This window comes from Pleuronectes platessa, chromosome 16 (assembly GCF_947347685.1).
Source record: "Pleuronectes platessa chromosome 16, fPlePla1.1, whole genome shotgun sequence".
Classification (NCBI taxonomy): domain Eukaryota; kingdom Metazoa; phylum Chordata; class Actinopteri; order Pleuronectiformes; family Pleuronectidae; genus Pleuronectes; species Pleuronectes platessa.
This window is the reverse complement of record NC_070641.1, coordinates 10,432,595-10,491,557: the sequence shown is the minus strand read 5'-3', so window position 1 is coordinate 10,491,557 and position 58,963 is coordinate 10,432,595. Positions and strand designations below refer to the sequence as shown.

Sequence of the window (58,963 nt, the reverse complement as noted above, 5' to 3'; positions counted from 1 at the left end):
CTGTATAGAGACAGTGGGCGGAGGACATTATTGCAGAAGTTTGTTGACGAAGCTGTGAGTCAGAGCAGTCATCTCCTCCTTCAGCGGAACAAAAAGAATGACCCATATGGGACGAGCTGGACGACTTTCAGTTTGTCTCTGAGCTTCGGAGAAAATAGCCACAGTTTCTACTCTGCTATCAGTCATGCTGTGTTCAGTCCTGCGTGTGCCCTCTGAAGCACCGTGCACTGACGCTGCTGCTGTACCCTGCAGTTCATGGCTGTATATTATTGTATATTACACTTTATCTATACAGTAGAATAGTGCCTGTCTAATTCCAAAGATACTCCCTTCTCTCTTTAAGCACTACCCAAGGTCAGGTTAAAGATAAAGGGCCAACCAACAGTACGTTGTGGGGCCTACGTTTAGGGACTTTCATATCTAACAGATGCAGACAGAGAGACACCAACTTTAACTCTTAACTCTTCATACTTTAGCGTTAACTGTCCAATAGGATCTGAACACCTACATGTAACATAGAGTGACAGCAATTCTAGCCATTCATGGATGTGCTGTTAGAATGGATGATGCAAGGAGGGGAAGATATATTCGGATGCTGATGGAGACATCTTCAGACGTGGGGGTGACAATTACTCATATTACTCTATTACCGTTTGTATATTGTTCCACCTTCTGGTCTCCTTGATGCATCAAGTCTACATTAAAAATCTTCTACATAAGACATCAGCTGCTGCCGGAGTTCTCCTTTCAACAGCTTCCAGAAAACTTCCATAACAATGCCCTGCGGAGCCGCTGAGCCTCAGTTTGCTGTGATTTGTGTAAAGCAGCTGCAAGAAGAGGCCGGAGGATAATTGGTTCTTCTAACTCCGATTCTAAATGGAATCTCATTTCCACCATCCTGGGGTTTCGATTCATTCGCCCCTTTTATGAAACACATGAAAGATGGCAGAGAGGGGAGTGATAAAGTTGTGCACACAGCCGCTGATTTCTGGATCAACCCGGTGACGGCGCAGAACAGGAAAAGGTAATGAAACAATGGTGTTTTTTAAGGGATTTCACTTCAGCATTCGGAGTCTGACGCAAAGAGGAAATAGTCCTCACGTTGATGAAAGTGTTTTTTTTTTCTGAATCTGAACTGCAGCATTTCACGTAAGCCTGACATCAAAGTTTGCTCTAAGCCGCCAGAAGGACTTTGGTGTGGGTGTGTTAGAGAAACGAGACAGAAGAGAAGACGGTCTCTCTGTGTACTCGTCTGTTATCAGACTAATTATTGCTTCACTCAGAGCCAGGGCCCTGCAGCAGATAGCAGAGTGACTGACTGCTGAAAGGAAAACTGTGCAAAGGAGGAGAGGAAGAAAAAAACAAAAAAGAGGATGAAAGATGTAAAAAGAAGAAAAAAAAAGTTTTTCTAGTGTATAGGAGGAGGATTTGCTGTCAGAAATAAACAGAAACACAATGTCTTGGTGGGGCGGTGTGCAGTGAGCTGTGATCTGATCTGTCTGTGCTCCAAAAACACACGCTGAACAGGCGGGTTGCTGAAGCAGGGACACACACACACACACACACACACACACACACACACACACACAAACACACACACAAACACTTCAATTTCTCCGTCTGAGCCCCACATCTCTCCTCCTCGATGTGATACCCCAGGTGTCCGAACACGGCTGCTTAAAAGTGAACCTTAAAACAGGCCTGGAAACACATTGATCTCTCAGTGATTTGGAGACAGGGGGGGGGGGGCAGTAATGAGGATGAGAGGAGCAGAATGTGTCCCAAGCGGCGGTAGACAGATCCCGGCCCTGACAGCGGTCGTCATGGTGCAGCCACCAGAGCTGCTGCTCTTTCCGCTGAGCTAAATTGATGCACACCATTCGTCTGTGCTTCCACCTCAGACGTGTGTTTGTACGTAGGCCGAAACAAATATAGAAACCCGACTCTGCAGGCGAGCTCCAAGAGCCCATCAGGTCACTAAAGCCCCCGGGAGTATAGCATCTTCAGCCAGAGACTAATATAGGCAACAATTCTTAAAGTGTGAGATTCTTTTGAATGTAAATCTCAAGGGAAGCCTATGTGAAATATATTCTGTACATGGAACAAGGACAATGGACCCCTTTGTTTAGTTAAAGGTAATTAGAGACTGATTTTCACATGCCAATATGAACAGAAGGGAGGAGTACAGCAAGCAGAACCTGGTCCAATTTTCATATTTTACTATAAATACATCCGACTATTGTTCTACAATGTACAACTGTTGTTTTACAATACACCACGTCACGCCTCATGCCTTTTTGTATCTAATTTATCCAAATATTCAATATCTGGAACTTCATTCAGTTGCGTGCAATATCCCAAAGTCTGTTTGCACCATATCTGTCTATTTTTCATTTTATCCCTTTTTAATAGAGAAAGCTTTTATAGATGCTCAGGAAACCATAGCATTAACAATGACATCCGTGAGCTGGATCAAATGTAATGTCGTTCTGCTCTGCACTCTCTTGTGTGGTGAAAATGACAATAAGGTGAATGTTGAATCTTCTAAAATAGATTTTGAATGTGAATAAGCCCCCAGAGTTTCCTCTAAGTGACTGTGAGGAACCTCTTTCCACCGGTGCAGTAAAAGAAGTGTGTTTTGATGCAGTTTTCTTGAAAATTGTATTTTTTTTGCTGTGTTCTGTGAAGAGAACAAACAGAAGCAATAAGACAAAAGATACAATTCTAAGACTAGTGATTAAGAAAATATTTAAAAAACATAACTAAAAAACAATTGAACTGCTTGTTCATGAGGGCATATTTTTTTAAGAAATTCGTTTTTTTTCTTTGTTTCCTCAGACAAACAGCAGCTGAAGAGCATCGCTGAGCCATTTTTTCCAGTGTTAGACAGAAATACACTTTTCCGACTCATGCAAGAGCCCATTCCCTTCAGTTGTTAAGGACTGTGGTTCCCAAACCCCCTGGAGGGGCTTGCAACACACTGAAGAGAGGGTCGCATGATGGTTTCCAGAAATCAAACAGAATTTACGAAGGAGGATTTGGGCCATTATTGTTACAAGATTTGAAAAAGATTGTCGTTAAATTGGGAGTAAATGATGGGGATTTATTTTTGCTCATATAAATATGCTTCAACCAACTGCAGAGATAATGGGTGTCAGACGTTTTGATTTGTGGGGGTCAGAGGATGAAAAGTTTGGGAACCCCTGTTTAAGGGGTATGGTGATGATATGACTGATTACTTATGGGACAGTGAATTATTTTCTATAGAAAAGAGCACACTTAACTCGGTTGAGTGTCTCCTCAATTCTACAAAGTAAAGCAAATCAAATGGATTCAGTGAAAATCTGATTCCATCTCCACCTCACTGGTTACAACTGGCTCATTGCTGCCATCTACTGCAACAACAAGGTAAACACTAGAACAAGTTCAACGCCAGAGAAAACTAGGCAAGTCTTAATAATATAGGTATATATTTATTCATACGTACATATTCATTTATATCGGTTAATTGTAAAAAAAAAAAAAAAAAAAAAAAAGAAAGAAAAGAAGAAAAAAGGAAAAGATTTACAGTAATTTTATGAACTACAGTCATTGTCAAAATTGTTTTTGAATTTTCTCTGCTCTCAATCTACCATGGGCACACGCTGTAGATTCATCTCCTGCCCTCTGGATCCAGAGCGTGGACGCCCGTCCTCTGTGTAAACTGGTGAGAGTGAAACGAAAGGACACAGAGGTGTTTGATAATGTCAGGAAAGGTCAGTGCGGGGTTTTGCTTTGCAGAGACGCGTAGTGTACTTTGCACCACAAAGAGGCTGAAGTCAGGTTAGTTCCTTTTACAAATAAAACCATCCGGGGCAGGTTGAGTATTATTACCTGTGATCCAGTCAAAGTGTTTGCCTTGAAAGCACATGTCAGCTGTGTGTGTGACTCAGCTTGTGCCACACACACAGTGAACCCTGTGACTTTTTCTTTCCAATTGTCTTAACCCCAAACTGAATTAGATGCCTCCGCCATTTTAACTCTTTGTTGTTAATTCTTCTGTAAAACCCCTGTTCAAACAAAACAGATCAGAGTGGATTACATCGGTTTCATCTCAGTTTGTATTACCCGGCCTGTTGTAGCTGTTAAATCATCAAGTGAATAGAATGATTATTCAAGGTTCTCGCCGGTTGGCACGAATCCTTCAAACCAGAGAGCGATCCACATCCCACGATGGTTTAACCAATTTATACCTTGATTGATGTATTTTGGGCGTGCTGCATTATGGGATGGCGGTTGTTGGAAAAGCAAGCCATGAAAAAATTAAACTGGAGAGGAAAAGTACACTTATGGGGGAAAAAAACTGTTTTTGCAAGAGTGGCACACGATGCCCGAACAGCCATCTTGAGGACTTCTGTGATAGAAACATTCAATAAGCTACATCATACATACATACATGTCATCATCAACTCCCTCCTCGATTCACATAAAAATATCCAAGTCACATTTAACATTTATTACAATTGCACTGGTGCCAACGCTTCCTCTGGACAAGGCTACGCTCTGGACATTTAGTAACAAGAAACTCTTAATAAAAACACAAACTCCCTCAGATCAGAACTGAGGATCGGAAGGGGGCTCGAGAAAAATAGGAACTCAACTTGGAGACACTGAACTCGTGACTTCAAACACAAAGCAGGCGCAATCCACACCACACCAAAAACAGAAAAAGAGCAAAGAAAGAGAAAAGGGTAAGAGATCCAGAGGAAAAGGGAAAGAAGAGCAGTAAAAAGACACGTTTATAAAATGAAAACGGGAAGAAAAGAGACACAGAATAAAGCAGGTGCAAGTGCAGGAGGAGATATTCCATTAGAAAAGGCTTCAATACTTCATAGGGCAGGGGCTCAAGTTCAGTATAGCCCTCTGTTGTGACAAATCATTCCATCAGATCTGTCAGTGAGACAGAATTGTGCGCTCAGAACTCCGTCGACTTCCTCTCGCAGTGACTCCACCGGTCTGATCTGGTCGTCATCTCCATCAGAGTCCCTGGTCCCAGACAGACGGTGGGGAAGAGGGGGGGGACACGGGTGGCAGGGTGTTACACACTGTCACTACGTACCCTGCAAGGCCTCATGGGAGCTGAGGAGTTGCTAATGCCACGCTGCCGCTGGGGCACGTCCTCTCACCGCTTGCGTGTTGGTTCACGAGTTCCTCGTCAACAGGAACCATCGCCGATGCAAAAACGAGAGCAAATCAAACTAAATGAAAATATACTTTGTTTTCAGTTGGCTTTATCTTTCCATTGTCCTGTTCCGACAGCTTGATTTCGTGTAGTGATGTCTTCTTTTTTTTTTTTTCCTCTGTCAAAAGACTGTCTTTAAAACTTTTTCTGCCGTTGACGTGAGCTTTCACTGGTCAGCATCTGCTCATTTGTCCGACTCCAGAGGGAGTATTGGCTCCTTTTTAACGCTCCGGCACATATTCTCTCAGTTTCCTCGGAAAGACCCATCAACATCTCCCGTGATCATCTGTTGTGTAGCTGGCTTCGACTCTCGGACTCCCACGGTCCTCATATATGTACAATTAGATTTTAAAAAACTAGAGGTGTTACATGCAACATTTGGCATCTTCTCAAGACCCCGCTTGTGAGTCTTAATTGGTGTCCATTTTTAGAAAAATATTAAAACTGTCTTTCTTTTCCCTCTTCAACATATTGAAGCTTCTGATTGTAACAGAGAGAGGCGAGGGTACAGGTATGGCAAGCTCAGTGTATGCATTCAAGTGAGGATTTGGATTTGTGTGTGTGTTGTTCATAAAATGTCTTCGATGGTGAGATTGTGGTCTTTTTTAAAGTGTCTCATAATTGCTTTACTGTAAGTGCAAAGAGCTGCAAATATATATTTTCTAAAATCACACGACAGGCTTTCGGCTGCTTTATTGGAGGCTGCCCCATTTTTTCTTTTTTTCTTCTTTTTTTAATTGACCATCCTGCAGAACAAAACTCACACAGCTCTTACTCAAGTGCCGGTCCCGTCTAGAGATAGCGGTTAAATGACCTTTGACACTCAAGGGGGAAATGTGTGCGAGGGGTTAAGTCGGGATCTTTCAGCCTATTTAAATATTCTGCTTGAAAGCTGTCGCTGTAATTTGTCTCAAAGTGCTAAGTAACTGAAGTGTATCGCTGCTTGCAAATACTGGACGATTATTTTGGATGTGAAGATCTTGTTGTGCAATTTTTTAAACAATTCTGTTCTGCGTGACTTGATAATGGTGGAAATCAAGATCGATTTTTACATTACCCTCTTTATAATACTGGTTTGTCCGTTGAACACAGCCCAGGAATGCTCTGACATTCTTCTGAGAGTGAATCTCTGTGTACAGGTGTGTCTGCATCTCAGCTCGTGTAGAAGGCAGTTGTATGCGTGTTTGTTGTGGGGAGAGTTGGGAATGTTTTTGGGAGAGTTACCCGTTGTTTGTCTCTCTCCCTCTCTCTCTCTGAAGCTCCAAAAAGGGGACACACCAGCATGTACTCTTTGACAAGGGGCCGGCGTTGGGGTGGACAGCGGGTCGTGATGGGTCAAGGGACAGGCTGCGGGGACCGTGTATGAGGGACATGGGGACAGAGGAAGAGGGGTAGTTGTCTTTACATCATAGCAGGACACAGCAGCGGCAAAACCTCTGACGGCTGCCCCCCACCGAGGGGGGCGGAGTGACGGGAGCGAAGTACGCGTGCACTTTGATGTTAGGCAGATGAGTCTGTGGTGGAAAATAAGGAAACAGACGAAAATGTGTTAATGGTTCATACAAATGCTTAGGCTACATCCATAATAATACATTTTCGCCTGAAATCTGCATTTTGTCCACCCAATCATCTCGTAATTTTAAAACAGCAGAACAGCTGTTAGCGAAGACAAGAGTGTAATTGATTATGATTATTATGTTGACTTCTAAAACTGGTAGCTGAGGCTGATTCCGCTGTAGAAGATTAATTATAACATTAATGTTGTTTTCACTCGGAAGGGGTCATATGATGGGAGACTAATGAATCAGCGAAGGGGACGTCTCGACAGAAAAGACAAGCAAGCAGTTTTAAGTATCTACGTTATTGTTTCCACCGTCTCTGTTTATGCCCTTCAGGACAAAAAAATAGGCCCAAATGCCCAAACTCAACAGGCTCAGCAGCGTTTAACAACCTCTCAGTTTAAACGGCTCTTAAACTCCACAGAAGTGTCAAGGCCAGGGATACCTGTAGCAGAGTTGATGCATTTTCAGATGAAAACATAGTAGTACTGATATCATAGCTTCTTACACCAGTGGCAACACTTTCTCCGACATTAATTATGATTTATATCAAAATAAAAGTTACAGATGAGATCTATCGATGGTATGGCCTGCTCTATTTGTACAGAGTGTTCACTCACTGCTCTCCAGGAGACCGTTTGTGTTTCATACATTCATTTTGAGTCTTCATGTGTGGGTGGAGTGGTGACTCAAACATCAGAGCAAAAAAATTGAAATTGATGGCATTTCAGCAAGAGGAGAGGAGACAAAACCCTTTTTGACCTTATTCAATATGACAAATCCATGTTTTCAAGAAAAACTGTCCAAGTAGCTGCAAACTATCAAGAACTTAACAGGTAGTGTGGACTGTGATGGAGGTTTACCATTCTGCATATCACAGTGAAATCTTCCTTTGATTTACAACTGTTGCTCCACTTCGTAATATGTTCAGTGTGGCTAGTGGTAACCACAAGCTGCACTGTAGCAGCGTATATGCTCCTTCATCATTAATGTTGTCTACCGTCATGTTTTGCCTCGGTGTAAAAAAGTGATGTGGTGGTTATTTGTACAAGGTATTCCTCATTTAAACACTAGTTCGACATTCTGGGAAATACTAAGCAAATTGTATACTTGTTGCTTAGACTTAGCTGAGAAGATCAATACCCCTGTCAAGTATGTAAAGTAAATATGTCGCCTCATTTTGCTTAGCTCAGCAAAGAAAGGTGGCAGAAAGCTAACCTGACTCAGTCTGAAAGAAAACAAAACCCTTTCAAACCTCCACAGCTCCCGATTAAGAGAAGTAACTGTGCCTGGCCAAGAAACAGTCCGGCACATAACCCCCATAGAACCAGAATGTGATGGTTTTACTCAGTTTTTTTATCGATTAATTCAAGAGGATCAGAAATCAGAGGATGTAATAGCTTGTTACCTTTGAACAGAGCCAGGCTAAACGTTTTCCTAGTTTCGGCTACATATTTATCCACATCCAAGTCGTTCATAAAATGGTAAACTACGTTGGCCTATTATATGTCTTGCCTACCAGCCACACTTTATATTTAATTTTCTTCAAGAAATTAAACTTTCATTTGGTTCATTTTAGTTTATCAGAGGAAGTGCCTACATCACTAATTCTCAATGTTGGTCTGACACTGCAGTTTTATGGTGAAAGTGTAAGTGCCAATACTAGAGCGTGACTCGGTCGCATTTTCACTTAGATAGGGGCCGAGCCCGATGGGTATTGTGATTTTTATGTCCAAACCCTGACTAGCCTGTTGCCATAAAGCAACATTGCAAAAACGTCTATGAAATTATGAGGCGTGGACCGTCACAGTTTGGGTAATCAAACACTGCACACAACTTCCAGTGAGGCGGCTCACACTAATATCCAACGGTAAGTCAACACTGTCTTATTTTGTTAAATGTCCGCTGTCACAAGTTTATCACCTGATGGTAAAATGTCCTCACCATGGCATCTACTAATAATCTATGAGAAATTAGATTAATTTGTGGTAAAAGTCGACTAAACAGAAACTAATAGAATTGCTTAGTTAAGTGCATGGTTGTCTTACCCCCAACACATTGATTTGGCACATCCTATTAATCTGACTGAGCTGTATACATTTGTGAGACTATATTGGAGCATGTTGAGTTTACTGCACTGGTGATGACAGTTCATTCTGCCTATGAATCATGGCTTACTCACTGCCGTCAGCCCCCACAACTTACCCTTAGTCTCTTGATGCCAGCGCGGGTGATCTGCTGGCAGTCGTAGAGCTCGATGCGATCCAGACTATGGCAGTTCTTTAGGTGCTCCAGCGAAGCGTCTGTGATCAGGGGGCAGTTGTCCAGCTCGATCACCTCCAGACGGTCGTGAGCGCATGGGCCGCTGCCAAGATGTCTGATGCCATCATCGGTGATCAGCTCACAGTGGGATAGACTCTACGGGAACACAGCGATAGCAACGCAGGAGCTCGATGACTCAACCGTTTCTTTGAACAAGCTGGGATTTGGTGCTACAGAAGTAAAATATGTTTCAAGTGACACTCACTAGGACTTGCAAACGAGGGCAGTGGATAGACAGCTGGATGAGGGTTCCATCCGTGATCTGATGCGAAGGTGGAAAAATAACCATTGTCATAACTGAAGGCAATAATGAAAACATTATTTATGTAGTCAGATTGTTTATTTACCTGGACGCATTCTTCCAAATCCATTTTCTCAAGCTCATGACAATTCTACAGCAGAAAAACAGAGACAGACGACATGAATTAGTGTGCATTTAGCTTTTTGTGACCAAATCTTGCAGCTCTCCAGACATAAAAAATGATCATAATCTGAATTTTGAACATTAAAGTCTGGTTGCTGTGTATTTGTATAGCTGCTGTCAGATATGCACAGAACACAAAATAATCTCCTGACATTATCCAGAGTGGCTGTTTTTGAGAACGCAAATGTCCAAGTGAGAGGCTCCAGATTTTCCTTCCCCCATGTCTTTAGTAAAAACTCCAGATAATGTCAGAATGAGCTCATGTAAGAAAACAGCAAGACATCCTCCGGAGGATTCCCCTTGAGTGAGTGGATGAAATTTCTAAACACACCACAAATACAAAGCTGACAAACACAAAAGAGAGACATATCTCCAGGTAAGAAAAGCGGTTCCATACACATAGAAGACAGTGACGAAGCTGTCGAGCTATTGTTGAAAAGGGCCGGTAACGGTGTGGATTTGCTGTTGACAAAAACATGTGATCTCTGCAGGGAAATGAATGCCTAACAGAATGTCCTGCCTCTGCACCAACCCTCACCCTAATGCTCCAGGGATTTCTGTGTTTGACTGTGTGTGTACAACTCATAGACATACTCACCCTTGCTAATGTAGTGAAACCCACATCTGTAAGCTGGGAGCAGCGGGCTACTTCTAATATTCTGAAAGGAGGACAAGAGAAAAGAGTTCCACACTGGCAGCATCACTTTCTGAGTTTTTGTGCTGAGCGCATAGACTGTACTTTAAACTTACTAGATCTACAGCAGTAAAGCTTTATATAGCTTTACTGCAGAAAGACCCATATATTAATTTAACTTATTCATGATTTTCACTATTACTTCCATCTTAGCTGCTGGACTCTACTTTATTTAAGCTTTTTTCTCTTTTTCTAAATTTAACCAAATTTTTTCTGCATAATCTAAAATAAGAAAACTAAATCATAAATTCATTTAAACATCAGTTAATTTCACAAACATGATGGAGAGTTAAAAGTGTTTAACTAAGTCTAGAAGGCCATAGTTAAGTTCAGTGTGTGCGTGCGTGTGTGTGTTTCAAGGTTTACCTGAGGCGAGGGCAGTTCTGTCCCAGGGCGTGAAGGATGGCGTCTGTGATGTTTGCACAGCCTGACACACACAGAGACTGCAGGCGGTGACAACCTCTGCAAATTGTGATGAGGCCCTCATCTGTGATCTGCTGCTCAGAGAAAGACAAAATGTGATTTTGTGAGGGGGAGTCTTCCACTGTGAATGCAAAAACATACCAACTTTTCCTGTGCTGACTGATGGGGAAAAAGAATCAGTGTCCCCTGTCTTTTTCTTTTTAAAATTTGCCAGAGAAAACTCTAGAGGAGATAGACAGAGGGAGTGGAGGTAAAAAAAAACTGACTGGGAAAGGCCAGAAAATGGACCGTAACAAATAGGAGGTGGGAAAAGATGAGACAGAGAGTTCCTGCGGTGTGAGATGACATGATGGAGGAGTAAGACACTATTGAAAGAAGGCGAATGTTAAGAATGGGTAAAATCACAGAAAAGTATCCGGATCGTCGGAGGAGGCCACGCAGACTCTCGGTTATATGTGCTGGATGGGACTGTCTGCAGGGAGCTTTGGGTTGACGAGCACAGTGTGTCCTTGGTGACCATCATACATTCTCTGAAAATGACTTATCTTAATTACCGAACACGTCTGCAGGTTGAGCGTGACCAGCTCGGGACAGTGAGCCCCAATGTGCTTCAGAGCCTCGTCTTCTAGCTGTGAAAGACGTCAGAGGAAAGACATTGGTCATTTGAAATCAAACTACACTGGAATACTGAGATCCTCCCACTGAGTCCTTGGTATAATAAAATACAATTCTACAACACAAACCACTACAGCCTCTACATCTACAGCTAAATAATCATGAAGTTGAGTCAAAACTGTTGGTAACTCAGTGTTTTCTCTATATTGTGTTTTTTAATCTTTTAAATGAATGATATGTCACCACACAGAAATACATGGGGACCACTTCCCACGGTAAAGTTGACCTTTGGCATAACAGGGAAGTCCCATCTAGGGTTTTTCTGTTAAATGTGCCTGCTATGTCTTTCCTCAGAAACATCATGTGCTGCACAGGAAGTCGTACATTTTGTGTTTGTGGTACCACAACGTTGTTTAGTTAGAATTAGTAAAAGCCAGAGTGACAAAACACAAGAAAATACTGAAGCTGTAAAAGTTCACTCTGCACCTACAAAGTCTCTAATGGAACCAAATCATTTCCACAAAACAAACTGCTTTCAGAGTTACACAGTTAAATGTAATAATCTATTTAATAATGCTATTATGGTGGATGTACTAAACCTCAGAGGTTTGTTCAGCAATTGAAACCAACTCACAACATTAAAGCTCAGTAATTCTGATAGTTACAATGTATTGCAACAATCAAATGAATGTTGTGCTGTGTGAGGGAAGTGAAGTGAGTGTATGAATGTTAACACTTGTGAATGTCTGTCAGTCTTATATGGTGAGCTGATAAGGACAAATTATCAAAATGGTCTGGCAGGCGAGATACTATAGCCACCAGTTGCTGTGGGTTGTTCAGGGACATACAAGAAGTTAGTTTCAACTCTGTCCACGGACTAAAGGCACACGGCCCAGGCCATGGTCTGTATCTCCAGCAGTACCTGTGTGCAGCCTTTGAGGAAAAGGCCCTTGAGCCCAGGGCAGGAGCGCACCAGGGCCTGGATGCCATCCTTGGTGACCTGATCACACCAAGAGATGTTGAGCTGCTCCAGCAGGGGACAACCCTCACTTAGAGGAGAAGAAAAAGACAGGAAAGATGCAACGGTCAGATTTCTACAACAATTGTATCAACTGTCTCTCTAACTCTGTCTTTTCTTTATACTCCCTCAAGAAATGCATACAGTGGGATCCAAAGGTCACATATTGCTGAGCCTACACACCTGAGAGCTTTCAATGACAGGTTGGTGATTGAGGTACAGGAGGCAAGGTCCAGGTGCTTCAGCTTAGGGCAGAACTTACTGAGGCTGTTACACGTGCTGCAGAGGGAAAAGACAGTGAGTGTTTTGAAGGGGAGATACTGTCACAATTCATAAGCAGCTGTGTTATGTGAACCACACACACACCTGTCAGTGATCTTGGTGCAGCCATTCAGACTGAGAAGCTCAATGTTCCTGCAGTTCTGTGAGAAAGTCCTACAGTAGAAAAAAAGCCCGAACATTTTTTTAATGGCTGTCAAACTTAACATTCCTCTTTTTCACTCAAGGGTCTGAACTAGAACAATCATTTCTGTGGGGCTAAGTTCTCACCAAACTCACCTCAGGGCACTGTCACCCACACCCAGGCACCCCCGCAGGCTCAGCTTTCTGAGAAACCCCCCACATCGCTTTGAGATATTCTCCACCACTCGGCCCTGGAAGAAAAACAATCCATTCAGCCTGCTGCATAGACTCGGACACCTTGACTTCGAAGCTAGGGGTTGGTTAGCCTGGAAAAGCTAATAAGAGCAGGCTACAATATGCAATCGATACATCCCACCTTCTCCCATTGGACCTCTCGTCAAAGCTACGACCCCAAAACACATGAACTCGAACTTCCTCACAACATTGCTGACTTCTCCATGACTCTAACTATCTTTCGGCTATTCTCTCTGCTTCAGCGTTGTCTGTCTCTCCAGCGTGAAGTCATGTGTAGTTAGAGCACAGTTTTGGTTGTGTTTATTACAATCGTGCAAGAGACACAGACACCAGCTTTTCTTCCTTTTTTTCTCTCAGGAAACTTTATATATTTATGGCTATCGGGACGTGACGCGGCTTTCAATAAGTAAGTGTTTCAGAAACCAGGGGTGACGATACACAGCAAAATACTGAAGTTGCAATTTAAGAGAGAAGTAGATGGACGGGTAGATTGGAGATGCTCACCTCAATGTCCCTCTGAAAGTCAAAGAGGTCAATTCTTTGCCAGTTGCTGCCGTCCAAGGCCAGAACGTTCCAGGACTGAAAGAAGGGAGGGAGACACGAACGTTTAGGGTCAGGTATTCCTTCTTTTTTTTTACTTACAAAACAAACATACACACTCACACACAAACACACACAGAATACGCACTGAAACAAACAGAGTCACGTACACATGCCTACACACACCTCGTGAACACAGACTCACCCGTGAGACCTGGGCACAGCGACAGAGTGTCACCACATCCAGAAAGGAGAAGATTCTGGAAGACAGACAGGGGAGGTTTTAGAGAGCCTGATCCCCGCTGCCAGAAGCTTCCTCTTTGCATTTGCCTCTGCATCAAACTCAACCCTGCGTTTGCTTCTGCTCACGGCACAGGGATCAGAGTTAATCAGCTAATATTGACAGCAGAATAGATGCGTTTGCCCCGTTTGCAGGATAGCTGCATTTTTTCTCAAAGTGGGGTCCTGGCAAGGAAGACGCGCAATCTGATGCTAATGAACAGAGCTAGAAACTTAATTCAGGATCCTTCAATGCGGCAAAAATCTGTGTTAGTGTTGTAGAAGGAATGGGGTGACTCCCAGTATAGCTTGCCAGCCTCACAAATCAGGGTCGTTGCACCTAGCGAGGCAGCACAGTGTCAGCAGCCGCAGTGCCGGCAGCTTGGCTGGCAAGGCAGAGGCTTGAGATATGGCCTTCATTTTCTGTTTGCTCAGGCACACAAGTTTTTTCTTTGTTGTCTGAAATCAATCGGCATCAGTTTTTATTACAGCTTCAGCACCATGGGGAGCAGGGGAGGTGGGTACAGAGGGGAAATCTGCATCCGAGTGGTTATTTCAGAGGCAATATTTGCTAAAGGCCTAGTGGGCATGCAGCATACGAGTGGGAGATACACTTTATGTGTGTGAAGTTACAAAGCAAATTGGGCCTTTGCGTATGATTTGATGTGCAGCAGGGCAGCGATAACAGGCAGGGGAGTGCAATGCTTGTTACATGCCGTTTCCATTCACAAAAAATATAATAACCCTGCAGGGAGTCTGACTGAAGGGTTTCAAAATGCAACTCACCGCAGCAACAGCTCCTTGGGCAGCTTCTTATTGATGACTGCCTCGTCACTGTTTGTGAACATCTGTAAGAATGCAATGGATAATGTTAGTTCAGTGTCAGCATGGCCGCCCGCCCTCCTCCATTCGCTAGTCACCCAAGGACGGCCCCAACACGTAAGCAAGGATAAATGATAGTAATCTCATTAGCTGAGATAGCAACAATGTCAAGTCTTTATAAAACACTGAGGATGAAGCAGACAGGATTCCGTGTCTTCTCAGCAAGAACAACAGGTTGTACTGTTGACTGCAGAGCTGTGATGGCCTCTGCTTTCTTCTTATCTGGTCTGCAAGCGTGTTCTTTCGTCAATTCCTGGGTGGTTTACAGTGTTGGGTTTGTCCCAGTGTCCAAATCAGCAATGTACACTTTTACAATATATCTCTTGTGACTCTCAGACGAACAGCTCGAGTTCCTAGTAACAGCGAATGGATTTCCACACAAATAGATGCATCATGTGTGAGCAAAAATACTAGCCTGTAACCTACAGTCAAGGCTGCAATAAACAAAAAAATACATAAATTATCATTTATTACAAATGCTCACACGCCCACTTACTGAGGACTGCAGGGTTCCCATAACGTGTGGTAAATCGTACTCTGCTAGACTGTAAAACGCAATTATGCTGAGACAATGGCGTTTGGGAACATCCACTTAACCACGACTAGGCGAATGAAGCAACATCTGGCCCAATCCTTTTTCCTCCATAGATTTAGAAAGATAAATCTAAACCATGCAGGGACCGGGTAATTGAAGGGTGTGGGCTTTGGTGTGTAAATAAAAAAAAAAGTGCAGGAAGGCATGTTATTTACAAGAGGCAAACATCTGTGACAAGATCAACAAGGAATTTGCAAGTCGTCCTTGTTTGCACTTTCTTACAGGTACAAAAATAAATAAGACTCTGTGACCCAAGAATAAATGAAGGTTTTATTCATTGGGCTTAAACAAAGGAGGTAATTAGCATATTTTGACGGAGGATCCTGTGTGCCATTTTTAATTATGGGCGTTTATCCTAAAACCACATTCACAATAGCTCCAGACTGTGAGGGACTTGTGCAGTCCTATCCACCAAAAAAAACAAGTCTACCAATTGAAATTATTAACTGGAACTTTATAGAAAAGTCAGTTCTGGGTCAAAGCCTCTCCCGGTCGCTCCATGTCTCCCTGCTAAACATACAAACTCCAACACACACACAGACACACAGCTGTCTATGCAGGGGCTGCCTGCCAGCACAGACGTGTAAAATTCGAAGCGAGTAAGAAGAGACAGACATTTGCCATTTGGATTTGGGGCAAACTGCCTCTGACAGCTCGCCTTCCACAGCACTACGCTCTGGCCAAATAATCCAGGGCCATTTACAAAGAACCAGATGCACATGGTCAACGGGCATACACTGTCCCCTTTTGTAATCTAACATAAAATGAACCTGATGCTGCATGAATGTGAGCATTATGTTTTCTCCACTGGTCAGCTATAGTCGGTGATGCAGGCCCTGGCAGGAGGTAAAAGGCTGGGCAAGCTGTTACCTCCAGCTACAGAGCAAAACAAAAACTGGAAATATTTTTAGAAAAACATTTCTGGTTTCTTGAAAAGACCCCTTCCTCAGATTACATTTATATTGTGTGTAGCATATATTGACATTGTATAAGTGGCTAAACTGAGCTCAGTTATTTAGTTTAACTTCCACTACACCCAATGTTCAGGACTAATAGATATGTGTAATACCCAATGGATGGATTGTTTTGTTGTTTATAGATAAAGCTTCTTCAACAAACTAAAACACACAATAATATAGTAGCTCTGCGATCACAATATGTTTTTTATTTTCATTTTTTACCTTTTTAACTGGGAAAATGACATTTTGAAGCATTCATGTGTGTTTTGTTTTTACAGCGTTGTAGTGCTTTGTTAAGGGCTGGTATATAAGAGTTCAGTGTCTACAGCCAGAGCATGAAAGAAAGACAGAATATAAGAGAAAACAACCGACCATGCCTTTCAAAGTAAACTCCTAATTGGCAAATAAACCAACACCGTAGATTTCTCGCCAGTTAGTGTTTGTGATGGCATAGAGGAAAAAAGTTAAAGATTTAGTGCCAGGCGTAATTTAGTTAGCTGTGTGTGCTAACAGTGGGTTGAATTTTAATTCATTTTTTCAGATAAAACTCAAACTAATCAGCATTGTTTTTTAAGTCATCTGTCCTGTAGCCAATACATAAAAACCTGTGGCTCTTTTTTGAAGACAGAGGCTTGGATTAGTGATTCTTTCCCCGCCCTTCCACACAGTAGGCCATAAATGGTAGTATGAAGGAACTGTATAGGGTATACACAACTTTTGCAGTTCCACATTCAAAACATGAACACACATTACAACGTGCATAAATGGCAGCACTTATTTTAAATGGGCTGTTCTCTTGACCTGAACTACTGAAGAAGTTGTTTGTGTCATTAGTGAATCCCCCTCAAACACTTCTAAAATATACTGCCTTTTTATTAGTGCAGAGATTTATATTAACAGTCTGTGGTGCAGAGTGAAATTAGGCAGCTGTGATCATCCCACTTAAGATTTTCTAGTCAACCTTTTTCCTAAAATGAAACTGAAGTGTTTTATTAGTGTTCACATTTGATGCTAAAATGTGAGTAAGACACAAAGGGGACATGTTCAACTCCATCCTCAGACTGAAGGCACACTGCCCTCCCCCCACAAAATATTGGCTGCCTCTTTTTTTATGTTTAGGTAATATTCAACACATTGTGTATCCAAATTGCACCAGATTTACAATGCATGTCCGTGGGCATGCAGACAGGCAGACATTTGTGGGACTAATAAATACCCCACCCAACAATCTCTCTTCACTCAAGTTGGGCAACTTGATAAAAAATAAAGGGTGGGTGATTTGCAGTTATTCGCTTTTACTTTGTAAAACAAAGTAGCACCACTTCCGAGTGTCTCTGTTGTCCCATGGCCCGTGAACTTCACACAGCGGCTCTGCCACAGCTGTCGGGCCAGAAGGTAACGGCCTGGATCCTCTGAGTCGTCAGCTGTTGCTCCGTTAAAAATAAATAAAACCACGCACAAATCCCACGCTAACCGGGGATTAAACTACAGGCGACACGGGGCCAATGTCAACGGCCGGCCGTGTGGCGTTACTGCGCGAGCTTTCGCCCCCAAATAATAAAAACAAAATCAGCTACGCTTGCTTGGCTGCGACACAAAGTTTATAATAAAATCATTGGGACGACATTAACAAACGTGTGCGTGTGTACAGGTGCTATCTGCTAGCATTGTGCACCATGTTGTGTGGTGTTGCATGTGTGCTAGCTTGGGCCTGCTTTTGCAAAGTTGTGTGCTAACACAGCGAGAGTGTAGCATCACAACCCGAGGCCCCCTACAGCCGCAGCGGCCGTGGACAGGCACAACACTCGCTTGACAAACATACAAAAGTCACATAAGTAGATATGAAGACAAATCTATATATACGCTTCTGTTTATTTCCAAACTAAAGTCAGTGAATGTCTGTTAATGTTTTAATAAATGTGTTAATATCTACAGGGGCTGTCCTCGGCGTGCTCCGTAGCCTCATTGTCTTTGTTTTGACGGCGCAAAAGGAAACGAGGACAATATTTTCGACAACGTTTTAAAGAGAACTACAAAATTAACTGCCGGACAACACGACAGGTCCTGCGGGGAAACACCGAGCTGTGTCCTGGGGAGCTGACACGCCGGGCCTCGGCTGTGTCGTTTGAACAAAACAAGCGATTGACCTAATCCCAAACACCGACCGACTGCGGAAGCTGCATCAGCCCGTCGCCTTCACCGTACGCGCAGTTTTGCAATAAACACAGCGACGGTCCTCAAGCAGGCCCGGATCCGAAGGTTCACAACAGCCGCTTGAATGCGAGGCGACGACTGTCAAGTTCACATCCATGGACGAAAAAAAACAAAACACTCACCTCAAACCGGCTCCGGGAAACACCATTTACCTCCTTCCCCATGTCGGGACGCTGGCGGCTACCGACTCAGTGAACTCGGTGTAGGCGCAGTGAAAAGCAGACACGGGCCCTCTACCTGCCGAGTCCCCTCCACGACTATCATGCTACCGTCCTCTCGGTAGCTCCGGTGCCGCTGGGTCTCGAGCAGGAACGCAGACTTTGTGATAACACACGGGCTTCAGTAGGCTACTGGCACCAGCCGGCCAATGAGCCAGTGGTCGCTCTTCTGCTCGGTTCGTCCTCACCTCCTCCTCCCCCCTGTGCAGCCTTCATCCATCCACACAAAAGCCCGACAAGAATAAGAGCTGGCCGACTACCATTGAGCTGGTACTACGCCTACATTAGAAATAATAAATATAATGACGCACTGGGGCACGAATAAGTCCTAATTCCCCCCGAACAAATTAATAAGGACACTGCCTTACTTTGCCTACTTGTTGGCTGGTCTCACATTGAGACAGGGCCCCAGCAACAAGCTCAGGAATAAATACAAACATTAAAATTCCATATAATGAATACGTGGATGAAGGCAACAGGATGTATTAATAGTTTTTTAATTAATCTGTTAAAAAAAAGTTTTATTTCAGACACAGCAATAAGAACAATAGTGACAATATACAAAGTTCTAATTTCTCTCCTAAAATCTCAAATAACAAATATTCTTAAAATCTAGGTATAATAATAATAACTGATTTCCATGAAAGCTCTGTTATTGAAGCGTTCATAATTCGTGTACCGCTCATCTTAGTGCATAGATACGACCATAGAATCAGAGGACTTAGTGTTTTGTGAAATATGAATCGTTTAAATGTGGGTTTTCTCTATTTTATCACGTTTAATCTCCTCAAACAACTTTGTTATTTCTGCAAGAGACGCCACTTCCTTGTTTCCCGGAGGCCACGCCCCAGGCAGACAGCGAATCCAATCAGAATCCAGGGTGGCTCTTCGTCACGCTACGTCGTCATACCGCTTGACAAGAGGTCATTGGGTCTAAAGTGCAACATTTATGTATCTGAGTGGACTTATTTACATTTCTGATACGTCCCACACGTTTCTTCCTCGACCTATAATCATAATAATAATCGTAATAATTATATACATGTGTAATTGTTGCTATATGTGTATTATAAATGTTCAAGGAGTATTAAAAAAAATGCTAAATATCAGTGCAGTCATAGGTTATTATGATGGGAATAATGATAACATGACAAATGAAATTCCCGGGTTAATAATTCTAAGTATGACCTACTCTCACTGAAAAATCCTGAGCACATCATTTAGAAAATATTTTAATTTCATAGATTGAATAACGGGATTCAAAATGATGATTTTAAGATTATTCCTACTAAATTCTAAAAGGGCTTTAAGTTTCTAAATACTTTCTGAGTGAGTTGCCTATTAAACAAGGCCTGGCTTCCAAACCAGGTGTTAGCTGAGCATAGTAAATTGACACCTTCACCAGACAAAGTTAAAAACAACCCATCTCATATCAAACTTACATATATCATCCTGGGTGTAGTGAAGGTCCGTCTTCTGTGCAAAATAGAACAACACACATTCCACACAAGGCTGGAAATTAAATGTTTTGATTCATTATGTTTTTATTTGACTGGAACCACGCGTAGAAACATTTTAACAGGTTGCAGGAGCTTGAATTGAGTTCAATCCTGGGCTAATTTCCAATCCCAGTCCCTCAATAGGCTTTCTAGATTTAAAAAGTGCTTAATTTTGTAAAAATATTACAATACATTGTTAGAATAAAGTTATAAATTAACCCAACCCAACCGAAAAGGACGGCATTAAATGAGAAAAGGAAATTATGTAACATTAGAAAACATGAGTAAAGCTGATTAATGAGCTTTTTCCAGAAGTATTATCATGAGTTACTTATGCCATGATTCAGTGTTGAGATACATTATATATTTTGTCCTTGTAACGGAGTGTAGAGCCCATGTGATACTATGCAGCTCTAATGAACCAGGTGTGGGAACTTGACACATGACGTGAATTGGTTGGACTGGAGTTATCATTGTGATACCTTCACCTTGAATTCTAGGGAGAAGGCCTTGTGTGCACTGGGGACCTGTGCGGTTTGACGCTGGATAAAAGAAGCCCTGTTCTCACCAGCATCAAGGAGCAGGTCTTGAAAACACCAAGAGACAAATACACCTCTATATTGCTGTGCATTTGTATTTCTTTATGATACTTCACCAAAGTACTGCATTGAAATGAAACAAGTGCTTTGCCGAATTCAAATGTGCCAAAAGACAGTACACAATTGTACCGGACGAAGAAGTGCATTTTTGTTAAGTTGTATTAGAAGATACCAGTTGGCAACATAGACTGTATACCAATATTTAGGAGTTTTTACTGTTCTAGAGTAGTTGTGTGTTTTGCCTGTTTGTAATTCAACCTTTGCCTGCATGGGTAAATATCACATCCTTTGTTGCTGCTTCCTGTCTGTTAAAAATCCAAACCCACCATATCAGGTAATTTAACTGCAGTACATTTTTTATTATAAATCAGTTAAATGTGTCCCCTGCTATAACTTAACAAGTTAAGACAAAATTGTACTAATATCTATGCGTTTCTCGTCTCAATGTTTTTGCGTCGAAGTCGCGCCACAGCCAACACTGGGGGCGGGCTCTTTGCCGCCATAGGTCGTTGCCGTCATACGTTGGAGAGTGACAGCGCCCCTGCTTCCGGTTCACTCCGCTGTGCACAGACTGCTACTCACAGGAGCCACAATGGCGTTTGTAGTCTCCTTCAGATAGGGCTGTGGATGATATTCAATCCACCAGCATCGTCCTAAATACAGGCCTGGTTGACTCCCAGAGCCATTGATAATAAACTGGAACATCTACTGCACACGAAAATATTATGATTTCTAATCCATAGTGAATTTATAGTGGATAAAAGTTACATTAAAGGGAACATGTAAACAGAACCAACCGGGTCAAGTTTTCATTTTGTTCGAGCGTCTTTAAATGAAGACCCTTGTTTCTGAACGCAAACAGCGTGATTCCGTGGAATAAAAAACTCCTTCACTAAACTAGACCGCGGACACGGACAGCTCTCACTGAGGGACTTTTTCTTTTTCTGCGAGTCAGCTCGCTAGCTGCCGAGCATTAGCTAGCGGTGCTAGCTAAATTGAGACGGAGACGACACCACAATGCTCCGATGTCCGCTCGGGATCTTTCTCATTCACTGACTAATTCCAAGTACAAACTTCACAGCACCGGAGAACCGCGGTGGACATTTTTTGTTCCTGCTTTGACGAGCTATGCTGGCGACCTGGATGGAGTGAAGTGTCGCTGCGGAGGACTGGACGTGAGCGGCCTGGTGTGTTTGTTTCGTGTGTTTTTCACTCGCTGTTTCTGCTTAGTAACACTTTTTTGGGAGAAACCGCTTTTCTCCCGTGAATGACCTGCCTGGACCGCCGAGGCCCAGTCGCAGGAGAGGCACCGACGCCGGCGTGAGGGATGCCTGGGTCGGACCGACACCATGGGACCAAGAAGAAGTCGGAATCCGGCATCGGCGGTGTGTCGAACCAAACCCAGGCCCAGACCCGAGCCTCTGCGGGAGACATGACGAGCAAAGGCGGCAAGGTGCAGTTAAAATCTCCAATGCCCTCTTCCTCTAAACGCAAACGGCACAAATCTAACAAACATAATCGGGAGTCGGCGGCCCACGATGGTTTTACCCTCGGCGATACGGCGCCTCCTGGTGTCAACACAGTGAAGCCTCTGGTTGAGTACGACGATATCAGCTCCGACTCGGACACTTTCTCGGACCCGTTGTCCTCCAGGCCCTCTGAGAGGGGGGGCGGGGACAGGCTGGAGCTCTCGCCCGACTACGACAGGGACGACGTCGGAGGAGAAGGAGGCGAGAGCGAGACCAAGGAGCACAGACACCCCCGGAAAAAGTCCAAGGACCCTAATAAACTCGCTGAATCTGGGAATGGGGAGCGTGGGTACAAGAAAAAGAACATCAAAGACCGCGAGAAGGGGGCGTCGGTGAAGAGCAAGGAGAAGGCTGCCTCCTCGGCCTCCTCCTCCAAGCGCCTGGTCCAGCCAGAGGGGGACTCGAAACGCGGGGAGCTGATGCTCTCCTCCCAGGTCCAGCCTGTAGCCAGTGTGGGCAGCACCACGTCCTCCACGTCTTCATCCCGCAGCAAGGAGAGCGGCCGCTCAGGGAAGTCCCGCAAAGACAGGCAGCAGCGGAGGGAAGGCCGAGGGGAGGGCAGCCGTACCTCCTCCCAGAGGAGCCAGGGGAACAGGAGCCACCGGAAGTCCTCCAAGAGCCACAAGTCGAGCCCCAAGGGCAAGTCCTCAAGTAGGGGTAGCCCTCGTAGGAAGGGCACCAGCTCTGCTCTGTCGCCTAGTCCCCGGAGAGGGGCCGGCAGTGAGAGTCCACTGGGCAGCGGGTATGGTCAGCAGGGGGAGGACAGCTACTCCAGGAGGAGGGCAGCTCAGCAAAGCCCCAGTCCCTATGGGGACATGTCTCGCCGCAGCAGACAGAGATCAGACAGCCCCTATGGCAGCAGACACAGGTCCTCCAGCTACGAGAGGGACAGCAGCCCATACTCAAGGAGACGCTCCATCAGCCCTTACGGTACCCGCAGGTCCTCCAGCACCAGCCCCATGTCTCGGTGAGTATATGCTGCAGGGCACCCTGACTGCGTGCATTATCCTTTGCAGATCTGTTTGGAAAAGTTAGATGGCTTACGCATGCACCCCCCTATATACATCGATAGAGGAAGTGTACAGTATCTGAGGCCTTGTTGAACATTTCTCTCTGCTAGTCCTATTATGATCCAGTTTGTTTTAATGGGCCATTCAATTCAACCAGTTTATATTCAGACACACCTGTTGAACATGCAGAGTTCTTCAGCCTCCGGCAAACCATCTACTGTTAAAGAAAGCTGGCTGCAAGATTCACAATGGATTATATGTTCTCCATGTCGAAATGGACCTAAATCTCAAAACAGGCAGGTGACAAGTATTTTATTGTAAAAAGTCAGTAAAACATATTCTTTGATTTCATTCCATGTTACTGCAGAATGTTTTTTAATGTATGATTACATTTTAGTTTTACATTAGATATAAGCCACTTTTCTCTTCAAAATCAAATTTGAAATTGGCTCTAAAAACATGACACCTGTGGGTGAGATCCCTCAACATTTGTTTTACTGGTAATGTGTCCGCACATCAAACAAAGTCTTTCCCACTTTAGTTTTTTTCAGAAATGTAGCTGAACCTCAGTTAAAATTTACCAAGGACAGATATTAATTAACTTTCCTGCCATTAATTGTTTTCTTATTTTGAGGAAAACAGTGGCAAATACAAATTAGGAAGTTGGACAATAATCAAACCGTACATCATCAGTTCACTGTAAAGTTTTAAACCTTGTATAAAGTGTCAACTGTTCCATCGTTAGCATTTTTATATCTAATAACATCTCCTGCATGGTTTGGTTTTCATTATGTGATCAAGTGCTATTTTGTAGTTTGATGATGTTGCTTGAGATGACCGACTCTACATATAAAATAGCAAGCATCATGTTTAATCCTATTGTGACTGCAGGAAGATTCGGTAGAATCCAAGATGTCTATGTAATTTTTCATGACATTTAAAGAAATGTATTTGTTTTCTGTAGACGCTCAGGCCGCTCCAGGAGTCGCTCCCCTCTGCACTACTCTTCTTCTCGTCGCTCCTCATCTCGCTCCCGCACTAAGAGGCATACGTCTTCTGGAGCAGGGCCCAGTTCCCATAGCAGTCGGCCAGCTAGCCGCTCCCCTCCCACTTCCCGCCTGCCACTTAACTCCAGCCTGGGAGCAGAACTGAGCCGTAGGAAGAAGGAACGTCAGGCTGCTGAGGCGGCCGCTCGTGCCAGCGGCGCTGCCTCCCCTCTTCCCCCAGCACGTAAATCTACAGTCGTCCCCTCCTCACGGCCAGCTAAAGTCGAGGCTCCGCCGGCAGAAAGAGACTCCGCAGCAGAACCTCAGCCCACTCCACCTGTACAACTACCCCAGGACGTTCCTAGTGCTGAAGATCAAGTTTCTGCACCTCTCCCCTCTTCTTCCACCTCCTCCCCTGCACCTGCTCCTCCTCAACCCTCTCCTCCTGTGCCTCCTGGTTCAACCAACCAGATTCCACCACCGCCACCTCAGGCAGAAAAAAGTATTCAGCCTCCTACACCCTCCACTACAACCCAGGCCAAATCACCAGCAACAGTTCCCACACGCAGCCCAGTCCGCCAGACCCCGCTCCACAAGACATCGACTCTGCCCCTCCTGCCTTTACCACCTGCACTGCTGGGAAATGCTCAGGACAGGTGAGGCCTGCTCCAACAGGAGCACACAAAATATCTCTTTCACCTATTGAAAGTTCTGATGAGCAAATCTTGTTATTGCTGACTTTTGTTTTATTTGTTAGTGATATTTCCGTCCTGGACTCACTTCCATTCGGCTACACTGACCTGCTGTGTTTAAAATTAATTTCACATTCTCACAAGATTAATGATATTGTATCAGACTTTTCAAAGGACTTCAGTATCGACAGGTGTGGTCTGTGATCAGCACTAGACCCCTTTGGGTGACTGTACCCCAACATTTCTCTGGGAAACCGCTTGGGTCATAATTACAAAAAAAAGAGTAGAGGATAACTGATCAGATCACAGGTTATAGAAGATAACATACACAGAACCTCTATGATTTTCAGCTCAGACCCTGCCATACCCTTTCAGTTGCATGTTTTTTCCTGCACAGTTGATTTACCTTTGACGGTGACAAGGTTGACAATATATAAAGATCACCTTTTTTTAGATAAAAAGGATTTCAGCTTTTTTCTCTTTAAACTGCAGCATTTTGTCTAAAACTTTTATTTTTTCCTCGTCAGTCCAAAGAAGTCCACCCCTCCTCATAGGCTATCTAGGAAGGAGAAGGAGAAAGAAGTTCGCAGCCGGCCGTCACTCACCGACCTTCCGTTACCACCCACCTTACATGGAGCTGACTCCTCACCCCCACAGTCCCCCATCCGCCAGGCTCCTCCGCTACCCCAGACAGCCCTAAAGAAGAGACCAAAGTCAGTTTCCTTTATTACTCCCCTTTGTTCTCTTTTTTTTCTGCTTAACCCACACAAAAGTCTGAACTGTTTTTCTTGTTGATGTTTCCCAGGATTTGCTGCCCGCGATATGGTGAGCGCAAACACAACCAGAGTGACTGGGGCAAACGCTGTGTAGATAAATTCGATATAATTGGCATCATAGGGGAAGGCACTTATGGTCAAGTGTACAAGGCCAAGGACAAAGTCACTGGTAAGGGAATATTAGCTGGAATTTAGTCACTATACCACTTAACTTGTGTCACAGAGCGAATTATTATATCTGGTTCTCTAAATGCCCAGGTGAGCTGGTGGCTCTGAAGAAAGTGCGTTTAGACAATGAGAAAGAGGGATTCCCGATCACAGCCATCCGAGAGATCAAGATCTTGCGGCAGCTCAAGCACCGCAGCGTCGTCAACATGAAGGAAATCGTCACCGACAAGCAGGATGCACTTGACTTTAAAAAGGACAAAGGTAAGAATGATCCTTTACAAGACTGGTTAATATGGAAAATATGGAGCTGAACTTTTTGAAAGTTTTAGAGATTTTTTTTTTACTTCTGGCTATAATCTGTGATAACGTATCAAACGGCTGCTGTGACAAAACACATCAGGGTGAAGACAGACCGGCAACATGTTTGAAAGAAGAACCATCCTGACGTGGGTTTTCTTTAACTTACATTAAAACGATAGAAACATTTAGCAGTTGTCATAGCAAAATAGAGTTCATGGTCTAAAAGATTACCCTGTGCATCATTACCCCTGTTGTTGAAATGGCAGTTGACATTTATATACGATTGTCATCTCATCTCATTTTCGTCCGCTTATCCGGGGTCGGGTCGCGGGGGGAGCAGCTCAAGCAGGGGGCCCCAGACTTCCCTTTCCCGGGCCACATTGACCAACTCTGACGGGGGGATCCCGAGGCGTTCCCAGGCCAGTGTTGAGATATAATCTCTCCACCTAGTCCTGGGTCTTCCCCGAGGTCTCCTCCCCACTGGACGTGCCTGAAACACCTCCCAAGGAAGGCGCCCAGTGGGCATCCTTACCAGATGCCCGAACCACCTCAGCTGACTCCTTTCTAAGTAAAGGAGCAGCGGCTCTAATCCGAGTTCCTCACGGATGGCTGAGCTTCTCACCCTATCCCTAAGGGAGACGCCAGCCACCCTTCTGAGAAAACTCATCTCGGCCGCTTGTACCCGCGATCTCGTCCTTCGGTCATCACCCAGCCCTCATGACCATAGGTGAGGATAGGAACGAAGATCGACCGGTAGATCGAGAGCTTTGCCTTGCGGCTCAGCTCTCTTTTCGTTACAACGGTGCGGTAAAGCGAACGCAATACCGCCCCCGCTGCTCCGATTTATACGATTGTATTTTAGTTAATATATTACAGTTAAAAACATCCTGAGAAAAATTTGAAATGCGTGTGCAATAACACACACTCTGCCTCATGCGTTGGCCTTTCACACATGTAGAACAGCAACAACCAGTCAAACGTGTTAACACAATACAGAAATATCTGGAGAGTCACGTAAAAGGTTGGGGTAGCAGGGAGAGGAAGGGCGAGATATATTAATTCCACAGTAGAGAGCGTGTGTGTTTGTTTAATGCACATGGACACCAGGCTCCTCTCCTTCACCATGAGATACATTCTCTTGAGCTTTTAACTAGTTGGCCTGCAGGACAAAACTCTGGAGAAAGTCTGGAAAATCATGTTGCTGGAATAGTTACAGCCACGTCAGATTAGGAGCTAAGAGTGTAGGAGCAGCACCAGCACACATGCTTGTATTTGGGCTCCTGTATAGGGGAGGATGACACTGTATCGATGTAGTGACTCAACATAATGGATTCATGGTTTCTGTTGTTTTAATGGTTTTCCACCGCTGAATAATTATAACCGCTGCTTCAGGGTCAGGACAGACGCACATTTAAGTTCCGGTCGTCCTGTGTCAGTCTCTGTCGGAGTCTGCTTTCTCCTCCCTCCTCCTTTGGCCTGCTCTCACTTTACACTTTAACAATAAACGCCATCACTGATACAATGTTATTAGGACACGTATAAGACAGACGTTTACTTTGTGTTTGTTGGATTTATCCAGAGTTTGAGACACATGTTTAAACCTGCTACTAAACACGAGAGATAACGTGAGACGCACAGACAGGACATCAGGGTTAAACTGACTGAAACAATCTGGTGTCATAATCCGACATCATCGATTAATAACTAAATAAATGTGATCTTATCTTAGTAATCTTTACTAAAGTAAAACGTTCTCAGAAATAAACAAAAATAGTCAAATAAATATTCTTTAAGGTGAAGAATGTAGAAAATGAACTGTACTTAAACTGCACTGATATTGTGTTGTATGATTATCATGATTAAGTATATCTATTTATTCTGTATTCAAAATAATGAACTTGTCCACATAGTTTGTGGAGGCTGGCCTTGCTGGTACGAACAATGACTTCACTGTGGAACACTCTTATCAGAGGTTCATAAAGGGCTGCTGTTACTCGCTGGCTGAAGTGTGGACAAGAGGGAACTTCGTAACGGGGCCCGATTACTTTGAACCCTGTGTTTTCAACAACGGAAAACATTCTCCTGTCCGCTGCTGTATAAACACATGTCGTTCGTTATTGCTTTGACACGGTCTGAGGTATTTAGAAAAAGCTGCCGCGGGGAGCTGGGTTTGCACAGGACTAGTTGTTTTCCCTTGCCCCACTAATGTTGGTGGACATCACTCAGGTGATGCCGTTTCAAACGAGTCAGCATGTTCGATGTGCTGCCAGCTACATATCCGATAGCAGTTGCGCAATGTCTGCATACAGCCTTTGAATGATCCTCTTGCTTACAGCACATGCGGTCCTTCGCAAAAGTTGTCCCTCAGAATTGAGACATGTCTGTACCAAACTGAAAAGCCTGTACAGAAAATGGTCGGTTCCGATACATGTACCGTTAAACCTATGTGATTATCAGTTTGTGTGTGAAGAGGGACAGAGACACACACACACACACACACACACCTGCAGACAGAAGTTATGCCCGCAACAGTGTTTTAACTTCTTAGTCGCAAAAGAAGCGATGCCCTCTTTTGTACAAACACTGTCAAATAAGATGATATTTGAATTTAATATAAACCAGCTCTATTACCTCATTTATTTTGGCCTTGGATGAAATTGCTGTGGTCACAATGTTGCAGACGTTTTTTGCTTCATGCCATTTTATTATGATTTACCTTTTTTAATTGAACTTAAATGTACATTCAAGTTGTAGCTTGCTGTTCACACAACAGATCAATAGTTTCAGTAAAACCCCTGTCAAGAGCTCTGAGCTTCTGACAAACCAAAGTGAAGTAGGTGTACATTTTCTGGTCAAAGTACAGAGCAACCTTCTGCCTCCAGACTCTATTATTGTGTCAACATCTCCCCCCACCAAGGAGGTCATAATATCTTTATTGTTTGTTGGCAGGATTACGCAAAGTCTAATGTACTGAATTTTTTTTTTTAACATGATAGAGGGGTGGGGTATGGGCCTAGGAAGAACTTGTTAACTTCTGGCTCAATGGTTTGGAAACATTATTTTCATTTACCTTCACATTGCGAGATTGCTTGTTTTTACGACATTGTCACCAATTTCCCAGGGAAAAATTCATGGATCTTAATGAAAGAATCGGGCACATTTAGCCGAGTGTTGTCTACAGAGTGTGTAAAAATGGATTGCGGCTGAATTGGATTAAAAGGGACTGTTGGGCCTTGGAGGAAGTATGTGTTCTGAGTGCCATTCTAGATGTGTCTGATTTCTCGCTGCACATTCCCTCTGCTTTAGGTGCTTTTTACCTGGTGTTCGAGTACATGGACCACGACCTGATGGGCCTGCTGGAGTCGGGCCTGGTCCAGTTCTCCCACGAGCACGTTCGCAGCTTCATGCGGCAGCTGATGGAGGGCCTGGACTACTGCCACAAGAACAACTTCCTGCACAGAGACATCAAATGCTCCAACATTCTGCTGAACAACAGGTGAAGAGCACACACACCAGGAACAATGTGTTGTGGTGCATTTGCTGTAGCCATCACACAGCAAATTTGACTAATCATTTTTGCCTAAAGGTTTACTTTGGTTGCAGCATTACCCACCCTAGCTTCTTAAAAATGTTCAAATGCAGCTGCAGTTAGTAAATCTGCAGGATGTAAACTCAAGACCTTAAGCAGTCGAATGCCAACTTTAATGATCAGATTACAATTGTTTTTAGGTGCATCCGCAACAAAGCCAATTACAGTGCTACTAATTTAATCATGTACAACAACATAGGAGTACAGCAAGTTTTCACAGATGGTTGTTTAGCACAGTTTTGCATCCAAACTGCAAACATGACAGGATGCACGAGGAAACTGAGCTAAATGAGCTGCGGAAGCTAAAATGCAAATAAAGAAACAAAATAAAATGTGGGTTTGGGATTTAATGGAGCATTTAGAGCCATGCTGTGGTTGTCGTGCAATTACTGGCCATTGTTGTGCTGCACTTGGGGTTTGGACATTTACGAGAAAAGATGTGTGGACAAAGTCAGCAATTTACATATTCTTTTGGCTTGTACCTTCTGAAAATGCCCTGTACATAATTGCTAAATTATTGATTTTGGTGTCAGGTTTAATAACTTGGATCAGACCATGGATATGCCAAGTAAAGCTACTTTTCCAATGGTCAAAAAACCTACTTGCATCTGGCTTTTGTTTGCCTTGGTCAAATGAGGTTTTAATCCACTTTAGAGCCAATTGGCATTGATAGAAATGTGACTCCTGGATGAACCTGCAAATTTGGCAAGAGAGGGAGTTGAAAGATCACCTCAGGATTCGGTGCGTTCATGACGCACCGGGGTAAAAACCTGAGACAAACTCCTATTCGCAATGGGAGTGAAGTGAAGGAGGATTTACACTAATTTGAAATAAACTGCTTATTCTGGAGTAAAAGAAATTCAGGGCTAGATTTTTCTGGGCCGAGCATGTCTTTTTTTGGTACTATTTTCAAAGGTTTTTAATATACATTTCTTTGTCCAGAGGTCAGATCAAACTGGCGGATTTCGGTTTGGCCCGACTTTACAGTTCAGAGGAAAGGTAAGACAAGAGTTTATTTTATCATCTTTGTATATATATGCAACAGATGGAGACCTCATCTGCCTGAGATGTTATAGTGAATGTGTGATTAAGTGTTGATGATCATCGAAGCAGTAATTGCACCTCATGAGCTTATTCATTTTTACAATGACTGCCCACTAGATGGGGCTGTTTACCCTTCAGAGAGGCCCTGGTTAATTAAAGCCGAGATGATGAGGGCGCCCAAGTGCTTATGCAGAGTCTCACTTCGGGCTGGGCAATGAAACAATACAAGTGATATATATAATATCATTTTTGTCACAAAGCTTTATAACAAGTGTTAGGTATATGTGTTGTGATATATTGCTAATGCATTGTGTAAGCATAGTGAGGAGGTATAGCACACAATTGATTGACCACAGATTTGTAAAATGTTTGCTGTTTATCAATTGTTTGTCATTCTCTTTTCATAAAATGGTTTAAAACCACAACCTACTCTCAGAAGCGGAAATCTGTCTTTAACACTAAAATAAACAACAATGTGACATTAATTGTGATATCGACTAATGTGAACACTTCATCTTGATGTAATTTTTGCCACACAGTTTAGCCAGGGTCTCACTTCGTCTCCTCTTTCCTTGCACTCAGTCGGCCGTACACTAACAAAGTCATCACACTATGGTACCGCCCCCCTGAGCTGCTGCTGGGAGAGGAGAGGTATTCTCCAGCAATTGATGTTTGGAGCTGTGGGTGAGTAAGACTGACGCAGCTGAACGTCCTTTCACTACCACTTTATTTCTTCTTTGACATCCACACTTCTCAGTTCTCACATCTCATTTTCTGTCTTCATTAACTTATGTATTTGAGTTTCTTCTGTGAGTAACTGTACTTAAAACCTATATATTTTAAGTACATTTCAATGAATTTTGGTGGGGCAATCTTTCATAGAAGTTAATCCAATATTTTTTTAATTAGAATTTGACTATTGAAACTGATAGGATTTTTTCATTTTAAAATTGCATCATATAGGCTGTGAACATTATTTCACTTTGCGATTCGATATTATATTTCGCTAACAAAGAAAATGACTAGATGACTTTCATGAAAATGCAAACTTATAAACTAAGACTTATCAGGTCTGTTTATAACAGAGGTTTTATTAAGCCTGTGGCACTAAATATAGGTCATATACTTAGAATGTACATTTCTCACCGCCTCCATTATCTGTCATGACTCAGGTGTATTTTGGGAGAGCTCTTCACAAAGAAGCCCATCTTCCAAGCCAACCAGGAACTTTTGCAGCTGGAGCTCATCAGGTCTGCTGACACGACATCTCCAGTGATAACGTCTGTTCCAAATGTCACACCTCCTATGTCCTAACCCCACATCTCTGTCCTGTCCTTCAGCCGTCTTTGTGGCACCCCCTCTCCTGCAGTGTGGCCTGACGTCATCAAACTTCCCCTCTTCAACACCATGAAACCCAAGAAGCAGTACAGACGGAGACTACGGGAGGAGTTCGCCTTGTATGTTGCTGCGCTTCATCAAAGTGGCTGCTGTGATCAACTCGCTGCCTGTTTCTGCAATTTACAAATCTCTCCTCCCAACCTAGTCTACCTAGTTCTGCCCTGGAACTGCTGGACCGAATGCTGACCCTTGACCCCGCACGACGCTGCTCAGCAGAAACTGCACTCATCAGTGACTTCTTGTGTAATGTGGAGCCCAGCAGGATGCCGCCACCAGAGTTAGTAGCTCATGGTCTATGTCTCCATAAAATTAGATTATCTAAACTGTCCCTTAGACCACATAAAACATACTGACATTTATTAATCTACATAGTATTAAATACATCTTTTTACTGTGAATTATATATGTCTGTTTTGTCATTCCTAATGTTTGGTATGTCTGCCCACTCTGTTCCTAGTCTTCCGCACCATCAGGACTGCCACGAGCTCTGGAGTAAGAAGAGGCGGCGTGCGCGTCAGAGTGGGGTGCCCGAAGATGTGCCTGTGCCCAAAGTGCCCCGTAAAGATGCGTCAGGGACCTCTGGCGGAGAGAACAGTCGGTCACAACCCAGCCCGACTGGAGCCCCTCCGCCTCCGCCAGGAAAACCGCCCTCAACAGCTAACCTAGAGAGTGAGTTGTCAGGTAATGCATACCTCTCAGCAGAAATGCACTTAGTTGTTTGAAATGTATCAATATTTGACTTTTGCACTTAAAAAAACCCATGGGACATTTATAGATCTGGGTAACATTGATAAAACATTCAGCCATAAAGGAAATTTTCAGGTTTAATTCATATTAGGGCTGCTTGTAGATCACTGTCATCATGTGAGCATGTGCAGTGTCACGTTAGGCAAATTACACGTAATTTAATTTACTCAGATTTAAGGCTTCTTGGACCCCGTGTGTGCCTAGTGAGACGTGCAGACTGTGCATGAGCACCAAACTATGTCATCACATTCATTCTTCGATCTCTTCATCAAACAAGAAAAGCCGGTTAGGCCACCACCAGTCATCGACCTGAGAAAATGAGCAAGGAACCGGAGAAAGAAAAGGAAGATCCAGTTGTGTGGAATTTGTTTTGCAATGGAAAATATGAGGTTAATCAAAAACAGTTTTTCAAATGTTCATATCCCCATGTCATCACAGAAAAATATACAATTCCATTGTTTTCCTCCAATATCGTGTATAATCCTTTTACAATATTTCAGGATATTATGTCTTTATTTGACATCAACAGTAGAGAAGTAAATAGAGTAGCTGGCCAGATTTGACCTGGGGATTTTGTGATTGGATGATCACCCACCCCCCCAATCATAGCTCTGATTGTCCCATCATGACTATACTTTCTCAGCAAAGCTGCATTATGTAGAAAGAGTAGAGAACCCAGACATACAGTAGCACTGCTTGAATGTGAAATGCCATTTTGAACAATGTAAATTAAGTGTTTATGGACCTTTTTGTTGGCTCTGTGCTGCATTGTCATACGTGGTGTGGCTGTGTGTGTGTGTGTTCAGGTCTGGGAGCTGTGGCAGAGCAGTTGAACCAGACAGAGATGGCAGTACTCCTGAACCTTCTCCAGGGACAGACAGACCTCAGCCTCCCGCAGGTGGCCCAGCTCCTCAACCTCTCCAACCCAGAGACTCTCAGCCAGACGCTGTCTGCCCTCAGCGAGGCCTCCGACCACCAGGGGGCTCAAGAGGACCAGGCCCAGCCTGCAGCAAGGTCCCAGCCCCCAGAGCCGCCTCCCGAACCCAAGGGACCCTCACCTACATCTGGAGAACCTCCGCTCAGCCAGGAAGACCAAGCAAACCTGCTAGCTCTCATTTTGGGTCACATCATTAAGCCTCAAACCGAGGGTGAAGGCGACGAGAGCAATGGCGTCCAATCAGAGGAGGCACTGTCTCGCGGTTCCTCCGCCTCTACTACTGATCGCAAGGGCAAGTCTGGGTTTAGTCTTTAGAGGGTGGGAGAAAAGAAGGGGGGTGAAGCAAGGTTCAGGTGAAAATCACTGGGGACTGCAAGAATGAGAACTGAGCAGTGAACACAGAGAAGCTGACACTCAAGGTTCCTATATACTCAAATTAGTTATATTAGAATACTTGACTAAATCAAGAATTATAACCAAATGAATTGGGCTGTAAGACTTATGAATCTCCCACCCCTTTCTTTATCCCTGACATTCCTGAAAACACCCCCACACACCCTCGTCCCTCCCGACATGCAAGAAAACATGCAGATGAAAAAGCTGGTGAAATGTCCGTCTGGTGTTTATCTTCATGTGACCCCAGTAACCAGTTAAAGGTTTGGTGCACACGGGCCATCACTTCCTGGTGTACCCCATAAACCAGAAGAAACTGTAGTTCTCTTCATTTCAGTAAAAAGAAAGGTTCACACTGTATTTCTTCCCTCCACATCTTCCCCCTCTTCCTCGGTACCTCCTCACAGTCCTCGTTTCTGTATCTTTCCCATTTTCCCATGTTTTTTTCGTCCTCACTTCATTTTCATTGCGCAGCAGGTGTCATGGATCCTTCACAGTCGAACATGTTGCTTTAAACGGTCTGTAATGTCAGCCTTTTTATGAAGAAAGTCTAATAAATTATAAAGTGACAAATAAATGCTTTGAATCTTTAGACCTCACCTGCATGTGTTTCCTTAACTTCTTGGTTTGTCACACATTTTTTGTTTCCCCCCCCCCCCCCTCAACTGTTCACTCTGACTCATATTAGTTTAAAAGCGTGTGTTTAGTAAGTTGAATAAAACTTTACTCTGCTGCTGACCCTGGAATGGTAACGGTCCTGTTTTCTTCTGGTTATTTATGCTCTCAAGCCCTGTGAAACCCTCACAGCTTTGGTTTACTGTACCCTGCTGTAGTTACAATCAAAATCATTAACTAGCCATTTTGAATACTTAACATTGTCCCAGATAAGTCACCCATCCTGTTTATCCAGCTGTATGTACCCTTTAAGTTTTTCTCACGTGGTTCCCATGATTTTACTTTCATTTAAAGCAGTCTGAAGTTTTCCATCAGAGTAAAAAACATTGGAAAAACAGGACTTTTCCTCCTTGTTGTCACTGAGATAATATATGGAAGCTCTCTTTCAATCTGAATATTTGGTCTGAAAGTATGTACCGTGCACAAATCTACACAGTGACTGTAGGGTCATAAAACAGTTCATGTAAGTCCTTATAGTTGGTATGAGGATGCACTTAAAGCACTCTGCCCTCCCTCTTGTGTTGAAGGCAGGTACATCACTCTTAACTTCACCTTCATGACGGGCGGGTCTGTTGGACAAACACATTTTAACTTCATTGAAAGTTAAGCTGCAGAGAGATGTTTAAAAGAAGGTGGCGTCTAAAGACAATCCACATTGTGTTGACATTAGTCTTTTTATGCCTTGATACCTAACATTGTCCTCTGCCCTGTTTGGTTCCTTCAGACGGTGCAGTGTCAAAAAAGAAACCACCCAGTGCCAAGCAGGTGTCTCAGCCTGGTGAGCAGCGTCCACCCTCTCCACCTGGGCCACCTCCATCAGCTCTTCCCCATGGAAACGCTCCGCAGGCCGGTTCAGAAACCCAACCTAGCCAGGACATCAGCCCCGCCGTGGCAGCCGCCTTGCTCCAGCTCATCTCTCAGCAGGACTCGGAAGCTGGGGCCTCTCAGCACGGCAAGAACCCCTCTCCAACTGTGGAAGCCGTGGCCCGGGGAAGGTCCTCTCCATCCTGGGCTGCTGACTCTCCGCGTAAGCCCTCTGCTGCAGCCGAGGCCCCGGCGGGACTGGTGACTGCTGCTCCAACCAATGCAGCACAGTTCCCCAAGGACCAGGACCTCCGCTTTTCCCACGGAGCCGCCCGCTGACCCTCACACCCTCTCCAGTGAGACCCCGCCAGGGATCATGGGATGGCTGCTGCAGTCGTGACCCGAAGAGACAGACAGAGGGAGAGCGCAGGTAGTGGAAGCTGAATCCAAGATTCTGAATATGAATGTCTTGACAGAAAAAGATTAAGGGCCTTTTCAGGTATGACCACGAACACCACTGCCCTGTGAACAAGCTGACGTGCTGTTGTGGGAGTGCTCAGACCCGGGGTTGATCTGACCTTTACCAGTCCCGTTCAGGACTGTCACCACCTGTAGTCCCTTGCTCTTTCCTCCCCACTGAAGGTCTTGCATCCAATGAAAGTTAAGCTTCCAAATTGAGTGCCATGCAGCTGGCGCTCGACATTGAAAGCAGCTGTGATATCCCCTTTCCCCCCCCCCTCCCCACCCCCCCCCCCCCCCCCCCCCCCCCTAAAACAAATGATTGTCGTGTCCACTGCAGTGCCCACTTTTAACAAGGTTATCAGTGTTTTGGGGAATCAAGTCATTGTCCGCTGCTCTGTGATGGAGGGGTGTCTGTTGAAGAGGAAGTTTGGGTAGATTTAAGGCTGTGAGGACCGTGTTTAACCTACATGCTGGCTGGCTCCCCCTGCTTTCAGCCTGTGCCTCCTTTAGTGACCCCCAGCGACCCCTGAATGATCTCGGCCTGTAGCGAGGATGTTTCGGTTAAGATTCTGCTTTGGATGTCACCTACAACAGTGCACATCTCCAAGGCTGCACTTTTCTTTTTTTTATTCCCCCCCCTCCCATGACATATTCAATTCGTCATCGATTCAGCTGAACTGCAACGTGTTCTCGGCCCACGTAAAGATTTTCCTTCTTTTACATACAGGAAACCTCTATGTCGTAACAAACCTAAGATTCTAGTGATCATGTCAATGTCTGAAATATGAATTCAACCACTCCATTTATATGGACTGCTCCGTAATAAACATGCTACTCTGCTAGTTGAAGTATAAAGCTAGAAACACACACACACTCAGAAACTGAATTTAACTGGTGGGCCCTGAAAGCCTCGTCTAACATGTCTGCCACTCGCCTCCCTACCAACGTGTGCAACAAAAGCTTCTTTCTTTCTTCCTTTTTTTGGTGCGATTATTTCCTACATTAAGAAAATGATCCACTCTAAAAAAAAAAATGAATAACGGTCCATGTTTCTGTTTCCATATTTTGCTTTGGAAAAGGAAAGGAAGGAGAAAATGATTTCACGTGTATGTAAAAAGCAAAACAATATTTTGTAATATGTGTATTCTTGGTTCGGTTTATTAAAGGAAGCTATGTGACCAGTTGAATCGTCTCTCCTGGCGTTTCTGAATGTTTGTTTTCCCGAAGCGGCCACTAGATGGTAGGCATTCACTCACGCTGCAGCTCGGGCTGCTCAAAGTCCTCTCGTTTAAATCTGACTGAAGTGAAGAGCTGCAGAATGAGCCAAGTTACACGTCAGGTTCTCAGTATCTCTTATTAACTCCTTAGCTCTGGTAACTCATGTCTGCTCGTTTTCACTTCACAGGATACTGGGAATAAAGACATTAAGATCAAGGGGGAAATCATTGATCGTACAAGAGGCCCAGGTAAATTAAATCTGAAATAAAAGTGGACATGATTCATATCCAGAATTTAAAAAAGGCTACAAGTATCAAAACAAATTCTGCATAATTACCTATTAAACATGGGAACGGTTTAATAAGGGTAGACATTTTGGTGTTTTGATTTATTCTTTTGAATTTGTACCAAAGGTGTTTTTTCCTTATTTAAGATTCGATTTTTTTAAATAAACCGTCTGGATCTGGTCAAACTGTTTTAAAGAACCAATGGTTGGCAGCTCACATTAAACAACAGAGACATAAGGCAGACTTAAATATATGGATTCATTTTTACTGTGAAATGCAGTTGGGTTTATATTTGTTTTCCTGCACACTGCCTGGTATTTGAAGTATATTTCTGCAAGATGGATGGATGGATAGATAGATAGATAGATAAACTGCTCCCGAAGGAAATTTAGTGATATAGCTTGAGCCAGACAGTAACACAAAGTGCTTCCTGTGCGTCTGTCGCATTTGTGTCCATTCCTCCACCAAGCAGGTTGATCTCTTTATGAAAAATCCTGACAGGCAGACAAGGATCATAAACTTCAGATTGGCAAAGGCAGACTGGCTGTGTGTGTGTGCGCGTGTGTTTGCATGCTTTTGTGTGTGTCTGCACGCATTGCACGTGTGCGTTTTGTGTGCTAGGATTGGCCTCATGCACACCCAGACCCGTTCCTCACTTGGCAGCGTTACAGAGCCGCTTACCCCTCTGGCCCGCCAAGCAGCTGAGCCCTCTGGGTGAGAGATCCTTTCAGAGTGGAGGCGGTGGGAGGCTCACCTGCCCTCTAGCACAGGCTCAGTGTGAATGAGATGGGATGCTGCAGTTAGTGTGTGTGTGTGTATGTGTGTACATGTATGTTTCTGTCTGATGCTTGTGCCTGTCGGGACTCCAAATAATAGTGAATGTGCCCGGAGGGAATTTCCAAACGAGAAGTAGTGGGCAATGCCAGTGCCAAGTCACAGAGACTAGACGAATAAATCAGGACTGAGGAGTGAAGGGAGGGAGGTGCACGAGGCTGTGCCATCAATCAGAAAGGCACCTTATGGGGAATGCCCATAAATGTGCCACGCTGCCAGTGTGAAGCACGGTGCTCGCCATGGCAGAGACCGCATGGCGACGGCGGCACTCAAAGACGGAGCCTCCATTTTGGATGCCGTCGCTTGACTGTCAGCTACAGCGATCGCTGGTAGACGTCCAGACAAAGAGGGAACTGATTGACAGTCGGTTTCAGTCAGTTTATGCCAAATTTTATTCATGAAAGTGTATTTTTAATATCGCCGCTTGGTCCAATTATCGTGGGCAAGCGGACATTTTGGAATCTGCAATCTACGTTCCCATGATCTCAACAGTTGGATACCTTTTCTCCGGCAGCCCTGGAACAAATCGCAGCTCCGTCTAAAGATTGTGTAAAATGACGAACCCGGCTCTCGTCACACAAAGGGGCGAACAGGTTTGTGTAGCCTTATGGTGAAAAACACAACCACCCACTAGACAAAAATGCTGATAAATTAAGAGCAAAGGAAATCGGTCTCAACCGTTGCCACAATTAGTTATATTTAATGTTATCCTCCGTCTAGGGACCTTAAGGATGCTCCTCTCAAGCTCGAACTTTCCGAGCTGCAGTTTTCATTGTCGTGTTAATGCATCTGCGCCGGCGACCGACATAGCCAGAGGCATTTTGTTTTTCCCATACATCCATCTGTCCGTCCGTCATGAGGGAATCCCTTCAAATTTGGCGAGAACGTCGGCTCCGGCTGAACTGGTTAGATCTTGGCGGTCAAGGGTGAAGGTCACTGCACAGCACATGTTTTTGCCCATGACGTCACAAAACACAAAGTATTCAGGCGTTGTCATCGGGCGCCATGTTTTTTATTTGCAAACTCACTCAGGATGGAGAGGGACAAAGACGATCACGTGCAAACTGAGACGATGGGGGTGATGGACAAGCGGGCAAACACCGAGCGGCTGTGAGAAATGTGATCCCACACTTTTGATTTCCAGTGTGAGGACACATTCGAGTCAGTCAAACATTTACACACAAACAGTATTTTAGATAAAGATGGTGATTTAGATTTATTAACTCATCGCAGCATTAACATTCCACAGTGTGAGTACGAGATGTGACGGATGCAGACAAAAAACATTAACTATGGGTTCGGCAGCTGAGCTACTCCATAAATTCCATCATTCACTTTTATTGTTCTTGCAAGTTACTGCGATAAATTTCTTTATTTGATTTGGATGTGAAACAAAAACAGGATCCGTGCGAGTCTCTTAGTTAGAGATCTATTTAAAATCAAGTTGTATTTCTTGCTCTAAATGCCCAGGTAATGTGTGTGTTTGTGTGCTTTTTGTGTGTTTGTGTGTGTGTGTGTGTGTGTGGTAGCTCCTTTGTGCAGTGTAAATCTGGGCCGCCGCTGTCTCTCGGAGCCGTGCTACGGTTTGATGTTGAGTTTGATGACTGAGGCTGTTTGATCAGTGACTATGTGTAAACTCAGTGGAGGGGGACTGGGACTCCCACAGTCCCACATCTAAGACAGACACACACACACACACATAGTGATCATTTAAAGCATGATTTAATATATGAACATGTCCAACATCACATTAACAGTTGAAAATGTGTGTTTTTGTCCTAGTTTCTGCGTTTCACCCTTCTAGTTGAGCCACTTATCACAGGAACAAAAACGATTTAATTATGAATGCATCTCGGGTGGTGCAGCAAATTGTGCTGTCTTCATCAGATCCCTCCTTTGTCTTCTATCAGACCAAATTTTAATGTCAGTCATTTCGTTTATGGCTACATCTTTATTTATGAAATATCTGAAAATTGATTGACTTTAGCCCAGCAGCTGATGTATGCTTTACTGCTGCAACAGCATGCTTTATTGATGCCATAACACCATCTCCATTTCTTCCCATTTTTATAGTTTGGTGAGAAACTGCTGTCACACACACTCGTTATTTCTTGATTGCTCAACAGCAGTGAGACCAACCCAAGAGTTTTTTTTTATATTTATTTTTTAGGAGTCGGCCCGACGACACAGATGTGCGTTGGTTTTTTTATGTAAAGTCACCGGTGTCAGGTCATGAAATGTGAATAATGACTGTGTCGGTGTAAACTCCACCTGCGCTGAGGAGTCTGATTTGTATCTGCTCCGTCAATAATCAATAATCGTGCAGAAAGAGCTCAAAACGTAGGATGTGCTGACTTCTAAAGAAAAATCTGTCTCTGACCTTTCCGCAGCCACAGACACGCCCCCCCCTCTCTGCATGATGCTGCACTTTGGTGAACCCAAGCACTTTTGCGAGGTCCCATCTCATCGCTGATTCAATTCGACGACTAAAGGCAAGGTTATTGTCTCTCTCTATCCCTCTCTCTCTCTCTCCTTCTCTGTCTGTGTGTGTGTTTGTTGACGTTGCCGCTTTAAGGGCAGAGGGGCTGCTGGGAAAGCAGTCGGTGAGTATGGTGGAAGAGGAGGAGTGTGGGGAGGGGGAGGGGGCTGGCGGGAGAGGGGTGGGGTTGTGTGTGTGTGTGTGTGTGTGAGGGGGGGGGGGGGGGCCCTGCAGGACCATTTGTGCCGAAGCTCATTTGCGCAGCGACACTTAATTGGCTACAACAATTAATTAATGTGTTGGAAAGTTGGCACAAAAAGTTCATTTAAGAGGGTTTTAATAAGCAATTAGAGGAAAAGCAGCGAAGAGGGGGAATTGCTGGAGAGGAAAGAGAGAAGCGGGGAACGGAGCGAGCGTCTGGCCGCGGTGGGAGCGTGGGCTCGTGCCGCCGCGGCCGCACCGTCTCTCCCACTGACCCTTCACGTTTGAGGAGCTGATGAATGATTAGGCGTTCATTACACCGCCATTACATCTCTTTCTGAGGCTCTTACTGCTGTTCATAAGTGGACTTGAAAGCCGTGATGCCCTTATATTGTATACGTATCAACCCCGGTGGCCCCCGCTGCCCCCCCCCCCCCCCCCCCCCCCTCCCCTCCGCTCCTTCCTTCCCCTACCTCTTGTCCCAGCGCCCAGTGTAAAATATCGCATGACTAATGAGCGGAGCAGGTTGGAATCCTGGGGAAGATGTCCTTGGAAGACGAATGCATTTTCAGCAGAATAATTAACTTAATTAACAAATTCACATGCATATTCATCAGCCTATTAATGTCTGCTCCGCGCTGCTTGATGAGCAACGCAATAATAACCGTTTCATTTGCATATTTGCGTTCACACTCACACCCCTTCTCCAAATAATTACAAAAAAGACAGTGTAGGAAACTTAGAAGACGAGCGAGTCAGCCGGCCTCACGCTGCGTCTTTCAGCCACTTTGCACCTACACCTTTCTTTCCCCCTCTAATGGAAGTGAACATCTTTGGTTTGTGGACGACACGAGACATCCGAGGAGGCCATCTTGGGGTTTGGGGAACGCTCATCAACATTGTTTTACCATTTTCTAACTTTATGGACTGAAAAACGAATCAAATAATCAAGATAATAATTGACAGATTTATCGACCATGAAATTAATCATTGGATCGTTTTCCCGTCTTTGCCGTTGAGCTCAGTTGAACTTAAACAAGACTGGAGATGTGTGTGACAAACACTCTCTCTCTCTCTCTCTCTCTCTCTCTCTCTCTCTCTCTCTCTCCTGCACCTCCAGCCTCCTTCCAGAAATCACTTCCTCTCCGTCTCTCCTTCCTGTTTGCCTCTCTCTCTTTCTCTCTCTCTCCCCTCGTGTTATTTATTCATCCCTATCAGACTCGTCTTTAATTTATTTATTTCTTGCTTTTGAAGTCGGGCTCGCCTGCCTGTCAGTGTATGTGTGTTTTGCTGGGGAACTTGTATCCGTGCGGCTGCTTGTGTGAGCACTTGCTGACAGTGATGTTGTTATTATGGCGGCTCTGGAACTGAAGGAGCAGCTAGCAGCGACTGAAATAAACAAATACACGTGAAATGTTCAAGTCCTTTTTACTTCCTTGATTTCTGTTTAGGGCTCATAGTTTGCCTTTTCCTTTCACACCGGATTTGTATTCTGAGTAGAGGGGATGCTGCCCCTGTGTCTCTCAGCTACTGTCACTGATGAAATGTGTGTGTGTGTGTGTGTGTGTGTGTGACTGTGGGAGTGAGTGTGTGTTTCCTGGGAGGCTGCGAGCATCTCAGTCTTTCATCACTGTGTGTGTATTTGTGTTTATCTCTTTGAATTCCACTTGTACTGTGTCACTGATGTCCCCTGTATATGTTTGTGAGCTCCATTCCAATATTTCAGATGACAGTGACGTGAAAGAGGAACGTGTGTGTGTGTTTCATTTCAACCGGATGAGGGGCGACTGTGTGGGTGTCTTTCATTGCTTATTTGGGCTGGGGTAGGAGGGGGGGGGGGGGTGCATTTGTGAAACCAAGAATATATGTGTGTGTGTGTGTGTGTGTGTGTGTGTGTGTGTGTGTGTGTGTGTGTGTGTGTGCATGTGCGTGTGCGTGCGCCGCCAGCTTGTGTTCAGACAGCAGCAGTTTGAGGAGCGAGAATTAAAAGTAGGGAGAGATGCCAAGTGAGTCCCTGGAGACAGATACAGGGGACAGAGAGAGAAGAAAGAGGAAATAAAAAGGATTTTACACACATGCACATGAACACATACACACTTTCACACAAAGAAACCAAGCCCATGGTGGTTGTCCGATAAAAAGCAACACACACATTTAAAGAGGATTTCCATTGAGGTTTCATGTAGTAAAGTGATAGTGTCTGTTTTCTTATCACTTCTGATATCTCATTAAGTTCGTCTCCATCATGATAACATAATATGTTTCCTGATTTCGTAAACCTAATCCTAATCTCAATCCTCCAACAGGTCTACGAAGAAGTAAAGACAGACCGAAACATCCTCAAGGTCTAAAACTCAGCTGCACACACACTCTCGCACACATTGAGTTTGATCTCTCACCTTTTTTCTCTGACTCCCTGTCCACTTTCTCACCCGCTCCATCTCCCTCGCTCTCTCTCCCTCTCTCTCCCAGCCTGGTGAGGTGACACCCTGTGTGCTAGTGTGACACTGAGCTGTCACCTCCCACTCCCTGCATCACACCTCTGCCCCCTGCTGGGCCAACCCCATCACGGCACCCAGACACCCCGGACACCCATCCGGCCTCTCCTCCTCCTCCTCCTCTTCCTCCTCCTCCTCCTTCTCCTCCTCCTCCTCCTCCTTCGCTGGCATGAAAACCTGGCAGCGCTTTAAATTCTCTCACTCACTCACTTGAACTTTTCTATATGGAACTGTGTTATTCTGTCTTTTCTGTCTCCGAAGAGGCTCTTGTGAGAGAGTTCCTCCTCTTCTCGTCTCTTTGGTTTAAAATACATCAATGTCACATATATACCCAAACAGTGATTTCCTCTTTCTACACCTTTTCATTTAAATATGCAAAGTTATATATACATTCTTAAAGGTTGAGGCTCAAAGTATTGATTTAATAGGCTACCACAGCAGCATCACACTTACTAGATCGTTGTACTAGCACGTCTGACAGCCTCGTTGTGAACTTTTTGTTCTCTTCATTTCCGCTTTTTTATTTTAATGGTTTTTAATCATTATTATAATTATGACAAAACACAAAAGATGAAGCTGAAACTGTCAGAGAGCAACAACATTTGTTTCTTCTGCTAATCTTTGGATAGCTTTAATATATAATAAAATGTCATCCATCCCTCCACCCCTCCATTATCTGTACTGCTTATTCTGTTAGGGTCAGGGATGAGGGATGCAACCAATATAATATAATGATAAATACAATTTTAAGCAGAATGAAAAGTGGAAATTTAAATAACAGTAATTAAAAGCAACATATAAATAATCAGTTCATAAAACAGAGGAGAATAACTAAAATATGGGGGGATTTTAAAGATACTAAGGACGTTGGCTTCACGTCTCATCCATGACTGTTCCAGGGTCTGGCGGCTCTGACAGCAGAGACCCGGTCACCCTCAGTCACGAGACGGGATCTGGGAATAACTAGATATGAAAACACCACAAGAGGGGAAAATAATCAACTCGTGTTTGAACTGTTCGCAGCCTGTAGACACATGCAACATATGTGATGTGGCTCCTGTGCAGACGCAGCTCAATTCGAAGCCAAACAAATGGAGGTAACCACAGCTCTGAGGGAACATTTCCAGTCATGGGTTTGTTTTATGAGCCGTTCGGGGAGAAAAACCCAGTGGATGAATCAAGTGTTCAGTGGAACATTGTTTCCAATACCAGGACAGACTTGGTACCTTGAGGCTGCTGTCCACAAAGCAGCACACTTAGCTGAGTTACAGACTGAGCAGAAGAACAATCCAGTCTCGCATCTGAATGCCTGAGCGTGATGTGTCGAGGTGACTCCAGAGGAGCGCCCCTCGTCTCTCTAGTCACGCTCAGGTGCTTGATTTGTCTGCACCTATAAGTGTGCTTCTCTTCCTGCGTGTCTCTTTGCCCTCTGAGTCACTAAGGTGTGTGTGTGTGTGTGTGTGCTTGTCCGGCCACGCAGGCCAGTGGCGAGCAGGGACGGAGCAATTGAGATATTGAGCATTAGTTGGTGTCAGGAGTAAATTAGAGGCCAGATCTGTTTTCTAATCAGAGCACAAGCACCGTGTTAGAGGAATTAGGGCGACAGCTGCTGGGGGCTTTTTATTCCTCTCTCTCTCAGCCAGAGACAGACAGACCCCAGCTCAGGGACCACCTCTTTACCACAGCCACCTGTCAACACCGGAGTGTGTGTGTGTGTGTGTGTGTGTGCGCGCGCACACATGCATGTTTCCCTCCCCCCAATGACATGCACACTCACATACATACATGCATATATGTGAGCACATCTACTGCCATACGAGCCTGCACACATGCTTGCACACAGACACACAAACACCGTCTGCTACGCTGACCTCCCTCCATCTTTGAAATTAATGACAGTGCAGGTTCTGTGTACACGCAGCCGCGTACGTGGAGTGTTTATGTTTTCCGACAAGTGTGAAAGGCCCTTATGAGATATCAAATTTAGATAAGGTGGAGCGGTGGGCGGCCTTGCATATGTCTGTTTACTATGAATCCCACTGAGGGCCTTAACGCCACATCAACACACCAGATCTGCAAGTGAACACAATATTTTAAGACTTTGTTCGAGAGATCGGTGGCAAAACAAATGAAGACGATCCCTATCTGTTGGCTACACTTTAGAGACGATAACAGAAGATAAACTTTAAAAGTGTAAAAGCAAATGAGCAAATGATAAATATGACAAGGGCAAGGATGAGTAAATCCTAGTTCTCATTTTTTTGGGGTTGCAAACCAAAACATTTGCCTCAGGAAGTGCACTTTTTCCTTCTTGATGATGTAAGTGATCTTTAAAAAAGTATGACTGCTGATTCTGAGGAAGATTGATGACACCAGGGATGAATACATGAAAAGACGTCGTGAGCTGCTGGCACGCTGCTGGTTTTTACCCGGCGGAGAGCTCTCTCTTGTGGGCAGGATGGTAGGAGGGTGAGAGGTGTGGGAGGTGGCATCGAGATTCACACCGTGTCACACACTTGCCTCGGAAATGTCATCTCGTTTTTTCTTTTTTCAGATCTGCTGAATCCGGAGAGTGTAGCGTGAGTTCAGGTTAACGGGGAGAGAACAGATCTGGGGGATGAATGAAGAACAAAGTCTTCAACAAAAATATTTAAACTGGTCTGCACTGTAAAAACCATAGACACCAACCTCCTTTGCATAGAGAAATACTTGATTTTGCATGTTCGTGGGGGAAGTTTGGGCACAAAGCTCCATCTCTGCGCTTCTTCTTAAAACGGGGAATTTTATTTCATTGAGGAGTCAGGAAAATGTCTCTTTGTTTTCCATTCATGTCTCTCGAGTGTGGATCTTTGGACATTATAAGTACTGTAGCTTCAAATCAGTCTTTAAGACTTGTCCTCTCCTCTTCCTCCTGATACGACACGTCCTCATTTCATAGATTTATCTTTTACTCTTCCTGCTCTCTATCTCCCTCCTTGATCCTCGATGGTCGTGTCATTCATCTCTCTGGATGTCTTTTAAACAGGGGAGTGTAAAAATAAGAATATGATGAGCATTACATTCTCACATCACAACACACTCATTTGGATTGTGAAACAACAGGTTTGTTAGCCGTATAATTTAAAGAAAGAAATTATTTCCGTATCCCATCCACAGGTCTTACATCACAAGTTAAACTAGCTATTAACACATATCCCTTCTTGTGATTGGCTGTCATTGATTTGTCCCACACACTAACCACACTGTGTGAATAGGAACTTAAATAATCACGTCTTTGGAGGAAGAATTGGGCCTCGTCTTTCTTCCTAACTTCAATCTAGGCGACAGTCTCGTGGCTTTGGAGGCTAATTTGCCATTGGCTGAAGACTAATAGGGAATCACATGCATGTCCTCACCCCCACACACACACAGTCCTCCTCTCACTCTTGCACATCCCACACATGTGCGCCGCCACACAGTGTCATAAATAGACAGACAGTGCCAATCTGAGCTCTGGACGGGAGCCAGCTCTGCAGCAGCTCAGTAGTTAAATTATTAACACCGACTGGGAGAGAGACAAAGAGAGGCGCGGATCAGGCAGCTCGGTGGAGAGGAGATCTGGAGAGGGTGAAAAAGAGGAGGTGAATTGAGACCAGCCCAGACATCAGAGGGGCTGAGGAGGTTAGATTCTGGGGTGGCGGAGGTATGAGGAGATGAGGGGAAACTCAGCGGCCGTGCAAATGTTTAAAGATATCTTTGATTTAGACGGCGTCCTGGTGTGAGTATGACAGAGAGAGGAAGGTAGAGAGGTGGATGTTGAGGTTTTTCATGGATGGCGATGGAATACTAAGTGAGTGTGTTGGTGTGTGTATTTAGCAGAGCGAGGGGAGGGGAAGAGAGATGGAGAGAGATCTGGGGATGTTGGTTCTGATCCAAAGAGTTAATGTTGCGCTCATTGATGGATAGAGTGCCAGCCATGAGACTCCATACCCACACAAGATGGATGGAGCACCGCTCTCTCTCTCTCTCTCTCTCTCTCTCTCTCTCTCTCTCTCTCTCTCTCATGATATCCTGCAATAGTTTGATGTCCCTCTTCCCATGTCTCTCTCTTTTTCAAAGCTAAACGGCGATCAGAGAACACAAAGATGCCGTCTCATCCTGAACGGTATCGGCGTGTGCACTTTTATCTACAGAATTTTTTTTTATGATATCACCGTCATGTCAGCTGCTCCTTCGGCATGGCCCCTCATTTTTGTTCAGCAAAAATAGAGCAAAGTGTTGTTTTAATTGTTTGTTACAGGCACAATCTGGGATCTAAACATAGATGTCACAGAAACATGAAAATTCAAAATACAAGACAGGAACCTTGCATCATTCCAAAATTCCTGGGGCATGTCAATCCATGAAACCATCGCACATATTTGAAATTACTAAATAGATTCTAAATCACGTTACTGATGGTGCAGACGAAGCTCTTTCAAAACAGGCCATGGGTACGCACACGATTCAAGCCAGATACGGGTTGCATGTAAATGATATGGTCGAAAACAAACCGATTGACCCTTTAACTTTAGCTAATGTGTGACCAAGATGTGTGTGATGATATATGTTAACTAAAAACCCAGATAAAAAGACGTTTTACCCAGTGATTGTGTGTGTGTTTGTGTGTGTGTGTGTGTCTGTGTCTGTGTGTGTGTGTGACAGAGAAAGCCACAGCCGATAACTTCTAAACGCAAATTCAGCAAGAAACCCCAAAAGGAATTTGAGCGCTTTTGAGTATGCGTATGTGTGTTGTTTTTTTATTTCCACAAAGAACCAAAAGCCTGACTACTTTGTCTATTAGGCCCCCCGCCGCCTCCACCATGCACACACACACACATATACACAAACACACACACAAACGCACCCTTTCCTCAGCTTCCTCCTTTCTGGCGGGGGCATCAGGGGATGAAGTGATCTGTGCGAAAGCCTCCTGTTCTGTGCGCCGCGCGGCCGAGGCAGAGGGGGATTGTGGGTAGCTGCTGTCTGCAGGGGTGGGGGGGTGGGCGAGGGTAGGCTAGAGTTAGCGAGGAGGGGTGGGGTGGATGGGTTGCCGGGGCGGGCGGCAGCAGATGGCGTGCCACACTGTGAGGGCCGTCGGCTGGCATCCAGAGGAGGAGGAGGAGGGAGGAAGGGAGAGGAGGATGGGTGGTGGTGGTGGTGGTGGTGGAGGTGGGGGGGGGTTAGAGTTAGGGAAGTGGAGTAGCGTGGTGGAGGAGGGTACAGGGATTGGAGGGGCACCGCTCCCAAAGTGCCAGCAGGCATCAGGAGAGAGATGGTGAGTGAGGGAGAGACAGAGGTGAGGGGCCTTGGTGCGGGGGGGACAGGCTGGTGGGCAGGCAGACTGGAGGGAACCCACAGACTCTGAGATTAGAGCTTAAGCGGAGCTCGGGAGCAGGATTTTCGCTGCTAATTGCATCCGCCGAAGAAGAAAACAAAACAACAGCTTTGCCTTTGAACCCGTTATTCACGAGCCACTTATGACCTCTTCCACTTCCAGTGGGCAGCGGCCCCGTCGTGGGATTCACGAGGCCGGGCCAGGCAGAGGTCCCTCTGCTTGGCATATTGTTGTCTGAGAATTGCCACCAATGTAGCGTGAGGCTGGCGTGCGGAGGGCATCGGGTTGGCATATGTACAGTGAGGAGTTGACACGGGGTCTGCTCCGATGTGACATAAGTTTGGCAGGCTTGGCGTCAAGGTGGCATAAGACTGGCACCAGGGTTACTGAGGGGTGCTGAATGGATGGTGTCTGTCAAAGAGGTCGTGGACGAGTGTGTGTGTGTGTGTAATATCAGTCCCCTAAATGTGCCTAATCCTTTTAACTGGAAAATAAATAAAAAGGTTGAAACGCCCTATTTTGCACTGTTACAGAAAGTAAAAAGAAATACCCGGACCTGCCCCATGATCCAGATCTGCACCAAAATGTAATGTATCCAATCCTTCCATCAAGTTTTGTGTAAATCGGTTTTGTTGTTTTTGTGTATTCGTGATTGACAAACAAAGAAATTGACCAACAAACAAACTGACACATCTGTTTTATACACAAAATCCTACGAAATCCGAAAAGAAATGATTTGGTGCAGTGTCAAATTAACTTGGTGTAAAACAAAGTTCAGTTTTTAGGGGAATAGTAGTTTAAAGTTACAGTTCTAAGCATCAGAAACATTCGACAGACTCCAGAACGATATAGCTCATGTACGTCTGGGCGTTGATACTGTTGTCGCTCTCGCTCGGGAGGTGCCGCACAGGACCTAAATATTTCATCTCAAAAATCTCTGTCATTCCACATTCATCTGTACACATGGCATGCTAATGCTAACCCACATCTCTGAGTGACTTCTTCAAATCTGCGCTAGAAGACTGCTGAATGCGCTCAGGCGTACCCGCGCCCGCTAAGGACACACTCCTGGGCCGTTCAGTTTGACCTAGTTGGTTCATCTGCGGCCCGGCTTCGGCCACACTCAAAAAGTTCCCCAGTTGAATGTGATGGAAGAGTAGGCTTTAGTTTTATTGTGTCACTGGCGGCGAACTATAGTTTGATCAGTGGTATTGAACCCGAGATGTAATTTGGGTCACGGTCCTGGGAGCAGAGGCGTCGCCGCCGCTCTCAGAGATGAATGGGTCCTTGTTTGTATTCGGTGCGAGCGCTCCACATTACCTGCAAGTGTTGTCGAAAATGAGTCTCTGTCTCCTTCTAATTAAGGTGCGGGTAACAACCAGCACCTTCAGCAGAGCATGTACATATGCAGACAGGCGCGCACACGCGTACACACGACACATATGCACCCATACAAACACACAACAAACACGCATGCACGCGTAACGCACACACATCACAACCCGCTGCTGCTACCACAGAGAAGGGGTTGAACAGATGTTGAGGAATTTAAGATGCAAAAGGGAACTGGGACTCTCCCCCCCCCCCCCCCCCACCCCCCACTCCACACACACCCTGTGCCCCACCTTTCTGTACCCCCCCTCCCTTATAAACACACACACATTCACACACACACAGCCAGTTTTACACTCTAACACACACATCAATCTACATATTTTCCGTCTAAAACTTGAAGACACATCGTTCTCGTCCCTGCACCTTTTATATATTTAGGGATGGTCAGGCACACACATGTACGCACACGTGCATGCACAAAAGCAGACACACGCGCGCACATGCATTGTGGCCCATCACAACCCCCTCCAGGCTGGCCCTGCTCATAAGGGGCACCATGTGGCACTCTATTCCCTCTGGCACACGGCACCGACTCTGCCAGCTCTGCATTGTCCTCTGCCCGCTGGAGAGCACGCGCCCAAACCGTGGCCCCTCTCTTCCTCCGTCTTTATCCCGGTCTGTTTTCGTTCTCTCTCTCTTTCACCGCCTTTCCTCCTGTTTGCCGCACACGAGCGGAGATGGATGCCGTTTGCTTGCGTTAGGTCTCCAAAGTGCACGCAAAACTTAAGATGAATGGGTGCGATGGAATACTGCAGGGAAACCATGTTCCCGAGCCTCATTGTGTGCCTTTGTGTCCGGCCAATCCTCCAACCTTTGTTCAACCAAACCAGTGAATATTGTAGGTGTTGTAGATGGTTGACAGGTTGGGGTTGGATCTCCCTCAAATAAAAGCCAAATAATTCTACCACCAGTTACCAGCAATCTCTCTTGATGGCTAAATACACGATGCTCCATTTATTGCTTTAGTCCTCTAGTCTAAATAGTCCTTGTGAGTTAGATGAAAAGAGATAGAAAACACAAGATCAGTCACTTTAAAAGATAAAATCATTAGCTTCAATACAATGCTTTGTCATTATAAAAAAAGGAAGTTCAGTTCCACTAATACACAGTCGTGAAGGTGGGGATAGTTTACCCTGACGCTATGATAGCAGTGGGACATAGCTGTGTTTGGCAAATCAGCGTGACCTGTCATTTGATGGATCCTAATCAGTGTAACTGCAAAGATCACATTATCACTAAGGACCCCGATTGAGTGGAGCCATTGCAGTGTGTTCTGTCTTGTTTCCTGGTTTGATTGTATTGGGCTCAATAAAACTTCATTTCCCTGAGATAATTAAACTAATAAGCTTTATTTGTAGAGCACTTTTTTTTAACCAAGTTACAAAGTGCTTTGCTAAAGGATGAAACAACAACACAATTAACTAAATAAACAATTAAATCAATGCGAAAACAAACAGGAAGCCAATACAGATGCAATATTGGCTCACGAGTTAAGGCTCCCGGTGGAAATTCAACGAAAATCAAGTTGTCTTTTGAGTTTTATTCAAGATTGTGCAAATGGGTCAATCATTCGGCAGGTGTCTGAGCAGAAAGACACAGAACCAGATCAAACGGGCCGAGGTGGAAAAAGTATTTCTCCCAGTTCCACCGTGCAGAGGTCAATCTGAGCTCAGTAGCTTCTTCTGTTTGATACAAAGCAGAAACAGTAGAAGATCAGATACGTTTCAGATTGCCCTTATTTCCTTTATCACAGTAGTCAGCTGTTGAATAAAGTTAAACCACCACAAATATGCATTTGTAATGCACTGAAACTTAAAGGATTAAGACAAAGATAAAAAATCTGCATGAGGCAAATGTTCTGACACACACAAACTCACTTTATGAACTAAAGAGCAAAACAAAAAAGAAAAGAAAAACACGAGATTGGCAGATTGGTCTACGCAGAGTGCGAAGAAGTTTGACTCTGTGTGTGAACTATAAGCACTTTGTACTAATTAACTGAAAAATCATCAGCACCATGGAGAGAAAGCCGTTTGAGTGATGCTTTGATTTCAATCTCTTCTCCTCTGGTTCCTCAGAGGGAGGGGGCTCCATCCCTCCCTCCACCACCACACAGCTGCTCTGAGGAGCGCGGGGCTCCGCGGGGCTCTGGGTAGCCTGAGCGCTCTGTGCTCGGGTGAGAATTAGCCAGCTTTAGTGCTCGCCTTGCCTGGTAATCCCTTAATCTGGCGAGGCTGAGGAGGAAGGCTTTGGAGGAGAGATGGTGTGTCAATCCATGTCTTCACATCTCTCTTGGCACGCGCCGGAAAAAAACATGGAAGAGTTTTCGGGGCCGAGGAGTTGTGGCGCGCCTCAGTGAATCGGACGTGTGATTCTGTGTGAGCCGCTTCATCTGCATTTTTTAAAAGCATCAATTTAATGATGCCAAATCCATGGTGACACCTCAGTGCAACTATAAAAGGAGGGGAGGATTCGTAGCCTTTGTTTCACACTGTGGCTCTTGTAGCATTTCTCGAATGTAACACATTTTCAATATGCCCTGTCGCTTCTTAAAACTGAAATTACTTCTTTGGCTATTTCTGCAGAGATGTGAGCACAGTATTTTGTCACTTTTTAATAAGACAAACCTGTGAACAAACAATAAGCGTCCAGCAGTCTGAGATCATTCACTTGGAATCATGTTTCTGGCTTCAGAAAGTTTTTTGCACACTTTATTGTGATCTCATTTCAGATCCTTTATTTAGTGCTTTGTGGAAGATAGAAGATAGAAGATCTTTGACTGCAATTATAGCGCAGACTCCTCAAACAGTTCATCCCATTTATCCAGGACGATCCTGCCGGGCGCCATCAGATTGGATGGGAACCATCTTCAGTGTCTCTCCACAGATGTTTTATGTCTGGGCTTTGACTCGGTCACTCAAGGACAGACAGAGACTTGTCCCGAAGCTGCTGCAGAGTCGTCTTGGACATATGCTTGGGCATAGGGGTGGCTGTGGATGAGGGGTAGAGTGGTCGTCCTCCAACCTGAAGGTCGGCAGTTTGATCCCCACTCTGACTTATCTGCATGCCGAAGTGTCCTTGGGCAAGATGCTGAACCCTGAATAGCCCCCCATAGAATAACAAAGTGCTGCGAATAGATGCCCTGTATGAATGTGTGTGTGAATGGGTGAATGTAAAACTGTACTGTAAAGCGCTTTGAGTGGTCATCAAGACTAGAAAAGCGCTATATAAATGGTTGAAGTGATGGGGAAGGTTGTCAGTGCAGGGGGCTTGTTGATGTAAGGTTTGTCTTGGACGGAGAGTTTTGCTTTGAACACACTATCTGGCTCTTTAGCTGCTAAAGGCCTTGTATGTGTTCCCCACTCGTTGTGTGCGTTGAGCAGTACAGTGCACAGTGGATTTGTTTAACTTACATAAACCATCTGCCTCCTGTACAGAGCGGTGAGGATGAACCGAGCGGCAGATTCCGATGAAGATCCTGCAGAGGGTTCTTTAATCGGCATGACCCTTGATACTTTGCTTTTCCTTTTCTTTACCTCGGCTTCACAGGAGAGGAAATGTTTAAAGATTTGTTCTTGTTCCAGTTTCAAATTGTCTGAGTCCCTCCAGGAGGACCTCAGTGAAAACACACACATTACAGCGCTGTGAGCCTTTGCACATCCAATTCCTCGCAGAGCCACTCTCTCTTTTCCACTCCGCTCTTTTTTTTTGGCTTGCTGTATTTTCAATTGGCAACTTCAAATGGTGACTTGTTCCATTCCAGTGTCCGTGTGTGCGGTGACAAACATTGGCCCGAACAAGCTTCAAACCACAAAACATACACAGATTATTTTTTTCCGGTTGTCTCTGAGAAACTTCTACCTTAGAGAAATAACTTTTCACACCGACCGACCTGTTGTTTGGATTGGGACGCGTTAATTATCGCAGAGTAATCCTGTTTTCTGACATGCTGGCGTAGAGATTTCCGCGCGGTGGAGAGGCCAGCTGTGGCTCACCAGCATTTTGGCTTTGACCGTGTTTTTTTGTCAGCAGTGGAATACACTCACGTTTTATATGACGGTGCTGAACCAATAAAAAAAAATCTCAATAAAACATGGAGCATTCTTTATTTTAGTCCCTGGAAATGTTTTAGAAATATAAGACATGCGACAAATGTCTGTTTATAACTGATATTTAGCAAACAAAGCATCCTACCATGTTAACATTGTCATGAATGCAATAACACAGAGGGGAATAAGGGGCGGCCTGGTACTGATTGTGCAAGCGCACGGTAATGAATGGCTAATGTGCCGGTGCAGAGGAGCAGTTAATGCCATCCTAATTCCCTTTTGCTCAGAGCAGGGCACTGTGTCCTGAGCCTGTTAATCTGAACCCTTTAAATCTTTAATCTGGGAATCTGTCACTCACACACATACAAACGCATGCACGCACGCACACATACACACACACACACACACACACACACCAATGTGTCTATGACTTTAAACGACATTACATTGAATATCATTGATTTCCTGGTGACCTATCTAAATCTAAACATAAACTTTTACCCTAATCTAAATCTAACCCTAACATAAACCTACCCTAACCTTAACTTAAACCTTAACTTCAACATAAACCCTAACCTTTTCTTAATACATGTCTTCACCTTAAAATGTAATGATTTACATTATGGGAACTTGCTTTTTGTCCCCATAACGTGATTGTGTAAACAGATTTATGTCCACCATACCAAATAAATAACTAACCCTAACCCGAGCTAAATTGTAACTAAGTCTAAATTGACCTACGTCTTCACCCTCAAACAGGAAGCTGTGAGGCCCTAAATGTCCTCGCTTTCCCAAAACGTCCTTAATTCCTAACGAGTAACAGTCCTCAAGATGATAGAAATACACACACACACAGACACACACACAGACACAGACAACCTGTCACATCCTTGTAGAAAGCACTACACTGTACCTGCCACACCTCTCTCAGTCTCCCTCGCGCTCCGTCTCTGGGACACATGTGACATATTGAGCGCCTGCAGCGAGATTCTTCCCCATGAGCGGCATTCCAGAGCAGGCTGTCCCAGGGGAGCGGAGGGAGTGGGGCCGGGCAGCGGTGGGTCTGGGGGCGGTGGAAGGGGAGGGAGCAGTGGGGCCGTTGGGGGGGCGGGGGGGGGGGGGGGCTGAGTGCAGGGGGCTTGTTGATGCAAAGGACTGGTTTGAATGATTGTAGGAGAAGTGCTGTGCTGCTTCTACTGTTCCCCCATCTTGGTCAGGAGTTGCGGCTACTTTGGTTATCCATGCATAGGGGAACCAATTAACTAGAATGGCACTGCACCAAGGCCCAACAGTCCCAGTAGTTTCAATTGGTTTGGTGGATTTTTGCTAAAATCCTCCAACAAAAGGCCACACAGGAATTAGTAGGTATTGACTAACTCATACAACGTGATACATGTGAAACAAAACAGGAAAAAGTGTAGAAAATCCAAACAACTATTGTTGGGAGGTCTCACAGCTGAGGACGCAAAAGCATCAGAGCATTTTAACTCTTTTAACACTCAATGCTACGCCGGCCGAGACGTCCAACACAAGCACATTCACCGAAAGGCAACTGCAAGGACACGACACAAATGCAAAAGACGCAACATAGGAAAAATGTTGCCGTTGTGTTGTGGCCTTCGCGTTTGTGTTTTCCGGTAGCGACTTGTGTGTGACGTCTCTGCCCCTGTGCGACACTTTCTGAACACAGTAAACGCACCAAACAAGCACTGACCTTGGAACAGAAGTGTGATTTTAAGCTCTGCTCTCGGTAACAAATTCTGAATGTCGTCTGTTGCTCGGAGTGTCCTCTCTAGCATGAACTGATTTTTTAATTTTCACCATATGTCGTACATTTCGGAGTACGATGCTCCGAATTCCGTTTGAGGAGGACGAGCACAGCAGCATCCTTGTGCGTGGCAGCCTGTTTCCACCAAGCATCACCTGTCCTGAACCATTTCCACGTTCCCTGTACTGTCTCACGGCGGCTCATGCAGAGTGAAGTTTTCTAGGCCTCTGCACTGGTGGTGTCTCTCTCCTTAATGGGATCAGAATGGAGACTCTGTGTGCGTGAGGGAAGACACTGTGCGCGGGCATTTTTTTGTCACATATTATCTTATCATTTTCCCTCTTTCTCTGCCTTTGTCCTCGCTCCTCTCCTCGTTCTCTCTGTCTGCCGGTTTAATATTTCATTCGCCTCCCCGTCGTAGCGGGCTGGTACATTAACCAGCGGTGCCAGTCGAGCTCTCTGCTTGTGGCTGGCTGTATAAAAATAAACACACTCTAGTTGTAATGAACAGATGTCACCGAATTTAAACGTGCACACACAAACAGACACACCCCTCCTCCACACAAACACACACACACAAACACACTTCACCCTCCTCCTCCTCCTCCTCCTCCTCCTCCACCTCCTCATTCTTGCTCACGCATAAAGGCGCACATGCATGCGTGCACACACAGCATGCAGTTCAGACTCCTGCATTTGCACGTGTTCAGCACAGAGAGCGGAGGAACTGCAGGATCAAAACACTTGTCCACACGAGTGTATATTGAACACACAGAAACTCTTATACGTGTATTCCCATGTGAGCATACCCTGGCAGAGGGGGCAGCCATGGCAGACATGGTGCTGCTCTGCCAACGTCTTCCTCTCCTTCTCCACATCTATTTTCCTCTCTGCCCTCCCTCCCTCCCTCCTTCCTTCCCTCTCTCTGTCTGTCTGCTAGTCTGACAGCAGGCTAACACCGTGGTCATTTTTACAGACTATTTTCATGAGGTCCTCCCATCCACTTCGCAGAACCAGCCTGTCATCCCACAACCCCCGGCGGCATCGTCAGAACCCATTTCTTATGCTGCGAGGACGGGATGAGTGTGTGTGTGAGTGTGTGTGAGTTTATGTATGTGTGTGTTTCCACCCCCCCACCTTGTCACTCCCGCTCTTTTCCCACTGAGCGTGTGCCAGCTCTCTGTGTTTGCTGGCTGACAGGACCGAAGGAGAGACGATTGTTCTCTACTTACCCAGAGACCCTCCCCTGCCAAGTCTGGGATGAAATCCTTTCTATAGCGCTAACTCCTCACAGTCGGGCATCTCGCAGCAAAACCCACACCACCACTGCTCCGGGTGGGGGGGTGATACCACGCTAGAAGTCAGGCAGATACACAGAGGTCTGCTTTACACCATAACACTGTAAAAAAGAAAAGGAAAATATCTCATGAGTCGGAGTCTTGTTGAGGACTTATATAAGATATTTGTTTTGTGTGTACAGGTCAGGTGAGCTAATCGAAAGCAAGTTTTTGCAAAAGAATCATCCTGAAATGAATCGACAGTTTGTTGATAGACTTGCATGATCTGTTCAGATTTCATAATGGTCGAGATGATTTTTGATAGTTTATCGTAGCCCACAGAATAAATCAGATGCCATTTTCTGCCAGTTTCAGAATTGATTGTAATTGAGTATTTGCCTTCTTTTGGGTGTATTTCATACCTGCCTGAATCCTTGCTATAGTCTTTACATGCATATATATGTATATGTTTATTTGAATATCTCATTACACGTAATGCACAGCTACAGTTTACATCCTCCTGTAATCATCCTGTGCCACTGCACTTGACCAGTCACCCTACATTTCTCTACAAACAATGTTCCTGTCGTGAAAGGTGTATATTATGTACATATTCGTTATGTATTTTTTAAATGAATAAACTTTTTCTTCTATTGCCTTTTTTTATTGTCTCATCTCATTCTTCATTAAATATACCTTTCCATTAATGCCTGCATTATTGGGGAAATACATATTTTAATGATGAATCTTAAAATTTTCAGATTTGGATCAAGGTTCAAGATTCCATTTTTTTGTTGGTAAAAACATGAACATTCCTGCATTCCCGTATTAACCAACGCTGATAAAGAACAACAGACAACCTATTCAGGAAGAAGTTTATCGGTTATTTACTGTGAAGCTCAGAGTTTTCCCTTTAAGTTCACTGCTTGGTTTTAAGCAGTGAAGAGAAGACGTGATGGACGGAGCGGGTCGTCCCTGTGATGGCAAGAGGAGGCGGGCAACATGAGATTAAAGGTGATGGAGAGGAGGCAACATGAAGGGTTGAGGAAGAAGAAGGAGGGCGAAGATGAAAGGGAAAAGGGGGGAGAGGTGCGGAGGTCGTCCGGGGGGTGATCAGTGAGGTGGATGCGATGCCATCTGACAGGTCCAGCTGGGAGACTGCCCGCCCCCCAGCACTGCAAACTGGTCAATATGGAGGCCAATTACTGCTGCCCATGTGACCAGGGCATCATCCAACCCTATCATAACACACGCGCACGCATGCACGCATGCACACACGCCATCTGTGCAGACCAGCCATGACCCCCCCACCACCCCATGCACGCCACCCACCCCCCTCTGATCCAGTTGCGTCCCCGTGCACACTCCTACTT

At 44.7% G+C, this 58,963-nt stretch overlaps 2 protein-coding genes and 1 long non-coding RNA gene across 4 annotated transcripts; 2 read left to right on the top strand and 1 right to left on the bottom strand.

Annotated features, from left to right (window-relative positions):
* Window positions 1-3,448: 3,448 nt before the first annotated feature.
* Window positions 3,449-19,127, bottom strand: fbxl20 (F-box and leucine-rich repeat protein 20). Its single transcript, XM_053443388.1, has 15 exons — window positions 18,525-19,127; window positions 14,539-14,600; window positions 13,679-13,733; window positions 13,438-13,512; window positions 12,835-12,929; window positions 12,643-12,711; window positions 12,460-12,555; window positions 12,181-12,307; window positions 11,198-11,272; window positions 10,587-10,717; window positions 10,125-10,185; window positions 9,450-9,494; window positions 9,308-9,364; window positions 8,986-9,198; window positions 3,449-6,735 (listed from the first exon to the last, which is right to left on the bottom strand). The coding sequence occupies exons 1-15, from the start codon at window positions 18,564-18,566 to the stop codon at window positions 6,628-6,630; spliced, it is 1,311 nt and encodes a 436-aa protein (XP_053299363.1). The 5' UTR covers window positions 18,567-19,127; the 3' UTR covers window positions 3,449-6,627.
* A 2,137-nt stretch (window positions 19,128-21,264) lies between these two features.
* cdk12 (cyclin-dependent kinase 12) lies at window positions 21,265-36,512 on the top strand. Of its 2 annotated transcripts, none has more exons than XM_053443363.1 (14): window positions 21,265-23,214; window positions 24,222-24,899; window positions 25,463-25,648; window positions 25,741-25,880; window positions 25,970-26,140; window positions 29,486-29,675; window positions 30,711-30,767; window positions 31,395-31,496; window positions 31,985-32,062; window positions 32,153-32,269; window positions 32,356-32,487; window positions 32,668-32,879; window positions 33,764-34,186; window positions 35,687-36,512. In XM_053443363.1, exons 1-14 carry the CDS (start codon window positions 22,046-22,048, stop codon window positions 36,103-36,105), a joined length of 4,074 nt encoding a protein of 1,357 aa, XP_053299338.1. In that variant the 5' UTR covers window positions 21,265-22,045; the 3' UTR covers window positions 36,106-36,512. The 2 variants fall into 2 exon arrangements, with proteins under 2 accessions (XP_053299338.1, XP_053299337.1); XM_053443362.1 differs by having other exon boundaries at window positions 32,668-32,891.
* A 6,661-nt stretch (window positions 36,513-43,173) lies between these two features.
* On the top strand, window positions 43,174-58,248 carry LOC128458535 (uncharacterized). Its single transcript, XR_008342021.1, has 2 exons — window positions 43,174-43,592; window positions 57,290-58,248. It is a non-coding gene; the product is annotated as an uncharacterized LOC128458535 (long non-coding RNA).
* Window positions 58,249-58,963: the final 715 nt, after the last annotated feature.

Bases quoted from the DNA above. Each gene is read 5' to 3' on its own strand.
- fbxl20 (XM_053443388.1), bottom strand. From the start codon at position 18,566: ATGGGGAAGGAGGTAAATGGTGTTTCCCGGAGCCGGTTTGAG. The intron at 12,712-12,834 runs GTGAGTTTGGTG...TTTCTACTGTAG, and splicing joins GTGGGTGACAGTGCCCTGAG to GACTTTCTCACAGAACTGCA. The intron at 12,556-12,642 runs GTGTGTGTGTGG...TTCCCTCTGCAG, and splicing joins TGCACCAAGATCACTGACAG to CACGTGTAACAGCCTCAGTA.
- cdk12 (XM_053443362.1), top strand. From the start codon at position 22,046: ATGCCTGGGTCGGACCGACACCATGGGACCAAGAAGAAGTCGGAATCC. The intron at 23,215-24,221 runs GTGAGTATATGC...TGTTTTCTGTAG, and splicing joins AGCACCAGCCCCATGTCTCG to ACGCTCAGGCCGCTCCAGGA. The intron at 25,881-25,969 runs GTAAGGGAATAT...CTAAATGCCCAG, and splicing joins GGCCAAGGACAAAGTCACTG to GTGAGCTGGTGGCTCTGAAG.